The sequence below is a fragment of the Frieseomelitta varia genome, unplaced genomic scaffold, assembly GCF_011392965.1.
Source record: "Frieseomelitta varia isolate USP_RPSP 00005682 unplaced genomic scaffold, Fvar_1.2 scaffold_272, whole genome shotgun sequence".
Classification (NCBI taxonomy): domain Eukaryota; kingdom Metazoa; phylum Arthropoda; class Insecta; order Hymenoptera; family Apidae; genus Frieseomelitta; species Frieseomelitta varia.
Genome location: NW_025110004.1, coordinates 97,938 through 160,745, shown reverse-complemented (window position 1 = coordinate 160,745; position 62,808 = coordinate 97,938). Strand labels below are relative to the sequence as shown.

Sequence of the window (62,808 nt, the reverse complement as noted above, 5' to 3'; positions counted from 1 at the left end):
GGCATAAACAAAGCCTTGTCTAGGAAACAAGGCGCCTTGGCCGGCTCCAGAAAGTCGCCTACCAATTAAAAGGGCGACGTAGACACACAGCGAAAAGAGGATTCAGGAGAGTCACCCATAGACCATTCGAGGAGTCTCCAATAGACCATTGGACGAGACACACGCAGTCCGTCAGAGGACTGACCCCGCGTCAGTCATACATTCACCTACATTTACACTCAATTCAGTCATTGTATTTGTTGAGAATAAACGTATTTATTCTACATCACGTCTTCATTCATTAAAATATCTCTCCGGAGGCTGTAACAGGCACGACGAGAGAGCGACGAGCGAAGCGGACAGCAACTAACGTTCAACACGCCGAGCTTGCCGTAACAATATTAATTGCTGAGATCAATAGAAAAGTTTATACGAATATGTAATATTTGTCAAAGTATAAAACGAACCATCACGATAACTAGTAATATACTTAAACTCTTAAAAAAAAATTTAAATTAAATCTGTTAAAAAATAAATTTAAACAAAATACAAAACGCAATAATAAAACGAAATTAAACTGCATTTAAATCACATTAAATTAAATTAAGCGAAATTAAATTAAATTGAAACAAGTTGGATCAAACTAAATCAAATTTAAAATGTTTCTTTCAAGTATCCTTGAGTTAATCCAAGGATCCATTCAATTCTCAGTTGATACAGTAAAATCTCAAAAGCTCTTTAAATAGAGAGATTGATGAAAGATTTCATTTTTTCTTTTATTTTCTTCCTTTCTTTTCGATAGAATCAGAAGAAGACCTATTTTTTTCTCTGCTTAATATGGACAAGCAATATTCGTCTGTCGATTAGGAATTTATCCAGGAGCAATATTGTCCATTTTAAATCCTGCCGGATCTTTCTAATTAAAGTTCCTAATTTCCAAGTCTGACAAACTTTCTTATTGGACTATAGACTTCCTACTTTTATTAACGAATGTCGAGGATGGAGTTATTTACAGAAGCGAAGATAAACAAATGTGATTGGATAGGAACGTATTCACAGCTTTCAAATATTATTAAACTTTTCAGATGGGATTTTCGGTCGAAAATTTGTTATATAATTTTTTTTTACAATATTAGAAGAGTTTTACAATATTAGAAGCCAATTTTTCATTACGAATTTCTTAAAAATAACAATCCGTCGTCCCATGTATTCTGAATCGGCAACATCTGCCATCCAACAGCTGGAATCTTTTGCATCTGTTACGTCCTTAGCGTACATATGTTCTGATTCGTCTTGTTGAACAGACTGTAGCTTCCTTTTTAAGAAGGTTCTGATTTCCGGTACCTTTTTTATTATTTTCATGCTAGAGAAAAGGAGTCACGTACGCTCTTGTTTTAGTCGTGGAGATAACACTTTCTTGTTTCCCTAGATTCATGGTTATAAGTGATGGAGCAATTTCAGTCTTGTATTTGGACCTGCAATCTACATATACATATTTGTACTATATACCAGAGTAGGGAAATAATTGATTAAAATTTTTAGTTTGATTGACTGATTAATATTTACGATTAATAAAATTAATCATCGAAAAATAGATGATTTATTTTAAAATCGATATTATTGATTAAAGAAAATTAATTGATGAAAAGTCGGCAATTGATTTAATTGATTAATAGTGTCAATTATCAATTATTACATCGAATTTGATTATAATTTTACTTGAATTGAAGATATATTGAAGATATATTTTGTAATTGTAATAAAGCGTCGAGGTCATTAGGATAAAGATATTTAATTGAAATAAAACATATTCCTCATTATAATTCTATATCTGTCAAGAGGATTACATATATATATCTAACTGCAAGCCCAATTAACTTATTTTGAGCTTCTTCAAAATTTATTAAATAAATAAGCAGTAATAAAAAATTTCATTTTGTTATATTAGACATTAATATTATTTCACTGTTCACGGACTTACAGAGGTTTAATCATCTCATACATTAATGCAAGTCTCGATCCTTAGCCGCGAACAAGAAGACATAGAAAATGCTAATTTTAGTACAAAAAGAATTTTAGCAATTAATCGTTAATAATTATTATGAATTAATCGTATCCAACTGACGATTAAAATTGGAAGGAATTTAATCGTTAATAACAATTAACAATTAAAATAAGAATTTGATCCCTAATCGCAATTAACAATTGAAAGATATTTAGTCGTTCATTGCAACTAACGAATGAAGTAAGAATTTAATTGTTATTTATGATTCACAACTAAAGTTGGAATTCATTAATATAATTCATTAATTGCGATCAAAGATTATTGAAAAAATTTAATCGTTAATCATTGATTGATTTTCTGTCTAACTTTGTTATATAGAATTAAATTAATATTGTACTGTATGTTTTATTAAAACGAATGAAATTATGATCATTTAAAATGATTATATTCTAATTAAATAATATTTTTTTCTCTACAGATTCGGAATGACATATATACAAGGGGACATTCGTGATGAAAAAATAATAAAAATGTATAGAATACAATTTTTTGATTTGATGTTTCGTTTTTTGAAAAAATTAAATTTAAAAATCTGCTGTCCATATAATTTTTTTATGTATTACAAAAGTTGGTGTCCGATTTTTAGAAGTGATGGCAGCATTATCACAGTTCGACATTTGTCGAAAAATGCCATCATCACTCATTTTATCATCAGACGTTGAATTAAGTTGATTTATGCACGAAAGGAATTTTTCAATGTGGAGAACGAAAAATTTCATTTTCGCCATGTTATGTTATATGAAATCGCAATAAAAAACAATTAAGACGTTTATATTTAGACTGTGCGTCTGCTCTCCAAATAATTAAAAATGAAGGATTTTTTGGATTTTTTGGTGTTGATGATAATATTGTGCGTGCTTTAATGGAGAATAACACAGATTACAATAACTAATATTAAAATTCTTTACTTTAAAATGTATATTAAGCTTGTGTTTTATTTTTAAATTGAGTACGAAGTTTTGTAATCAACTAATAGAATAAAATCTCATAAATGACGTCAAAAATGTATCTAGAAGATTAGAATTTCATAAAGAAAAATAATTAAAGTTTAAAGGAATCAATTTATATGTTTTGTTTTCTTTCACTGTTAATATTGTATTTATTTTTAAATTAATTTTTTCAAATAATTCGAAGTTTTAATTGGTTTTATCACTTGTACAAACATATCTATCAAAATATAAAGGATGGTATAATTAATAAAAATTAATTAATATTAATATATATTAAATTTAACAAATAAATCACAATATATTACGGTAGTTAATCACTGACAAACTTTATGCATGTTTTATTGGTATATTAATATGAAATATTGTTTTTATTTAATAGTTTCGTCTTTCAAGAGTCAGATATAAAAACATTGTATAACATATGTGTATATTGAAACTGTACTGTTTAATCAAATACTAACTTTCGATTTGTGTTAATATAGAAAAAAATATGGAAGAGAGATTGAATGATAATCTACGGCAGCAGTAGACTTAATTTAATCTGCCTATTGTAGTACATAATGGTATACAAATAATTGGTATTGATCGAAAAATAATGAACAAAAATGTTATTCGCTTATAGATGTTGCGAAAGTTGTCATTCAGGTAGAAACATTCATTCGTATAAGACAGATGATTCAGTAGAAAATTTATCTACGTTTGATATGATGTAGATGTATATATATTGTGTTAAAGTGTTTAAAAAAAAGTTAAAATTTCTTCGTTCTAATTCGCATGTGAATTAATAAAAAAGAAAAAACAATTGGATGGCGCTTAAAACTATAATTACCTATCCTATAGAAGTTTGTCTTCGTTTGATAGGTCTTTGGCCAAATTCCTCATATAGAATTTTGCAACGTATCTTTTGGACAATCGTAATGGGTACTTGCGTAACATTCCAGATTTGGTATTGTATTACTTATTTTAAAACAGTAGACTTACCTGATCTATTAGATGGCTTAAGTGTGACTCTATCAAATACAATTACGTTCATTAAGTTGATCATTCTTTGGTTTAACTATCGGTAAGATATATGTATGTCATAACTATTTTCGATTCTGAAAATGAACTTTGACTATTCAATAATGTACATTATTTGACGATGTAAAGATGAAATTTATTCAAATAGTAATTTTTATGTATTATCAGTTTTACTATTGAAAATTGTTAATTTTTTTTTATCACTTCTATTAAGTATCTTATGTTTTATATATTTAATCCTCACGTTTTATATTATATGATTAAACATCCTTACTATGTTTTATATCTAATCGTGCTTATTATTTTATTTATTGGGCAATGTCAATTTTTAAAATTTTCCTGTGCTTTTTTGTACAGAAATGTTTTAACGTTTTAATTAATTTTTTCGAATATTAATAATTGTAAAAATTACTTTATACAGAAAACTTCGCAATATTCTACTAGTCGTGTTTGAAGATTGGAATAATTGTGCTCTTACGGATCAAAATAAAGAATTTATGACGGATAATTTAGTTACATGCTCTCGCATTTCGAAGTTTTTGGTAGTCATTTATTCGATGACTTGTATCTTATATTCAGCAAGTACCATGTTGCTGTCTGATGATATTGGAGAATTGAATTCAAACAACAAGAAATTGTTACTTAAAATGAGGTTTCCTTTCGATGTAATGATTTTTCCACTTTATGAATTTATTACAATTGCCCAATTTGCATTTGAATATTCTGTAGCCTTTATGGCTGGGATGTTGATGGCATTATCTGCGGCATTAGTGAGTTGATAGTTTAATTTACTTAATTTCTATTAATTTACTATTTCTATTAAAATTATTGTTCATAATTAAGAATCATGTGAAACAAACCATATAATTTGATTATTTGTAAGGAATAGTAACATTGTTTAATTTTCGAATAAGTTTATTTTCGAATAGTTCGTTTTCAGCAAAATTTTCTTAAACAATTGTTCTTGACATATCCTTTAATTAATGTAGAGATAGATTTATTCATTGGAATTAAAATTAATTCATTTATCTATTAACAGTAAAAATCAATTAAGTGAAAAATATTAAATTTTACTAATGTCTATAATTTCTATACTTTTGTACGTGTAGTAGATCTCATAAATCAATATTCAATATTTATATGCAATATATAAATGATAGATATAAATTTAATTAGATTTATAAATAACTGATATAATTCTATAGTCAATCCTGTTTTCTTATTATTTTTGATGAATAACCTTAATAACGATGAACTATTAAATCAAATTATGTGGTTTATTCTGTGCAACATAGTACATACCATTTGAGAACATTTGTAGAGAAATTTTATAGAAATTTTTTAAATAAATATTATAATTCTATATTATATATTTATAATAAATATTATAATTTTAATTTATTTAACTCGAGACAGAGTTTAAATTTTTAGAATTTAATAGAATTTGATTAAATTGAAATTTTATATGTCAATTTCTTAATCGGCCATTTCAATAGATATTAATGTCTTTTATTGAGTTAAATCATTTTAAGTAAAAGTACGTAAGAAAATATATTACACTTTAGATAACAATAAAAATTAAATAATAGCTTGGAAATATTTGAAATTAAATAATAGCTAGAAAATATTTTCCTACGTATATTAAAAGAATAAAATTATTTTAAATAATTATAATATGTGGATTTAGCATTAAAAACTTTAATAATAAGAAACTTTGAACTAAAAATATCATATCAAATTTGAAATCTGTTATCTTCATAATTTGATCAGTTATGTCAATGGTCCTGATTCATGTAACATGTATGTAGTTTATTATATTATTCTATAATAAAGTAAATATATTTTATACATCATTGAATAAATACGTGTTGAAAATAAAAAATTTTGATTTGTTTCTTTCTTCGATTAACAAAGTAATACTTAATTATTTTTGAAAAACTATTTTTCCTGGAAAATACACTTCCGTCATAACTACGCAACATAAATCTTTATGTTTATATAAGTCCTTAAATTTTGTTTGTTGAATGGAATGGACATATTGTTACAAATGGACATATTATTCGCATTATGTTTGTTAAGAGTTGATTAATATTTAGTGAGGATGGAATAAAATTTTTGGAATAAAGTCTTTCAAACTAAGGGAGCATTCTCATTTAAAGTCGTTAATTTTAAGCAATTAGAAAATTATTAAATTATGTAGGAATTTTGGTATAAAATGGCTGTTTATTTAAAGTTAAAAATAAGAATTTTGTTTAATGGTAATTATAAGATGAAGATTAATACTTATTTAATAATTATTTTTTCTTCGTCACGTTTACACGCTGTACTCGCTATTTGCTCTCTCAATCTTCGCTACTCTCTATTCGCTCTCGCGACTCGCAACTCACTTTACTCACTGAATGCTCGAAACTCTCTGTACTCATTGAATGTTCGAAATGTTCTTTCTCATCTGCACGAAACATTCGTCGTTCATACATACATACACACAAACGCAACCATACCCTTAATATTTTAACCCGGGATTACTCACCTGGGGGTCTAGCGCAGGTACATCCCGGCGACTAGACCCTCACGTGGGTAATCCCGGGTTAAGTGCTATTTTAAGTGGAAGGCTAGAATGAACAATCCCAGGTCCCAGGCCTAACTTTCGCTACAGCACATGGCACGCCACTTGAAACATTTGGCTACAATTATTGGGCACTGCAGAAAGTTCTGGGCCCTTTCCCAGAATTGACATTCCACAATTATTATGGATAGAAGGTCTGGAATTTTGAAATTTTGTATATGTCCTTTTGGTCATGTTTTTAAAATAATAAACATGTACAGTATATTATACGTTTAAAGATAAAAAAAATCAGCAAGCAATATGAAAATATGGCAGAGAAAAGAGAGAGAAAGAGAGAGAGAGCACAGTAGCGAAGATTACTGGAGTTAGAGAAAAGTTTTGCTATTTATTTTAAAAGAAATTTAAATTTACTGACATTCTTTTGGAATATCCCTACGAGTGGTAAAGGATTCTATTGCCGCATGAAGATTTCAGTGAGCCAAAGTCGACTTTTTCATATCTAGCAGCTTGCTAAAATCGGAAAGTTATTCTTTTTCACATTTTCTTCTATTTTTTAAATAAATTTTTTAATTTCTTGTAAATTTATCACAAAGTCGCTAGTGAACTTTGAGTTTCTGACCTTTCACTTGACAACACTTTTGTTGACTATGTAGATCAAATTATGTAGATATTATAGTTTGAAATATGAATACATATTTTGATTGCCAGCAGGCATTCTATTGTCGCATCCGAAATATTATCCCGAATTCAACGAAAACAATAATTATAAAATGGGTAATGGAAAGCAATAATTATTAAAGAAGGTGAATATATTTGAAATCTATTGGTCTTTAAGACGATGACAATGAAGATGCAATTAGACGCGCCATATTTTAGGACTTTCTTGGTCTTTAAAAGAATACTTGTAAAAGAACATCTCTTGTTAGAACACTTCTGTAGAATATACAGAAAATAAACAGTATATACAAAGTATGTACAGAAAGCACTAGAATCGGGGATGAAAATTCCACAGCAATTTCATCTAGCATTAGCTCGATGAAGGAAATCTTTACAAGTCTTCTATACTGTTGCAAACTAGAATTCGCACAGCTGTTTTAAATTCACACCATCCAGATGTCACATATCACAAGTCACAAAAATCCGTCGTTCTGTTATGTTGGCATGGAAATATCTCGAAATCGGAAATCAAGATTACCATTAATAAAAAAGGATACATCTTTCGTTACATCATTTTCGATACATCGTTTTAGATTAGAAAATAATAAAACTCTAATGTCATCAACAAATCTTTCGGTTAAGCGAATTTACTGGATAAAAAATTATCGAGAATTGAATATTTAAATTACCTTGCAACAATGTCGGGACCTAATATTTCATTTATTATAAGTACGCTCGCAAAATATTTAAAAGAAACAAGTGATATTTCGTTATGTTTTGGTGATGAAGCATCAGATAAATTAATTGGATATTGTAATTCTGATTGTATTGGTGAACTGAAAGACAAGTCAATTTCCAGATATGTTTTCCTGCTGCAACAAGTCTATAACAAGTTATAGGCTTATGTTTTCTGATTATTAGAAGTGATATATATATATATATATATATACAATCTTGGAAGCATTTAAAAGATTTGCCTGCGATCATTATTTAAATCTATTAGTTTAAAACAACCGAATTAAATTAATAATTACGCAGCAATAACAATATCAAAAAACTCTGAATACCACAGGAGGACTAAACATGTTATATTGTATTTTCATTATGTCTGACAAAAACAAAAAATGTGTAATGTTAATGTGACTTATATATCGATATACAAACAAGCAGCAGATGTATTTACCATGTTGCCATTATCCTGACTTACAATTTTACAGTGTTTACTGAAATATTGCAAACAAGAGCAAGTATTGAAAATGTGTGTTTCGTAAACTTTTCTTTGAAAACAGCAAATGTTATTAAGTCGATTTCGATCGGTTATCACAGACGAGATATATGTATAGATTTTGCATATAATGTATTTTTTCGGCCACAATTTTGCGGACGGTATTAGCATTTTTGTATCGTACCGATTCAGGCAAGTTTTGCACCGCGAAAATAAAAAAATATGGACAGTGTTGCCAAATTTATTTCGAGAATTATTCATTGAATTGAAGATGGTGGCACTTCATCAATGAAGGAATATAACGATTTAAAACAGATTAATGAAAATTGGGATTTAATATATATTTGACTATTAACATTTATTTGAAAGTATTATTAGAAAAAATTGATTGAAATATGATATTTTTACGAACAATATAATTAGATATAACGTTTTTTAATTTACAAATGTGCAAATTCACAGCATGAATAAATTATCTTTATATCGTAAATTCGATTTTATGAAAGTTTGAACTCATCAATAAAATATTTCTACAAATATTGCTTGCAATAAAGAAGCATATCATGTGTTATAAATTATTTCTTGAAAAATTCATCCGTTTCGAAATTTTGAAGTCAAATTAATTTTTTTATACGATACCATACATATTCTTTTTAAAATACAATGTTATTTATTAAGACGAACTCTAAGTTGCATTTTCGACGACCAAACTCATTTATTGTTAATAAAAGCATTGATATAAAGTATGAGTGACTTAATGATGGATGTATGTTAGTATTAACATTTTATGACTTTAAACCATTTCTCATATTTTTCTTCATTCTGATTGCCGGTGAATTTGTAGATTAACCACTCCTTTACTGATTTTGATCCTTAAATATCGTTTAAAAATCGATACTTTGAATGACTCTTTCCTCTAACAAATAAAGTTCAACATACACGTTACAAAAAAAAACTGTTTAAAATACCTTCACAGTACATTAAAAAATCACTGAAATCGGTGAGCGAGTAATCAGTCTACTTTCACCCAATTGCCTTCTTTATTATGCATAATGACAAACGAAAAGCGAATTGACAGGCAAGTGTCCTTCGGTTTTGCTGACGAAAGCGTAGTTACCGAAATCTAGAAGTTTCACATGGTTGCCACATTTCTGTTACTGTTTTGTCCATCGACTTGATGAAATGGTTAAACTAGCGAAATAGGTCCGAACTCAACCGAAATTATCCAAGCCGACCCAAAGTATTGATCATCCGCATGAATTATTTGAGCAAATTTTTATTTAAATAATAAATAATAATCAATAATTAAAAGTATATATTGTTGCGTTATAAAATAATAAGAAAACTAAAATGAAGGAAAGGCATGCTGCGTATAAATATAATATATTATTTTTTTCAACTTCTTTTGTTGTTTACAATTCGTTCAAATTTCACGATATTATTTCGAAAAAATTAGTTATAATCCATGAAAATTTGGTTTTATCAATGATTACAGCGGAAAGCGAATTATTTTTTAATTAATAAAAGTTAAATTGTTTTCAAATATTTGATAAACAATCAAATAAAAAAGAAAAAATTTTGAAAATAAGAAAATTTATATTATTTATTTATTTGTTATAAAGTTCTATAAAAAATAAATAAATACATATTTCAAGAAATAAAAAGTTTTTTTCAAAATAATAATAAAAAAAGTTAAAAAGTCTTTTCCTGATTTTAAATTTAAAATATTATGTTTTTTTTTATTTTCATTTTCTGATGAATAGAACAGTATTAGGTATGACAAAATTCTTTTAGAATGCACTTCAGTAAATCTGCTTTGAATAGAAAATCTAAAACCTGTGTCCCTTTAAATATTATATTTTATTAGGAATTTTTCACGCTATGAACCGTCTTCAGGTTCGGTCAAGGACCAAAATATAAATCAGAGAAAAATATATGTATTTTAATATCAAGAAGCTGCTTCGTGAAAAATTTATCTTGTTCTAATAAAATTCTGAGGAACTGTATAGTATAAGTTTTCCTCCTATTCCTTAATCTGCAAAAATATAATTTTCACTACAAACATTTAGTAAATACATTTAGTAAACACATACAATACAGATCGATTTTGCAAGATATACATATAAGGATATATTCCGTAATTATATTTCTATATCTATTTCAGTCTATATTTTTTATTAAATCTTCATGAAATGTTAAAGATTTATATTAAATAAATAACAAAGTTTTGTCGTGTATTTCATAATATTAATAGGCAAGAATTTTGAATAATATTTCAATTAATAAACATAATTTTTAACTAATGAATTATAGAATTCATGCACTGCATAGTGATAATAAAATTGTTAAAAATTTAACATAAATTTGAATATGTAATATAAGGAATGCGTAAATGAGGGAATATAATAATTTTAAGATTTTAATATTAATAATAATATAAAATAATTGAAAATTTAGTTAGTTAAAAATTATTTTTAAGAATGTTTAATACAATATAATCATTTATACATAAAACCATATATTAATAATTTAAAAATTTTTATTTACTACATATTGAAAAAAGTTGTGATCCGTTAAAAATGGATAGAGCTCTTTTTGAGATACAATAGAATGATTTCGGTTAACTATTAACTTCACATTTCGGTATTGAAAGTTTGACAACACGCAGTGGGTCTAAAAAATCCTGTTACTGAAGCATTCATTAGTTCCCCAAATCACCGTTGTTTAAATGTAGAGTGTGCTAGAAAAAAATCAGTGACTTTTTAGTCGATATTTCAGGTCATGGCCACGAAAATCTGTAAGATGCAGTGTCTATTCATATTGCAGTGTCTACTCGTTTGTAGCTATTTTACCAGCACGTGATGTTAATAGAGTTCTATATCTTTCTGTATTATATTTTTATAGTTTGTTTCACAATGTATTTATTAATAATATTAATACGAGTAGTATTAATACGAGTAATAATAATATTAAAATAAATCCTGTTTCAACAGTTTTTATTTTGTAATTATGTGGAAAATTATAGAGAACAATCTACCGATTATAGATTTGACAGTGTTGCTTTCGCTGGTTAGAGATTTATTTAATCCGAATCAATGCCGGTATTCAAAAATATATATAATACATATTTATAAAATTTTAAAAATATTTTAAAAAATTTTAAAATTACTTTGTTTTTTCCATGTAAATTAGGTCCGTCACAAAAGTGGCTGTAATTTTTGAACGGAAGGATTCCGTTTCATCTATTTATTGATGGCTTGTCCTAAATATTAAACTTCTTCCCCACTTTTATATAAATTAAGTTTTATTATATTTTCGATTCTTTTCTTTCCAATAACAGCCATTAATTGATTCGTAATCATAGACGAATTATTCTGTCATATAATATCGTTAGTATATAACCGGTTCACAATCACGGATTTCTAATTCAAAGAAAAATCAATTCCTGAAATTGATGTCTTTATAGCGGATATTAAATGAAAAATGTGTTCTTATGAACACTTTTGTTCATTTTTTTTGAATATGATACAATACAACAAAAAAATAACTAGTGTATTTATATAAATTATGTTTTTTAAGTAACACACGTCTTATTAGATAATTTTTTAAAGAATTCTGTTATATTTCGTATTTTAAGTTTTCTTTGAAATATAACTCACATCTTAATAAAGAAATATATGAAATATATATCTCATTCGAACGATATAGTAAAATGATTAAAAGTGAGATATTGCAAAAATACATACAATAATTTGACTGTGTTATTTTGAAACATGAGCAAACAGGTATTGTATAAAATTTCAAAAACTCCTGATTTTTTATTTATTAAATTATTTAAAAATCAATGGCTTTGATTTCTACGGATATTTTTGAAAAATGTTTTAGGCTTGATACGAACAAGCAATGCTCCCTTATGCGTTATTATTGAAAATAGGCTCGCTTAACTCATATCCAGTGAATGTTTGCGCTACAAAACTTGTTCGATTGCATCAGGTCGTAGATTTTTGCATAGAAAATGTGCTAAAGCGGCGATACATGTTTACATTGTCAGTGTACATTCATTTATTAATGACACATAATTGAAATTATGTATTGATTTTGAAAATATATATGCGTCTTGCTAATGAATCTAATATTCAAACCAGCAATTTTTGGAACAATAGTTAAATGTTTCCACGATACATAATCTTGACAAACATCGATACATTTTTTATTTGAATTTGTAAAATATTAAAGAGCTATACTTTATTGCCAGAATATGATAGCAAAGTTTGTACGGAAATTTATGGTATAATCTACCATTCTTGTAAAAATTATTAAATATTTATGCTCATGAACTCTTGTTAAGTATAATTTATTTTTTTATAGAGTCTTCTTTATATGAGCCATAATTTTCCGAATATTTTAATATCATGAAAATAGTAGCAGATGAACTTCTAATTACTAGTAGATATTTTGTTCTGATAATATGATATTCGAATATTAAGATATTTGAAAAAGTAGAGATTTACATAAGAGTTCTATTTTATGTTTTAAAATTATTTTAAAAGAAATATTCTTATTAAATATTGCATATAAGTATAAAACATTTTGAAAATAATCAAAATATGAATGTCTAGTTTTATAAAACTGTTTTAAAAATAAGCGTCCTAGTGGCTGCTACGATTTCGTTTATTCCGCTAGTTTAAAGCAAAAAACATTTTGAATATAAACACAGCTGTGAAACAAAATAAAATAAAAATCTTAGTTGTTAAAAATGAAAAAGAATAATGGATTTAAACGTTTTTGTTTATGCAATAACAGTATGTGTGGTGAAGATTCTTTCAAAATTTTATGTCAATCGGATAAACAAATCTTTAAATATTATGTTAGTAATTTAAAAAAAAGAGATTTCTAGAGAAATAGTTCCAAAGGAGAATTCTATTTGCATCCATACATTACAGTTTACATATTATTTTTTCTTTTTAATAAATTGCGTTACGATGAAAAAAAAAAACTCGAGTTCGAGATGTAGTTTATTATAAAGGAATAAAAGAAATTAATAATATAAAAAGAAACATATTTACACACTTTTCATGTACATCAATTCACTTGTTCATTTGCTCGATTCCTCTGTTTCTTCCTATTTTTGAAGCCCTTTTCCCTACGTGTGATGCACGCATGAGTTTCCTCCTGACAGATGGGTCATTTTTTTAAAACGGGAGTTTCCTCCTGACAGATGAGTCACTTTTCTAAAACGGGAGACTTACAATTAGAGAATGAATCACTCTAGGAGAAAATATGTATATCTACTTGTTTTGTTACGATACCATCGGTTTTTGGTACCATCACGAGCTGTGTTCTTCAAACATTTACAACTAACATTAAATTAATTTTACGAAATCAAACAAATTTTTGCATACATATTTTCAACATATACTTTAAGATAATACAAAAAAATTGATTTTTCAAACGTCTAAACCAGAATACTTCTTTAATTCTCAAAAAAATAAACGATTTACTTCTACAAGTTCATTTTTTGCAGGCAAATGATATGGATAATATTAAATTCTAAGTTTAAAACAATGTTTGTAATATGATCATTTGTTTTTAGTTTCCAATTTATGGAATTGATTACTGTAGCTTTCGACCAACTCAATTAGATATATAAAATAATTTTAAGATATGATACAATAAAATAATTTTAGATTATATATGTAAAATAATTTTTAAAATGTTAGCTATTGGTTTTTAATTATTAGGTACTACATATAGGTAGTCAAATTGATATCGTATGTCAAGAACTCATCGACGTTTCAAATCATTGTGAAGATGAAGTATCATATTTATTGAAACGTGTTATAATTAAACATCAAAGAATTCTTTATGTATCTCAAAATGTTAAATATTTATTTCTGTATACATCATTGGTCCAATTTATTTCAAATATTTTAGTGATGTGTTTTTTAGGATTTATTCTCGTAAATGTGAGTTAATTTCATTTCACAATTTGAAGCTCTGTATAACTTACATTTTATATCTAGTTTATATAGTTTATTTCTGTATACTTTATAATTCTATATAATTTTAACATTTCAGTCTTTGGATACTGAACAAGGGCCTACTATAGTAGCAAAATGTTTTCCTTATTATGTTGCTGTGATTTGCGAAGCGTTCGTTCTTTGTTATACCGGGGAATATCTTACATCTAAGGTAAAACATAAAAATTAAATATTTTAATTAATTTTTGAAGTGCTACATTTAAAAAGAAAAGTTATTATTATAACTCTAAGAAATATTTTCATTTTGCTTGAGATATCAAGTTAATTTTTAATATTGATTATTTTTTTTAATATTAATTGATTGATTTACAGAACAAGATTCTCATAATTGAGCAAATATTATTTTATTTTTCTCTAAGAAAGTTTCAGGAATATATAATGGAATTCTTTTCCTAGAAAGTTCCAAGAATATATAGTAGAATTCCAAGAATTCGCTTATGAAGTTAATTATGACATACTGACTGTATATCATCAAAAATAATCAATGGGATTGACAATGGGACTGGACTAAAGACTAAATTATATAATATAGACTGAAAAATGATATGAATGAAAAAAACAATTAGTCAATGTGGATGAAATTTTTTATTTTGCTCTTGGAGACCTTTTAAATTTCTATGCGGGTAGAGCCTAACTTTTACTCCATAAAATATACACTTATAATTAATCTAATTTAAATTTATTTTGTTTAAATTAAAATGAGGTTTAGATTATTTCGGGGTTATATTTGAGTAATTTCTAATCAAATTAGACTTGGATTGAATTACATTTGTTTCGGGGAACGCGAAGTTTCATATTGTATGTGTTCACATAAGGTCATAATGTATAATATTTTAGTTGTTTTTCGCTTATTTGTTTTCTCTCATTTGTTTTAGGTCTTTGAGTTTAATATATGCAATTTCATATACAGAATGAATCTAATAACTGGATTTTATCTTTATTACGACTGTTTACAAAAGTGCATTAGTGCAACTGTAAAGTACAATTACAGGTGATCCCCAATTGAATGCTGCATCTTATATAAAATTTAGAATACATATGTCGAAAAATATTAATTTTTTCTATATCATGTTTCAATATTTTTTTATTCGAATCAAGACAAGAAATCGTGGAATTGCAATAAAAAAATGTAATAAAAATGAAATAAAAAAATTGCATAAAAAATGTAATTGCATCAATATATTGTTATAAAAAATTGCACTATACGATAGAACTTTTTAAACAATACAAAGTCTTCTTGTATAATTTCTTTCTATCTTCAATAGGAACAGAGTTATTGTTTAAGTTAGGTTAGATGTAAAATGTATATTGTATAAAGTTTGTGCAACTTTTTGTTAACAAGTAATGTATAATGTAACTAGTACTGATGTAAATTTCATCAGCGAAAAATTTGATATTATGTACATACATACTGTAGTTGATACATATAGAGTGTTCTATTTAACTGAAAATGAATATCTCATGAAGAATTGAAGTTATCAAAAAAATATTTAACCAAAAGTTAGTTGGGAGAGAGGAAACATTATATAGAGAAAATTATTTTTTTGTAAATCAAGTGATGAGAAAGATTTTAAAATCAATTTTATTTCTTTAAATGAAACCATATGACTTTAAATGTAATAATCGATTTATCTGAGTACTCTTTATAAAAAGATATTTATGTTGAACTTATTATCAACTTTTATTACTATATACTATTACTAGTAATCTATTTACATATATCGAAAGACCAGTAGTTTGAGATATTTCTTTAATTTAATTTTTTGGAACCATTATATGAAGGACAAAGAAAAACAGCAATATTCCTGTGTTTATGTTGTCTTTTTGCCTTACAAAATTAAAGTGTAAATATTTTCTAACTATGTTCTTGAAGTAAAAATATTTTCTAAATATTTTCTAACAATGTTTTTTCGATTTAAATTAGTTAATATTGTAGTTTTTTCTTTTATAGAGAATACTCAAATAAATCGACTACTGCATTTGAAATTATATGATTCTGTTTAAAAAAATGAAGTTGATTTTGAAATTTTCCTCACATCTCCATTTACAAAAAAATGTCGAACTAATTAATGAGAATAACTTCAATACTTTTTGAAATATTCCATCGTACATTTAAATGGAATACATTGTACATACATATGTAGAGTTTGAACAAATTTGAACAAATATAGCAAAAAATATGCGAAAACGTAATGTGTATGGAGAAAATTCTATTAGCAAAGGGACAATACAAAATACAGATATTGTGCAGATATTGCGCAAATATGCCAATGTGATGAATCTACAAGACAGAGATATATTATTTGACATAAAAGAATTTTATTTTAAAAATTTGCACGAAATTTTTTCAGTACTTAATATATCATTTTTGTTATTGAAGTATATTGTTATATTAACAATAATCATTTTTTAAATTACTTTCTTCGTTTGTATCATATAACATATCGATAGTTAGCGATAGATATCATTATAGTTAAATAATTCGATATATTTGATAATTTAGCACTATTAAAGCTTCGAGCATGCTGGAATATTGATATTTAGTCATTTTTATTAATTTCCTTAAAATTTTATATAAAAGTTTGCACATTACCTTTCATAAAATGATAATTTTTAATCAATTATTTAAAAAATATTAAAAATATTGTAACTGACAATATTTATAATATTTATAATAATATTTTAACTGACAGTATTAATTATTACTGAAACCTAAACATAAAAAGAATAGAATTCAATATTCTAATCTTTCTTATATTAAAATTTCACTGAAATCTACTGTTTGATCGACTATTTAATATAGCCTTTTAAATTTGTATTTTCAGAGCTTTATCATTAAAAAAGTGAGATTAGAAAAATATAAAAGACAATAAATAAATAAATAAAAGTACTTCTAAACAATTTTAAACTATCAAAGTTCCTGCACATTGGATTAAAGAATGTTTCGTTTAGTAATATTATTTCTTTTACTTTTGATTAATTATCTCACAGTTTTGAATATATTGCATTTATTATCATACGTTTATTCTTTTTTTTACAAATATATATATTGTACATGTATGCACTTTTTTAGACTTTGTTGTATCTTTTTATTTACTAATTTCTATTTACTAATTCTTTTTCAGAGTGAAAATATTAATCGAGCTGCATATGCCATGTTTTGGTACAATTTAAATCAACAGAACAGTCGAACTGTATTATTAATTTTGATGGGGACTCAAAGCCCATTCACACTTACTGCTGGAAAATTTGTGACACTCTGCGTGGAAACGTTTGCTAACGTAAGTTATTAATAGTGCTATTAATAGTGTTCACAATAAATAAAATCATATCCTTTCATAAGAAAATAGAATTGTTGAATTTTACAATATATAATATGAAATTTTTATAAACATTTTGAAAAATTTTATATTGTAACTCCTCAATAATTTTACACTATGTAATCAATAATTTTATTCTTGATAAAGCTAATTATACTTTCTGTAAACTAATTATATAGTGTGTTCATTTGAAAATTTTCAGTCCAAGTATCTTGAAAACAAAGTTTTTTCAAGAAAAATGTTTAATACAAAGTTTCACAGTTTCAAGGGGAAGCACTGCCATACTTTTCATTTCTTACAATTAGATGTCTTCAAGAAATCAATTTTTTACTTAGAAATCAATTTTTTTTTCTTAAGTGGAAAACTACATTTTTCTTTATAAATTCTTGTCTTAAGGGAGAAACTTTTGTATGAAACATTTTTTTATAGGACTTCTTCTCAAAAAGATGTTTGATAAAATACAGGATAGAAAGTTAAATTATGCAAACGAAACTTGTTTAATTTTTCTTGTTTAGTTTTTAAGATAAAACAAAAATCTAGAAATTTTCAAATGAACATACTGTATATATTTTGATGTATTTTGTTAATAATATATTTAACTTTTTAGATGTTAAAAGTGTCGGCTTCGTACATTTCGATATTACTTGCGATGTACTAAAGAATGATAATTAAAGTGCATTAATGGATTATAATTTTTATGATTGTATAGAATAATAGTGTACAAATAAAAATATAATTTCAAGGACAATTTTAGTTAATATTCAGATTTCATTTTGTAAATTCCATACAAAGTACGTACATGTATTTTTGTTCAAATTGACATATAGCCCATGACGAATTCATCGACCTACATATATTATTTCAAGGTTATTCAAGGTCGTTTACTGCATTTCAAAAATTATCTGCGTTGCATCAAAAAACCAAGGAATTATTACCTTAGAAATTATCTTATCGTCTATATTCGAAATGGTGATCTTTAATGCGTCAATGTGCTGTCTATCTCTTTAAAGGATAGTTTCTTACAATTCCATTCGTTGACAAATATCCTTTTGTACGGTTTTTCGTATCATCGGAGATATAGTGAAGTCTTCCTGAAACACCAGACATTTACATAACTTTGTTGTTAATATAACAAGAAGAAGTGTAGATATCAAATTCAGTGACCTGTTTCGCCTTTCTACCCAATGACAAGGAAAATATTATATATTATTCAATGTTGCTCGTACTCGGCAGCTGTTCTTAATGGAAGCATACGTGTTGAAATCACATGTGCGCTCTAATAGGTCATTCAGAAGAATTTGGAGTTCTTTGAATATAAAATCGTTTTAGCGGGTCTTTGTTACGTCATTGAAAAAATAAGGTCAACTAATGTGCGGTGCCAGTGCGGACTGTGGTCAGATCAGTCATTAAGCATTATGTCTATTCACTTGCCTACTTTTTTAGAATGTCGCTTCATCAAAAAACAATACATGAGAAAAGAAGAAAGGATCATGTAACAATTCACGCTGAGGCCATTGACAAAGACGTATTTTGACAGTAAATTCAGCATCGGTTAATGTTGTATTAATGTTTGCTGCAAAATTATATAGAAAGGACGGAAACGATGTCTTCTCAGTACTCTCGATGCACTAGATTGCGACATAGTGTAACAATTTTCTATTTGCCAAATATTAATATGGAGATTAATAGCAACAGCTTTGAACGTTCTATTGTCATTCAAAATGTCCTTGTTGAGTACGAAGTTCACATCTTCGAAAAGTCTTATGATTTGGATACCGGAGTAGGAAATCTGTTGCGGTAGAGACGTGCAACAGCCTTATATAATGTTCCTCAATAATGTTTCAAAATTCAAATCATAATAATTTCGTTGTGTAACAAACCAAAAATTGAATTGATACAGAAGCGAATAATACGTACTGCCAACTGCAATAATTCTGATTCTTTCCAGGAGATTGTAACAGAAACAGAAATATTCATGCAGTAACAGATGTAATATTCTGTTTATAAATAGAAGTAACGATAATCTTGGTCTATTGCAGGTAACTTCTGAAAGACGGTAAAATCTTAATCTTGAAATACCAACATGTGATAAGTCGACTACACGTTTAGTTAAAACAAAGATTATCTTGAGATCTCAGAAGCACGTTTTCCTAGATAAATCTATGATAAAATATCATTAAAAATGCCCCCCCCCCCCTCCCTCGAAATAAAGTAATTTTTATTTGAAATATTCTTTTTTATATAATAGAATAGTTTAGAACATAATTGAGTGGGACGTTTCAAATGAGATACTCCGTACCTAATGTATTTTCTTAATTTTTAAATTCAAGGAAAGGAATAAAAAATAATGAGTCCATATGACTGACACAACTTCCTCGACGATGTTTTCATCGATGCTATATTTTACTGACAATGAGACAGTCCCTAGTGACTGTTGTTCTATTCTCACCGACATACTTTCATAAACATATTTTTCTTACTGACAATAATTTACATATTAATATGTATTTCGATACATCACTTGCTATGCAGCGTCAACATATGTGTTAGATGATAAACCGCTTATCAATTCAAAATATTCATTGATTTATAGTTTCACGAAATCAACAAGACGTTCTTTATTTACGAAATTACTAGGTAAAAAAAGAAAACTCATTACATTTTTTTAAAATATGTATATTATCAATGTGTAACGAATAGTATTAATAATAAGTTTATTACTTATATAAATCTATTTCTTTGATTTATAAAGAAATATTATATGCTTTTACAAAGTTTAAATCAGTTACGTATTTAACGATTACAAAATATATGGTTTATTCTGTCACCTTTTACACGATTTTTTCTTTTTCGTTTTTAGGAAGGATCGTCTCGAAAATATTTTTCTATGAAATTTTCTATCAATTTTAATATTCTTGTTATTTTTGTATATTTTTAATTAAATTAAATATTCCAACGTTATGATGACCAAGTAATGACTCGATGCTAAAATTCAATAAAATTTTGTGTTCTTGGAAAATTGTTTACAACATTGTCACGTATAAACAATATTTTAGATGGAAACCATGGAAAATAAATCGCAAATATGTTATTCCGTATATATGTTGGACGCTACGTTGTATATTATATTCCTCAAATCATTTAACAATCATTTGATTTTCATTTGAGAATGATTATTTTAGTTTATTAAAGCAATCTTCAATCTTGGAGAGTTATGAAAAAGCGATACACGTTATTTATTTAATTAACAGACTAAATTTTTCAGTTCCATATTATTTTATTAAACCACTTTTTTTCCACTTTACGATATATAGATTTGTATCAATGGAAAAAACGCTTTTTTAGAGTTGCAGAAGAAAAAAGGAATTTATTTTATAGCATTTATCTATCTATCTATCTATATATATATATATTTTTTTTTTAAACTGATATTTCAAAATCTGTTAATATAAATTTAAGATTTAAGACGTAATCTATTTCATTATTCAAATCAATTATTTTATCAAATAACAGTTTATAAATCTTGTGCCGTTTTGGTAACAGGAGAGTATAAATGAAATTGACTTCACGTTTTCCGATTCTCCTACAATATCACGAATAGTATATAATTGCTTAAAAAATACATTATTTTGAATGTCCGATCCATGATCCAGAATTTTGCATTAGTTACATTCATTAAATTTTCATTAGTTACAAATAATATAATAGATGAAGATCTTTTTTTATGTATATGATATGTATAAAAAATTTTCTATCTAAGATCTTATACAATTAGAGTTGGGTAATATTTTGCGAAATAAATATTTTAAATATTATTTAATATCTTAGATTCTGTTCGGCTCGAACAAAATAATATTTTAAACAGGATGTAATATTTCAAATATTCTAAAACACACAAAATGAAATATTTTTATTTTAATAATATCTATCTATTTCATTTTAATAATATCTAATATCTAAAATAAAATATTTTAATCTTGTTTAAAGCATTAGGTCATCTCTTAAGTAATGTTATTTTATTGATTCTTTTACGTAAATCTTAGAATTTCTATCTTCGAGGTATTGAAGGAAGTTAAAATAAATACATATTGTAAATAATGGCAATAAAAAATATTTCTAGTAATATTTTTAAATATTTTAAATATTATAATTAATTAATTAATTAATTAAATATTTTAAATACTTTATTTGCAAAAGTTTTTCGAGAAACCGCAGTATTTATGGAAATATTTCTTGTCTTGAAATTAGTAATAATCCAAAGAAGAAAGAGTACTTAGATGCATACTATATTTTTAGAAAAATCATCCGACCAGTTTTATCATGATTTTCAATATATAGTATATAAAAGAAAATTAGAAAACTATTTATATTCATAAATGTATTGAATGTGAGTTATTATTTTTAACTATAATATTTAAATATTTCTTATTTCGGAATAAGAAAATAAATTAATATATTTCAATACTCTTTAAATAAAATAATATAAATAATTTAAATCAAATACTATTTTGAAGACTTATTGTATCAAAATATTTTATTTTCAAAGTTATACGTTTAGTTTAAAATAGATACAATTATTTAGTATTTACTATTTAAAGTAGTATTTTACTCAGCTCTGTGTAAAACTTAAGTAAATTGAATCAATGTTTTCTGGAAGTTTTTTGTTTTCGTACATGTACTACTTATCATAATGCACTTGTGTTTAGAAGATATGGTTTAATAGACTTTTTTGTACGTGCAATTACAATAAGCTTTTATGAATTCTTGCCTCAATAATTCTGATGCATGATTATATTTATAGCAATTACGAATGATGTGATTGTTTTGATATAATGTATTTGTAGTACCTTTACATTCACAAGAATTGTCTTTTGCAGCATTTTTCTTGCACGTCTAATAATATAAATCATATCTTTTTCTAGATTTACTAAATATAAAACCATCGATAAAAATTTTTATTTTTTTCCAAGTAGCAACTTACAATTCGACATCGTATATACACATGTAAATAATTTGATATAACGTGGTAACCACAGACTAATGTGAACTGATACAGACTCTCAAGGCAACTGAATTATAATATAGGAATGAACAATTTGTCGATAAGGAAGATATGTTGTGAAAGTATAGTCTAGTCGGTGAGACTAGAATGGCAGTAATTAGGGATGAACATATCTCAATGTTTTGAATAATCAAATAAATACTATGAAAATCAAAGACAATTTATCATTCAATATAATTTTATTCGTCAATACAGAATAATATTACCTTTTTAAAAAATTAGACATTGTAAAATTAGAGATAATGTGAACATAAGTAAAATTATATTCTGTTGTCATTATAAATAAGAGAGGTCTTTTTTCTTTTTTAAAGCTGTAATTACTGAAAAGAAGTCTTTTGCTATTATTATTTCTACCATGGGATTATTGTGTAATAATACCCTGGTAATTTATTCTAATCGATAAGCATATTGAGAAAAGTTTAGTATGCAGTGGATATTCAGTGCACAACCTGCAACTATGTCAGAGAGATTATTTCTATGTGCAGGATCGATTTTATTTCAACTGTGACTAGTAATTGTAATACTCTTAAAAAAATTGTAGAAAAGATTAATTAAGTTATTAGAAATGTTAAATAAATATTAATATAAAACTTCTTAAAAAAAATTTTGAAATAAGAAAATTTTTTGGCTTTTTAAACCTTAAATATAGTAATTGATATGATACTTAATATTACAATGTCAACTTTCATGTTCTATCATATATTGATAAATCATTACGATTACAGTTACAATAATTATTAAACTGGCATTATATTTTGTTCTAACACTATTCAAAGATTAATACCAATGACTTCAAAAAGTGTTATCAATCGTCCACTGGAATATAGTTTACGTTTATTTGGTGTTTGGCCAGATTCTTCTTATCCAATATTAAAAATTATTGTATGGACGATAATAATGTCAACGTTTCTAATATTTCAATACTGGTATTGTATTATACATATTAAATCGAGTCTAATTGAATTATTAGATGGACTCAGCTATACTTTATCGAATTCACTGGTATTCCTGAAATTGATTGTTATTTGGCTTCATAAACGGTAAGATATAATTTATATAATGTACGTAGTCCTTTTTTATTATTAAAGAGCAAAAAAAAAAAAAAGAAATTGTTAGATGAAACAATTATATCAAAATTTGGATAGCATTAGTATTTGACAAACGCTTAATAAAGTTAAATTTTTAATACGTTTAATTTAAAGGAAATATTATTTTGGAACAGAACGTTTTATGAAATCCTGAGGACAATATTTGAAGATTGGAATATTGGTAGTACTACCGTTCAAAATAAACAAATAATGTTGGACAAAGCAATATTATCTTCTCGCATTTCGAATTTCTTAATTGGTTATTTTGCGATTACTTTCTTTTTATATGCAGGACTTGCTCTAGCATTATTTGACGAAGAACAGATTTCATCAGATTCTAAACAAAGAAAGTTTTTAATCAGAATGGAATTTCCATTCGCAGCAACCATCTCTCCGCATTATGAAATTATACTTGCTATACAATTTATATTTGAATTTCTCATAGTTTATGGTGCAGCTACGTCAATAGCATTAATTGCAGCATTAGTAAGTAATTTTTAAAAATTGTATTGTTATTAATTAATTTTACAAAAATTTATATTTATAAATATGTTTAATTCACTTATAACAAAGAAGTAGAAGATAAAAATTTCATTTTTCCTTTCTAATCAATTTTATAATAAAAATATATTACATGTAATATATTGGTTACATCATAAATGGCACAAACAATACTTAATATATTTCAAAAAATTAGACGAATTTGTCATAGAAATGCTTTATTAAAATGACAAAACAAAATACAAAATACAAAGAAGCAACATTATTGAAATAAGTGCAACTCTGAAGATGCAAGTAAATATTATGACAAAATAATTCGATTAATTTTTAATGCTTTAAATCTACGTAAAATAAAATTAAAAATGTATAATTACAATAAAAGACGAAGACTTCTAATTAATATCAAAATTCAAATTACTTATTTTATTTGGAAATGGTTATTTTATTTATTTATTAATCCTTATTGGTTAATAGTTATTTAAATTTAAATTATGGTTAGTTTGGTCAATTATTTTAATTGGTTCTGCTATAAAATTGAAAGAAAAAAAATTATGTTTTTTTAACATATCAACATAATTAAATAATAATGTAAACATAAGTAAATAAAAATTAATGTTATTGTTAAAAATTATTTTTTTTTGCGTTATATTTATTCCTGAAATAATTAGCAATGTTGCAATGTTAGTTGGTATCCTTTTGGTATTGTAAGGTGTGCTTCATGTTAATAAATCCTGGACTAGTCACTCAGCGACCAAATATGTGTTATAAAATTGTATGTCTGTATAACGTCATTTTATATTATATATATTTTCACAATTTGATAAAAATACATACAAATTGCAGAAAATTTGTTTATAACTTTAAATTTCAAAGTTAAATTTGTTTGCATCGTATTTTACTCGTGAAGTTCTTTTTTATTATAAAGAAAACTACAACAGACTCATTTAAGTCTATCAGTAATTCAGATATATTAGGTTAAAAATAACATGTGGAAGGGAAGCACCTTTATGTGCCCTTTTATGATAGTAACACAATAGTATATTTTTTTTTTTAGCTTGTTATTAAGTCATATGATTTTGTTCTTTTTAGTGTGTTGTTTTCGGTATTGAGTAGTTTGTTTGCCAGTTGGTTAGGGTGTTGTAGTCTGCTATTATGTGTATTGGCATACTGTTTAACATATTTGATACGTAGGTCTTTGTGGAGTGATTCATTGCTGATATACCATGGTGCGATTGCTATGTTTCTAAGTGCTTTGTTTTGCGATCTGTGTATTATGTCAACATTAGATTTCTTGGCATACCCCCGTAGTTGGATATCATAGGTCCAGATGGGTATTATAGCTACTTTGTATAGTAGCATTTTGTTTAATGTTATAATGGTGATTTGTAGCCCAGTAATCAGTCCATTTTTCGTAGTTTTAGATCCACTTGTTTCTTTTTGGGTGTAACATGAGCTTCTCAAGTCATTCTCTTGTCTAGGTGCATTCCAAGGTATTTAACGTTGTTTGTGGTGGGTATACTTTCGTTATTAATTATGATTTGCGTATTTGCTACATGCCTGGTTGTAAAGATTATGTGCGTCGATTTGCTAGCATTCATTTTTATCTTCCATTTTTGAGTCCAATTTCCTATTTCGTCAAGGCCCTTCTGTGGAAATTTTGTCGTTTTATTCGGTTCACTATGGACTGCTGTGATAGCCGTGTCATCTGTGAATGTTGTAATTTTGATCTTGTACGCTGCCCTGAGAGACTCCAGCCTGTATTTTTTGTATAGTGCAACTCTAAAGTAACGTTCGTGTATTCTCTTTGACAGCCTGCGAGTATGTTAGATTTTCACGTGCTGGTCGATATTTATGTGTATATATTGTTGTATTTACTTGTTTACTTCTTAGGACAGTGGTGTTCAACCTTGTTCGTTGGAGTTCTTTGTAGACAATGCATCCTTTATAGTTTGCTGAATGTGGACCACAGCACACACGTAGGCAGACTATCCTTACTTTTTCTACACTCACTTGTGGGATGGTTGCCTGCACATTTTACACAGTAGTATGCTTTGGTGCAGTTCGTTTTGGTATAGTCATAATCTTGGCATCGTAGACACTGTGGTATTATCCTTTTCTTACGTGGTGGTTTTACTACTATCTTAGTTCCTAACAGGGGGAGAATTCGTATATTTTTTTATTGGCTCTTGGTCTACAAAGAATATTGGTAGTAGTTCTTTTGTTTTCCAGCTCCGTATGTTGCTTATGTTGCGGATTGCAAATCCCTTATCAGTTAATTCCTGTTTGATAAGGGTTGTTGGTATGGTTGAATGTAAGTTTTTAATAATTCCCTGCGTCCTGTTCGCTCTCTCTTGTTTTAGTTGGTAAGTATGGAATTCTATATTGTTTTGCTTAAAGTGTTGTACCAATTTTCGGTATGCTTCTACAGAGTGCGTATTTATTTTAATTAAGCTATTGGTAGCCGTTTTGCACATAAATTCAGTATGATTTATTTTTGTTTTTATATTGTAATTAGCATAGCTGTGTGATTTGTCACATTTTGTACGAATATTGGTGGAGTTTTTGGTTCAGTTTTAATATTTGAGGTTACCTCTTCCGTGTTTTCTATTATGTTAAGGGTATATTTATTGGTATGGGTTACATTTGGTGTTTATTTTTGTTGTTGTTGTTGTTATAGGAGAGATATTTTTTGGGTCTTTTTGGATTGTTGTCAGTTAACATTGCATTCGGTGATCCTCTTTTTGGTGGTTTTATATGGGATTATACGCCTCAAGGGCGTACTTGGTTGATTAGTGCAATTATTTTCTGAAATATTGATGGTTCCTGAGCTTTGATTACGATATTAATTTCTAACTTTATTTGGCTCCAGGAGCCTTATGTACGGCACCGCACACTGTGCCAGGCACACTCGTAAACAGACACTTTTCTAAACAGACACGTCTTATCTCTATGACAGCCTGATTGCGACTCTATTGGAAAATACTCGTGAAATTATCAAAGGAACCATGAATTGCAAATTACTCGTCTTGTTAGAAAACGTTCTTAAAATTTCATTAGCTCTTACACATGGTTTTTATGAACAGCAAAATGTTGTAGTTTTATGAACAATTAAATGTAAGGTAAATAATGTGTTATTAACACACTATATATATGAAACAAGAATAAATTCTTCAATTTAATCATTTGGCAAGAAAATCGCTTATTATACGAGAAAATATCTGTTGAATGGATCTTGATTTAGTATTGCTGATTTTTGTGCATGTCATGACGTGGAGAATATAAAAGCTCATCCCCATATTTTTTTAAATGCAATCATAAGAATACTTTATATAATTTAATAGTAATTCAGTTCATAATTATTTTATCAATCATGAAATACATAGAATGAACATAATTTGAACAATTACAAGAATAAAAGCTTAATAATGAAAAAATGTGTTATGTATAAACCAAATAATAATTTTGTTACAATGTATAAATAATTTCTGTTATTTAATTGTTAAGTTTGAGATCTATTTTTGTGCGTATGATATGAGGGTTTATGTAAATATTAAAAATATTAAAAATAGTATTCCATGTTCGTTAATTAAATTAAACGCATCTGACTCACAGACATATTTTTGTGGGCAGAAAATCATTTCTATCTTAGGACTTCTGTTTTTTAAGATAAAAAGTTCAATTAATAAAAGAATCAGAATTTTTACAAAATAATATCAGATATCTATATTCCAAATTCAACAGTTGAATGTTTGAGATTACATAGATAAAAAGGATGAATGTATGTGAATAGATGCAAGAAATTACAGATACGTAATATAGATATTAAATTGAAGTAAAATAAAAGAGGAGATAGTAATTATCTAGATACGAATAGTGAATTAACATTGAAGAAGAAAAGTAAGCAAGGATCATTAAAAATTAGAGGCATGAGAATGAGTTAGATTAAAATTTAAAAAGAAAAGAACAGCAAAGACTATGGAAGATGATAAGTTAGGGAATAAAATATCATGACAAGAGAAAGAGGAAGAAAGAAATGGAAATATTGAAAAGCAGAAAATTCTACAAGTAACTGCTGAAGAATATATTGGATTAAATAAAAGATATGAAAAAAGTGATAAGAAGAAGTTTTTACTTATCAAAAAAGATACAAAGAATAAAAACTTAAAAAAAGGCCTACGGTTTTAAAAGGCCTCAGCTAACCGACATGAAATTTTAGATATTAATCTGAATTAAACTTTGTAGTAGTAGTTGTTGAGTAACTGAAATATTTTGTGTATTTATAAATATTGGCTGTGACGTTTGCTTTTGAATAACTTAATCATAGGTAGATAAGCCAATAATAGTTTGAAAATGAATAATTTTTTTTTTAACCCCTAGAGTATCTTTCTGCAATTTGTCTCATGAGACATTCGGCGAGTTATTGTAATTTTAATGGGTAGCATGTGGGTGCTACTCCTATTGGAGTAGCACTGTTGCAGTATGTTAGGTTGATACGTTATGAATGTCGCCGAGCGTAGCAACCAAGGTTGCTATGTTTGCTGTATGTGTTGTATGTGTATTGGTAACTAGTGAAAACAAAAGACCGAGAGGAAAGAGAACGAATATGTATGATGTGAGCGTCCAAGGTGTGATGAATCTCAAGAAACGCTGTGTGCAAAGATATTAAGTATTTCTTTAAGTGATGCCGTTTCAAGCTGTTTTTCCGAATTGTTTTTCCAACAATCTGGTAGCAAATCCATGGTTGTGATTATCTACGTGAGAGAAAAATTAAGCAAAGAATGAAAAAGACACCGTTACCGGCAATTCCGTTACTAACGGGCAACGACTATTTAGTCTGGGCTATGAAAATGGAAGTAATAGTTTGCGGAAAATAATCAAGGCAATAAAAGAAAAACCGGAAGAAAACGCATTGGAAAAGACGAAAGTGTAATGGGAAACAAGGAATCAAGATGCGGTAGCATATATAAGATTGCATTTATCGGGTGAACAGACATTGCAATTCGCCACAAAGGATAACGCATGCAACCTATGGCGAAAGATAAAGAAGGCATACATGAGTGCTGCGACTATATCGCATGGGTACGTGGCTTACAATTTGTGGCGACAAAATGTATATCGCTCAGATTAGAGGTGACATCACGAGAGTTAGTATACTATACAGTGCGAAGTATAAACAACTACTACAAAGGCATTCGCGAAATATTCAAGCACAGAGAGAGAAATCACTTGAAGAGAAGTGTACGAGATTCTAAAGGTACGAGAGAAAGAGATACAAAGGAAAGACAATCGCCGCGGAGAGACGGAGATAGCTGCCTATGCCGTAAAAAAGAAGGTGCTACGCATGCGGTAAATTCGGATATATTGCGAAGAAGGCTGGTACCGAGGAAATGATAGAGAGATACGCAAGATAGAGCCGAACCACTACAAAGAAAACAAACGAAGAAGTTCCGAAATAACAAGGACGAAGGACGTCGAGCGGGGAAAATCGGTGAATATTATCGTAACGAAAGCGGAACACGATAATCAAACGCGTTTATAGTAGATAACCGTACGAAGAAAGGTAATATCCAAGATTTGTATAATGTATGGTTATTCGACAGCGGTGCGTCTAACTACATGGTTAATGACTTGAAGTGGTTTATTAATATTAAGTTTCAGGGTGGCCATTTACATCAAGCGAGAGAAAACTCGAAACTGTGTTACGAAGGCGTAGGGACGATCAAATTCAGAGTTAAAGGAAATGCGAACAGGCCCATCACTGTTTCATTGAGCGATGTATTATAATGTGCCTAAGTTGAGAGAAAACTTGTTGTCAACGACGACACTCATGTTGAAAGGTTGTAGAACCGTACAAGAAAACAACACAACAACCGATAAAGTAGGTAACGTTAATAATGGGCAAGCTTAGTGATAAACAAGTCAAATTCGTAGCTGAACCTTGCGGTAATCCAAATTTGAAATACGTATCGTATAATATAGTCCAAGCCACGAATATAGAACACAAAATATGGCATAATAGATTGGCACATGTAAATAACGAATATTTGATCAAAATGTGTGATGATAACTTAGCCGACGGTATTCAAAGAACGTGTGTTAGAAAAAACTTTACTTATGACATCTGTAACCTAGGCAAAATTAAAAGACGACCTCATAAATAGATAACAAAAATTTTGAGCAAAACATCTTTAGAATTAGTTTACTTTTAGTAAATTAGTTTTGTTTGTGGTCCGATGCCAGTTACATCATTAAACGGTTCGCGTTATATATTATAACGGTTATATATTAGTGATAGTCGACGATTATTCGGGCATGTACTTTACATATTTTCTAAATCATAAAGATGAGGCATTGAAGAACTTTATACTATTAAAAGAAAAATATGAAAATTTAATTAACAAAAAGATAAAACGCGTTAGAACTGATAATGGTCGGGAATTTGATACTGAATTCAATCAGTTTTTAGAACGTAACGGAATAACTCGTGAGAAAACAATACCATATAATTTTGAAAGTAATGGTAAGGTAGAACGATCAAATTGTACAATCCTGGAACGAGTCAGAATGTTGCTATATAGCAGTGGTCCACCAACAAAGTTTTTAGCGGAAGATGTTGCATGTGGAAGTTACGTTAGTAATGTAACACCGCGAAAAAACAAAGATAAGACTCCATACGAATTATTTTTCAACGTTAAACCTAATGTTAGTTATCTACGTATATTTGGATGCATTGCTTATTACCATATCCTGAAAGAAAAATAAACGGAATAAATTAGAACTACCCGGAAGAATGGTAGGTTATTCTCGAGAGATATCGAATTTATGACCCATTTCGTATTAGCCAGTACATTTCCTTTCTTTTAATTCTGATTTGTTGTATCTTTTTGTAAATGTGTTGTCTCCAGGTTAGCTTCAAGTCTAGATGGAGCCCTAGGTATTTTACCATTTTAATTTTTACATTGTGTAGTGTGATGTTTGTAATATTACCTTATCGGTTCGTAAAAGTGATGTGGTTGCACTTATTATGGTTTACCTTTATTATCCGTTGGTCTAGCCATATTTCTAATAATTCTAAATAATATGTGGTTTTGTAATATTTTTACTGCCTTCTGAGGGTCTTCATGTTAATATGCTTGTGTCATCTGCAAATGTACATGTTATGCTGCTTGATGTTGTAGGAATATCTGCTATATAAAGTGTAGAGTATTGGATCTAATACACTTCCTTGTGGAACGTCAGCGTTTATTTCTTGTATGTCTGAACGTGCATCTTTTACCTTTATATAAAATGTTCTATTGCTTAGGTAAGATTTTAAGTTGATTTAATTGGTAAGTTGAATCAGGAAAGTACTGCTTAATGGTTTCGAGTAATCCTGCATGCCAAATCTTGTCGAATGCTTTTTCCATATCCAAAAACAAGCATGTACTTTTTATTTTCCAGAAATATTAATTTTGTTAATTATTTTGTGGGCCTGTTCTGTTGTAGCATGTTTTTCTCTAAAGCCAAATTGGTGATTTGAAATTAGATGTTTGCTGCTGATTGTTTCCTTGATCCTAGATAGGAGTATCCTTTCCAATATTTTAAAAAATATGGGTAACAGGGAAATGGGTTTATACGAAGTAGGTTTGTGTATGTTTTTATTTGCTTTCGGTAGAATTATTATCTCGGCAAGCTTCCATGTAATTGGGAAGTAATGTAATCTAAATATGGCACTGAATATGATTGTGATGAATCTGACAGCCTTGATTGGAAGTTCTTTCATTACTTTTCCACTAATTAAGTCGAAGCGCGAAATTTTGTTAGTTTTAATTGTTGTGATCAATTTTTTTATTTCGTTTATTGTAGTTTTGCGTATAATGTTATGATGTCTCTCTCCGTCAGCGAAATCATTTGTTGTTATTAGTTCCGATATCATGTTGTTGGGTTGGAAGGTTTGATGTAGATATTGTGCGAATGCGGATGCTTGTTCTAAGGAAGTCTTTGCCCAAGAACCATCTGGTTTTCTTAGGTGTATCATCTGCAGGTATTGGCACTGTTGGGTTTTTTAGTCGTTTTGTCGCTTTTCATAATTTGTGTCCTCGCTGGGCGTTACTTTAGAAAGATATTTCTTATTAAATTCTTTATTGTTATGTTCCTGTATGATTTTTTTAACTTCTCTGGTGAGCGCATTCAGTTGTCTTTTGGTTTCCGGTGTGTTATATTTTTGCCATTGTACTTTTGCTAATCTTTTTTGTTTTATCTTTCGATCTGGATATGATAGATACGTACTTTTCCTGTCATTGGTAGCGGTGGGTAGCCAAACTGATTCTTGGATTATTTTTGTTAGGTAGTCCACTGCATATTCAATGTCTTTTGGGGCTCTTAGTGGAATGTTGCAGTTTAGTTTTTTGCTAAATGTTGTTTTAAACTTGTTCCAGTCTGTTGTGCTATTGCTTAGGATGGATGTGTTTTCTGTTTGTATTGGATTTTGCAAGTAATTTATTATTATGGGTGTGTGATCAGAGCTTAATTCCGAACTTAAGGATAGTTTGAAATGCATCCTGTTTAAGCCTTTGACTATAGCAAAATCTAAAAGGTCAGGAGTTTTTTGGCTGATGACCAATAACGTTAACTTATCTACAATTTTCAGCAGTGTTTTTTCCCTGGGTATTGTTCTTTTTAATCCTCAGTATCTATTTTTAGTGTCAAAGTCTCCCGCGACTATAAAATTATTTCCTAAGGTTTGAAAAAATTGTTCGTATTGTTTCGGTACAAGTTTATGTTTTGGAGGTGAGTAAATTGCTGAAATTTGTGTTTCTTCGTTTGAGGTTTCTATTGTTCTATTTCTATTCTATTACTGTTGTTGATTATAGGTGGTCGTATCTGGTAAAACTACGTAAGTGGTGCTTGATGCCGTTTTTAATGATGATAGCAGATCCTCTGTGTGTTTTCCCTGGTGGATGCTTCGTATCGTATATGGTGAAGTGTGGAATTTTTACATGGTTTTTATTTGTGAAACGGGTTTTCAAGATTGCTATAATGTCAATATTGTGTGTGTGGATAAATACTTTGAGTTTTTGTATTCTTTGTTGTAGCCCATTACTGTTCCATATTGCTATTTTAATTTTTCTATCTATTATTTGTTGCTATTGACAATTTTTGTTGGTAGTTTTAACGTTGTAGATATTTGTTGTGTTTGTCGCTGTAGCAGCGTGGTTTGTGCTGTTAGCATATTTGTTACGAGTTCCGTGTTTTTTATCAATTGAATTAGTAACTGTTTTAGTTCAGTAGATTCTTTTCCAGTGTGGTTATTTGTGTGAGTGATAGGCGTTTGAATTTGATGCTGTGTGTTGTTTTCAGCAGTTATCTGAGCGTACATTTTATTGCTTGCATTTAAGTGTTGTTGGTTGTGAGATGAGTTATTTAATGTTTGAGTGAATACTGATTTATATTGTAAATGGTTGTTGTTTATTTCAGTTCTTTTTCTTAAAAAGGGGAATAATTTTTGTTGTAACTGCTTCCGCACTATACAGCCTTTGTAGCTTGCAGGGTGATTTCCCTAACAGTTGCTACATTTAACGTTATCTATTCTGCCTTGGCGTGGATACAACGTTGTCAGATGGTTGCCTGCAAGTTGGTATTTTAAATAATTTATTGGTATTTATAATAATTTTTTGTGTGGCCAAGCGTTTGACAGCGATAACATTGGTCAAGGCGGTTCGAATCTTATAATAGTGTTTAATAGTTTGTCTATGTTGTATATGTCTTTGTTATTATTGTTTGGTTCGAGTTCAATGGCGAATAACGGTTGCTTAGTATCTTATTTAGTTATATCGTCTATTGTTCTAACAGTGTGGTTATGGTGTTTCAATTCTTCAGTAATTTTATTTGGGTTTATTTTTGGATGAATTTCATGGAATACTTTGAAGCTTCGGTCTGCTTTGGGTTGGTAAGTGTGGAAATCGCCTTTTTTGGATTTTAGCGCGTAAACTATTTTTCTGTTATGTTCTGACCTCTTTAACTGGATTTTTATTAGATTGTCTTTTAGTTGTTTTAAGACAAAGTTGTTGATCCTTGTTTCTGTAGCAATTCTACTAACGGTTCAATAACTTATGCTTGTATATATGTAGATAGGAGGATGTTTCTCTAATTTTGCGTTGATGATGTCGGTTGTAGTGTCGTCTACTGTCAAAACATGTGTTACTTGTAGACATTTCTTGTAGCCACGTTATTGGTTGCGATTGTGTAGGTATTTATGTGTATGTATTTATTATTTCTTTACTTGGAAGAATCTTCCTTTTTCTGTTCTGTGCTAAGTGTGTTGACAAACCTGTGTTCATTGGCATTTGTGCTGAGTGTGTTGGCAAACTTGTGCTCATTTCTGGAGTATTTTTTCTAACGTTCGTTATATCTTGAGCGATGTATTGTGTTTCCAATCTTGAGATTTTTAGCTGGATTGGTGGCATTTCTGGTTCAGTATTCATTCTGTTGCTGTCACACAGACATGAACTTACACCACTGCAGCCCAATCGGTCGCCTTGTGTTTATCGCACTTGTTGTTAGTACACTTGTACGCGTTCGTATGTATTTGTAAATCACTGTGTATACAACTCGCGAGCGGTACAAACAACGTTTTGCCTGTTCGACTGCCTAGCGAAGACTAGAAAATGAATAATAAAAAACACTAATGTAAATTTTTTTAAACTAAATAATTCCAATGAATTGAGGTCGTTGAATTTCATTTCTTGTGTCCAATTATTAATAACAAAATATAGGATTCCATTTAATTATTGATGACCTTGAAATATTATAAAAAAAAACATTAAGAAAAAGTTTTTTCAGTCTCAGCAGATCTTAAAATAGTGCAATTTTGCCTTTTTTTTTGTGAAGTCAAAAATAACAGTCCACTTTGTCGCGTAGTCGTGGTACAAATTGAGTTAGGGCAATTCTGAGACTCAAAATAAGATGAAGACTAAAAATGATAAAATTATATTGGGAGCTTCATTTTTAAGAAAAATGCATTTGAAAATCAATCGAGTGCACGTGCAATGAGCTGCTGATAATTGTCTTATACCGCCCATACTGCTGTTGGGAACAGTTCACGAGTAGCGTCTGCAGTGGATACGATGCAGTTTCTGTTGGCGAGTAACTTGCAAATTATTCACAAAATGTTCACGAGCAGTTTTACTCAGTATATACCCAGCATTAGTCTCATAAGAAATCACTAATATGACTATTTTTATATTCGTTATGATGTCAAGATTTGTTTATTATTATTACTTATTTATCAACACATTCTTAGAACAAACTAAACGTAATAATATAGATAAGAAAGTGAACATTGTTTCTAATTTTAATTGTGTTTAGGTAATTTATTAACTTAATCTACAATCATCGGTGTCATGGTAATCTACAATAATAGTTGTTCAAAATATCGAGCATTCTGTTGTACAAAAATGCATTCTTCAATTTCAATTAAATTGTGATACTACTTATAACGTATTCTGGGTGTTCCGTATATAGGATGTTCCACCTAATTTGAGCATCTTCAATATCCACATTGTTTCTAAAAACTTTATTAACGAAAGTTATATAATGCAAGAAGAATGTAGTAATAATTAACTTTTTATAGATGGAGGAGTTTCGGAGATTTCAAGGTCATCTCATCAGAGTGAATGTGATTTTTATTGTATAAAGTTAATCTTGAGCGAAATGTGGAAACACGAGTTCGAGTTTGTTTAAAATAGAATAAAAAAAAAAAAAGAACGAAAGAAAGTAAGATATAGAATGAAGGATTTGAGGTATCTATGTTCTCATATCCACAGAATATAAACAGGTTATGAATAAGGTAAATTCGAAAATCATTTAGTTTCAACATTTTTTTCCAACAGATAATTGATTGAGCTTGAACAGATAATTGAGCTTGATGTACTCAATGGTTCCTTCAAAACTTTTTCTCCTTATAATTAGTAGAATGCAATCCAACAAAAAAATCTTGAAAACCGTATGGTCAATTTTGCAACAACATTTTTAACAAATTTCCACGTATCCAAAAATGTACAATCTATTTATGATCACTATGACAAAACATTTTTTTACTTCCTGTACAAGTATACATAACAATGGGTCAAAGAAATGAATTTTTTGTCTGAAGCCTTTTCAAAAAAATTGACTTTAAAATATTTTCTAGGTGTACTTAAATTAACTTTTGGACTAGATAAATGTGAATAATCGAAGATTGTTCTATGTAGAAAAATATATATAATACAGAAATCTACATGATATACATAATAATATTTACACATATTTAATACGTACTAATGTTATATATTAATATTATATATAATATACAGTATATATATTTATACATAATAAATAATTAATAATAAATAATTTTGTTAGAAATAGAAAAAAAATTTTAATATCTATTTTATAATATTATTTAAACTTCCAATAACATCTACTTTTTTTGTTTCATTGTTATGTTTGAACGGAAACTAATATTTAATATAGAAAATAAAAAATATACTGCAAGAAAAGATCATTAAAAAATATTAAATAATTATAACAACATCTGAATTAGAAATCCAAGAAATTGTAACTGATATATGTATACATAAAGATATACTGATATACGTTTACATAAAAAATAATATAAAAGATACATATAAAATAAAAAATTATATATGTTAAAATATAGAAAGAAATATTTAATAAACAGTAAGTTAGATAATCCCGAGTGTTTGGGAATTACAGAGTGTATAAAAAGTAATTGTGAAAGCCATAATAGATCAAATGTTTTTTATTGTATCGTATTCTATTTATTATGAGGAAAGATTCAAAATTGCAACCGTTCTTTTGGAAAAAGACATTAAAGTTTTTTTAAATTTCATTAAATTTTATTAAAAATTCATTTTTGAACTTACTTTTATTGAATTTGAACTCACCATAGACACTTATATTTTGTGGTTAAGTGCAGTTAAAATAGCATTTATTGCATCATAATTGTCAGATCTACAATTATATAAGATATTTTATTTTAATCTATCTACGAAATTATTTTCTAAACTATTATTCGAAATATGTTTCGACATATTTCAAATAAAACTTATTCTGTTTTGTGCGGATTCTTATAATAATTCATTATCTGTTTCTGAGATCTCAAAGTGACATTTGTTTTTTTAAAGAGAATTGTAAGTTTTTATTAAGATGAATTCTTTGATGATCTAATATATTTCAAGATAATTCTATATTATTTGCTGTTATTCAAAACTTATGTTGAATGTTTTCAAAATTTCGCTCAAACTTCGAGTTGTTACAAAAATAGCATTCAAAGTCACATTAACGATATAAATTGTCATCATTTTTGAGTAAATAGAGGATGTTTGCTGCTACGTAAATAATATATAATATATAATATATAATATATAATATATAATATATAATATATAATATATAATATATAATATATAATATATAATATATAATATATAATATATAATATATAATATGTAATATATAAAATATACGTAAATCCTCACTTTCTATAATCACATCTAAGAAATCGTATTTATCTGTATGCTTCATTTTGGTATCAATCCAATTTGCGATTATTGTACACTCAATAAAATTATTAATATGATTAGGATTTTGGAAGTTTGTCAAGGGATTGTCACACGGTTGTACTGCATGAGATTTTCAGATCACGGACACCCAATTCATATGGCGATTTAAGAATCCACTAATAACGTTTGAGAGGGTATCTTTTAAAAATAGAGTAAATCAATGCACTGATATCTGAGCGTTTTATATTGAATACCGATGTAGTGAATACTGTCCTTGTCGTTCTTCATTTCTCATATAATATATTTTATAATATGTGTCAAATTAATAATTTTTCAACATATATAATATATTTTTTAAGTTAATACTTTTTAAAGACAATCTAGAGCTACGTCGATTAATGCATAAAAAATATATGATTCATTTAAGAAAGTAGATAAATCTAGTGGTTATCATATGTCTAGAATAAATTTTATTTCAAACATTTTTGCGAATAATAAACAGTTGTGCGTGAATGAATTTAAATGACATCTTGCACATAGGATATTATCGATAATGACGAAAGCTGTAAGGAGGTAAATCTACATGAAAAAATAGGTTGAAAGAAAAGAATGAAAGTTTTTCATTTTCGAGAAAATTAAGTTTGAAAATTTATCAAATATTTTTGAATTTACCTAATTCTAGACCCGACAGAAAAGGATAATTAACAGGAAGTTATTCTATGTGTGAAATTAGAGTAAAGAATATCATAATGCCATAAATTTTACAGTTGTACTTTATATCGAAATAGAAATTTTTCCTCTTTTCGTATGTATTAAAAAATTTTACAGAATTAAGAGTAAAATATCTTTTAGACATTTCTCAATTACATTACCTTACTTCTTTAGGTAAAATTTCAGAAGAATTCGATCTATGGAAAACCAAGTACATTTCTTTCAAGTATTTAAGTAAAATAGCGCAAAACATGTGTGTTTTTGTATTTACAAAAAAATGTTATCATCAATATGTGGTTCATTTTGAATTTTTCATCTTTTTTCTTTAAGTTCAAATAAAAAAACCGTTGCTTGTTCTTTCACCCTGTATATTCAATACCGATATAATTATAAATATTTACATATATACTACATTAATATGTATTAAAACTGATTTCATTTTTTTTATATATCATATTTGACGATGTTTGCATGACATTTTCGTCTTAAATCTAACATTAAATCATTATTATATGTACTCAATATATTATACATGTGAGATGTTATACAATACTTTTAATATCTATTCGACATTTTTTTTAAATCATTTGAAAATATTACTTTTTAGATATTACACGTTGGTAGTCAAATTGATTTATTTTGTTGTAAATTAGCAGAAATTTCTGATAATTATAAAAATGAAAAATCACAAAAACAAATAATAAACGATATGGTTAGAAGACATCAACGAATTACGGGATTATCAAAGAATATTGAGAAAACCTTCACTTACATATCGCTATGTCAATTTGTATTGAATATGTTGGTAATCTGTTTTATAAGTTTCATTTTAGCAGTCGTAAGTAAATTTTACAATTAATAATATATTCATAGAATAAAAATAGTATATTTAATTACGATTTTGATATAATTGAGTATATAAATTTTATAAATGACTTTCATTAATAATAGTCTTTACATACGGATCAAGCGATTGTATTAATAATGAAGTGTTTTCCATATTATATTGCTATTAATTGTGAAGCATTTATTTTATGTTATACTGGTGAATATCTTACTTCTAAGGTAAGAAATGGAAATGAAATAAAAGATAATATAACATAATATTTTATTGATACCGTTCTTTTTAGAGTGAAAATATTACTATATCTGTATATAATTTTCTTTGGTATGAATTGAAACCACAAAATGCTCGTATTATATTATTGATTATATTACAGTCACAAAGACAATTAGAACTTACAGCGGGCAAGTTTATGCGCCTTTCCTTAGAAGCATTTACTAATGTAAGATACTAATATTATATTATGAAATGATTATATATATATAAAATAAGGAAGTATCAACGTAATTTTATTATTTTTTATTTAAATTTTTATAATTCATTTTTTTAATAAAACGTTTATATTAATATTTTAAAATAATTATTTTATTTTTATATAATTACAATCGATTAAAATTTTTAGATGTTAAAAGCTACTGTTTCATATGTATCTGTTTTGTATGCAGTGTACTGATTTTTTGAAAAATTCTTTCGATGTTCTGCGGATACGAAAAATTTTGACAAAAAATATCATCTGTATTTGATTTGTTTGTAGAGATTTACAAATAGAAGAACTTGGACGCTACTAATGCAATAGAATCTTGATTATTTAAGTTCCTTAATATTTATTTCACGAGACAATTTCATATTAAAAACAAATATTCCAATTCCTTATACTCTTATATTTAAAGCGAATCGTAATAGTATTCATTTTTGCGAGCATGTAGAGAATTTAATTTGACGGTATTGAAAAGTTCTAAATAAAACTTGTATTATTGAAGGAAGAAAATTTTATGATTATTACGTCAAAATTTTGGATAAAGGGCATACATTTCGAAATTTCTCGGTGCTCATTGCCTTTTTAGAGGGAGTACGTAACTTAAAACGATTGAAAAGACGAATCGGATGGAAGAACTATTTCTTTTTAAATATCATTTTTTAATGTTTTTTTCAAGGTTATTGGTATTTTTTATGTAGGAAACGTGTATTTTTTCTATTCCACGTAGCTCCATTGCGTAACTCATGAAAAAATACATTCAGATATGTTTATGACCTTCAATATGTTTATGATCTTCAAATAACCTTGGACTTAAAAATTTTTTAATTAATGTGGACCTTATGTTAAACGAGATTTTAATAAAATTCCTAATTCGTCTTTCAAAAATTGTAATATTGTCCAGTGTAATATTGTCCAGTTTTCGTACCGTTGATAAAGTTGATAAGGTTTAATTATTTTATTACTTACAATTTCGCATCAAACATTTGTTTCAAGTCCATAGTCTCTACCTATTAACTGTCTAAACCATTGCGAATTCTCAATCAACCAATAATGCATATTTCTCAAGTTCAATTGATTTGTAAAAGATTTGCTTCATAAGTAAATACTATTTTTGTAAAAAGCGTTTAATCATTTTCGTATATCCCACTGACAAAAATTTAAACGGTCTTCGAAATTTCTTCCATCGAGGGCTTGATGAACAGGTAAATGAAAAAGATGAAATTTTTTAATCTGGAATACGCTTAAAACACTAACACTGGTTTCATGTGCAAGTTGTTTTAAATTAATATATGGATTTTTATGGACTTTTATGGGCGATGACATTTCTTTGGGTAACAGTTTTACGTTTTACACATTTTTTTCTGTCGACAGTACCAGTTTCACAAAATGTTTTAATGATATTTGTGTATGTAGAACACCATGAACAAATACGTTCTGGAAATATCTTTTAATAAATTGGAACAGTTTTTCTTAACTAGCGAGATTCGCCAAATCTTTTCTTGCTTTGAATAATTCAGTATGAATCATTTGTCGATAAAGCAAGAAAATAGTGAATAAATCCTTGAGAGAATTAATAGCAAACGAATTTCATACAGTAAGCGATAATGTTCGTTTACACTCTCAAGATTGTTGTCGTTTTAATCTGGAATCTCGTTTAACATAAGTTTCACATTAATTTAAAAATTTTAAAATTCAAGATCATTTGGAGGTTATATCATATGTATTTTTTCATGAGCTACTTGGTGGAATAGAAAAAAATACACGTTTCCTACATAAAAAATACCAATGACTTTGAAAAACATTAAAAAATATTTAAAAAAAAGATTTTTCCATCCGATTCGTTTCTTCAATCAGTTTAAATTACATCAGAAACGATTTTCTTATCACTAATGGAGAAGATATTCAGGTGGCGTGATTTTCGTGAAACTACTGTATTTTCATAAATACTCTATTCTGACAATAATATTAAAATTTTAAGTTTTTCATAAATTTTGTAAATTTCGTTTAATACGTTTAAATTTATATCGTGATCACAGCCATATGCATAATTCACCGAATTATTACTTACAAAATGTATAATGCCATTGAGGTACAAACACATTACTTATTAAATAAGGAGATCTCTCAGCTTTGAAATTGCTACATGATCAACTGGAGAGGTCTCTCATTTTTTTTTTAGCAACGCATTTTTTTAATTATAACCTCTGGCAAAAAGTTTCTGATCAGAGACACTAATACAATTTATAAAAAAGCATGTTTATTAGAAAATATAAATAAATATAATAATATATATAAAATATAAAATAATAAATATAAAATATTATATGTAATTAAAACTGATGGGAAATTAAAGAGGATTTATTATGGAGTAAAAGACGACAAACATGTACTTCCATTTACTATAAAAAAAGAAACAAGAAAAGAAACAAAATGTTACATGCAATATATTGGTCAACACTTTTATATATAGAAACTCTGATTTTTCCAAGAACAATAAGTCGAAACCGATTTATACAAATATGACAAATGCGATATTTTTGCAACAATGATTTAATGCAAGTCGGATAAATTATTCAAGATTAAAAATGTTTTAAATTACATAAATAAATTTCATGTTGTATATACGCCAAAGCAGAAATTTTCACTGGATGAAAATATAATACTTTGGCGAGGCAAATTATCTTTCTGCATTTATAATCCAACAAAACTTGTAAAATATAAAATTCTGTGAAGCTGGTTTTGTGAAGAATGGTCTGTGAAGCAATGTCAGATTTGCAATTTTGAGGTATATTCAGGGGAACAAATCATAAAAACAGTTTTATCAATGTTAGCGTCAGAATACGCTAAATATTCTCTACTATTAGTCAGCCATCAGCAATCGTGCCTTTTATGATCATGCAAAAAGTTTATTATTTTATTTGATGATTCATGTTTAGATCAGTGGCTTATTCGCCCTTACTTCATCGGGGAATCTTAAGCGATTGCTGCATCACGTTATTGTTATTCAATCGCTTGTTATTAAAATTGGTCGTGAACCTGTTTTAACCGCTGTTTTTGAATGATGACCTGTCCCTAAATATCCGGGGGCAATTAAGCTTCAGCACTCGAATATGATTGGCTAGAGCTAGCTAATCAACTCATATAAGACGGGCTCACGGGTAGCAAGATCATAGTTTCGAAATATCATTCTCAAAGTATTATTTATAAAATATCATTCACGAAGTATTATTCTCGACGTATACTCTAAGCTGAGCGACATTCCGTACGACTTTGAACAACCGCTGGCTGTAAATGAAGACAGAAAGAATTCAGATAAGACTGTATATGGTTACACTGCAAATGAATTATTGTCCAGACACACAATCTATTTCGATACTTGAACGTGCACCAGTACGATCATGAGTCCGGAACAATCAATTCTATCATCATTTTATTATCACATTTGTATGGACAATTACTACAATAATCTAGATACAACTGAATTACTTCTATAAAAGGATACGAGAATTTGTGGAACAATAAGAATAAATAGATTTTCATAGGATTTAAAGAACAGGAAAATGAAGGAACATGGAACAAAATTCCAGAAGAAAGATCAAGTTCTCTTACAAATTTGGCAGGCGATGAAGAATAGATTAAGTTAATAGTATTCCAATAATTTATTCCGTAAAAATAGGAAAGGAACCGATCGTGCAGTCGATAATATATGTTATAATATTCTTCGGAAAAATACAAAATTGAGGAAAAAAGCAGTGTTATATTTGTTGAAGTCCGCTCTTTTTTCTTGGTCTATAAAAAATTAAATAACAGTAAAATATATAAAAAATTTTTGCTTGGCGTTGCAGTAAAATTTATTGAAGGGCGCGAAATTCAAGAATAAAGGAAAAACCTTCGATTATTATGGAAAGAAGAAAACCGATACCGAGGTACAATTCAGCAAGATATTGAATGATTTGAAAATAAATAAACTTGTACTGATTGTAATGTATGACAAAAAAAAATATCTTTACTGCAAATGTAGAGGTATGCTCCGCTAACAAAAAAAAGCGGATATACGTGTTGTAATTTACTATTATATAAACTTATCAGTTTTAAACGTTATTATACTTTAAAAAAATATTAAATTACGTTATTCATTTTTAATTTCATGTTTCAATTATGTAATTTACCTTTAAATTTACATTTTGCAGAAACTATAAAAAATAATAAATTATGTTATTTATGTTATTTATTGTTTAATTTTATGTTTTGTATAAATTGCATGTAATACAGAATCATTATCATCAAATATAATTTATTCCTTAAAGTCATTTTTATATATCATATTTATCTTTGAGTCTTTCAAGTAAAGATTATTCCGCATCGCTTGCGAAGAATGCGTGGTGGATAGCATACAGTCAAGCATTGGCTAAGTAAAATTTGATTTATTTCAGACAGTACAAAGACACCTTATTGTTTTAAAACATCATTCAAATATCCTGATCAAGACGCTTTGTAGTAAATTTTGTAAAGATACTCTATTTTCCTTTACTGAACGAAGTCAATCATAATAATGTTATATTTAATAATAATTATGCTTAAAGAGTAATTATCTCATGATGTTGAGATCGTCCGCTAACGATTGGGAACGACTCAACGGGGTGTCTGTCCGCGAAATTAATATTGTGCAGACTAATTGAAATGGGACGATTCCTGTAATTAATCAATGGACTCTTGTCCTATGCGGACTGATGTTTGTCGTAATCGTTTACCATGTATCTCCGCGTGTGTAACGTATATATCGTGTGTGCGTATATTTCGCGTGTGTGTATACGCTTATACATAATAGTATTCAAACGCTTACAATTCTAATATAACAATTAATGAAATATGTATGTTAAATTGAAGCATTTGATGTAATATGACACATATAACAAGGGATAGATTTTAAGGCTATATAAGTAAGAAAATAATTTAACGATTTGTATCGTTTTTACACTATATTTGTTGTAAGTACGTACCAGAAATAGTTCACAAAAGTATTCGAACTTTGGACAACTAAAAATTTCCAACGATAATAGAATGTAAACAAACATTATTCAGTTCACTAGTAAATAGTCCCAGCGAAACAGTGTTCAAAATTTTTGTAACAATTTTCATTATTAATAACATGACAAAATGAATCGCAAGAAATCTGAAACAAGCAAGAGAATTAATAGTAAATTGTTATAAGGAAGGAAAATCATACGATGAAATTGCACAACTTGTAAACAGAAGCAAGTCTACGATTCATTATATTGTGAAGAAATTTAATACGCAAAGTAACATTGCTAATAAGCCCTGTTGTAGACGTCCAAAAAAGCTAACTGAAAGAGAAAAAAAGACAATTATACGAAAAATCAGACAAGATCCTTTTCTGGAACACAATTGGCATGAGTTGTGGCTACGTAGTTTCAGAAAGAAGCATCCAGAATTGTGTCGCCGATTATCAAGAAATAGTTTATATGTACGAGTTCCAAGGAGAAAACCATTTATTAGCAAGAAAAATAAAGTTATACGTTTACAATTCACCGAAAAATTTATTTATAAAAATAATTCGTTCTGAAACACTGTGTTATTCTCTGATGAGAGTAAGTTTAATGTTTTTGGTAGTGATGGACGTAGAAAGGTCTGGAGGAAATAGAACACAGAATTAGAACCGCGAAATCTACGACCGACTATTAAACATAACGGTGTATTAGTTTGGGGCTGCATGGCATCCAGTGGAGTGGGAAACGTTGTATTCATCGACGGAATAATGGACAAAACGAAGTACTTAAAAATTTTACAGGAAAATTTAAAAGACAGTGTATCAAAATTGAATTTACCAAATAATTATTTGTTTCAATCGGACAATGATCCGAAGCACACTGCTAAAATAGTTAAAGAATGGGTATTGTATAATGTTCCACACGTTTTACCACATCCGCAAAGTCTGGAATTAAACCCCATTGAGCATTTATGGAATGAAGTAGAAAGAAGATTGAGAAATACAGTTATTACTTCGAAAGAAGCTTTAAAACGAAATGGCAGTCAGTAGATTCAAATATTACTTCTAAGTTAATGGAAAACCGACTTTGGACGACTAGGGCCGTTATAAAAGCCAAAGGTGGGCTAACTTTCTATTAAAACTTTAAATTATTCAATTTAAATAATTGTTAAATGTTCCGTTCGAATACTTTTGTGAGCCACTTCTGGAACGTGTTTACAATAAATGTAGTATAAAAACGGTACAAATCGTTGAATTATTTTCTAATCTTTCTTATGTAGCCTTAAGACCCATCCCTTGTTATATACACTACATGACACATTACATATTACATCAAATGCTTCAATTTAACATTCATATTTCATTAGTTGAATATTAAAATTCTAAGCGTTCGAATACTTTCGTGTATGAGTGTATATTTCGTGTGTGCGTAACTTGAACTTACATATCTGTTTCCTCGTTGACGGCGGGCCTGTTTTATAAATTTTTAAGACATGCGCGGGCCAATCATTTTGAAGCTTGAGCCGTTTGATTGTTCTGACGTAGTTCCTCCAAAAACGGTGAAATTATTAAATTTAATCGATAGGTAGATTACTGCCAACCGGTTTTAGAGGACACTAAATAAAAAAGTTAGACCTGTTGGTCTGTGGTCGTCGACCGGGGATAATAACAAACGATTTTAACCGTGGTCGAGCGTGGCGACCGTTAAGATTCCTTACCAGCATGGAAAAAAAGTGGACGAACTGCTACCTGTAATCATATGAATTTGAATTTATCAAAACAATTCTTCATGCTAATAAGAAGCTTAACCTTTAATTTTGATGAATTTTTGAACCGCTTCGCGATCTGATGAAAATTGTTTTGACCACGGTTTTTCCGATTCTTGAAGCTGTCCGACACGTAGCTATTTCTGAGATATTTTTAATCACACATGAGATATTTTTAATCTGAAATTTTTACAATATTATTATATTCCAAATAAATATTTGTACAACTATCATATTCTAGAAATATTTAAGATATTCAAATTAGATTTCAAGATGTTTATATTTAAAGTAAATGTAACATGGATACTGCGTCTTCTTTAAAATTTTCGAACCGATTTCGTAATATAATACTTTTTATAGAATTAAGATTTCTTTTTACGAAAAGAGAAAAGAACAACCTAATTTAAGTTCTATGATATTTCTTTTATTTGAAACATTCAAGGTAATTTTAAAATTACGTTGAATTCGTCTTTACATAGCCTACAATATTATAAAATCAAAAATATTATAATAAAATCGAAAGAAATATATAGTGTCATTTAAGAAAATTAAGGTGACCATCAATAGTGTTTGAAAAATCTTATGAATTATGTGAGACATATGTAGGTAGATAGTTCATTTATAATTCACAATGATAGATGTAAAGTGAAGAATGTTTTGAAAGTTTTGATTTTAACATTTATGTAACATGTTTTCATCAGTCAAGGTCAATATTAAAGATTTAAAATAAACTTAATGAAGAGATTTGAAGATTTATTTTTTTGATATTCTGAAAATTGTTATGATTAACAATCTGGTTTAAACACAATAACAATAAATAATTTTTTTAAAAAGTTCATCTGTTTTTAGTAGTAAATTCAATACTATAAAGATGTTAATGTTTATCTAGAAATGTTTATTACATAGAAATCTATTTCTGATCTATTTCTATGTAATAAAAACATACATATGAAGTATATATAAGAGTAAATTATAATTTTGATACGTATTCAATCAATTTGAAATAAAAGTATAGATTTAGACAATATAGATTGCGTACCAAAAAGAATTATAATATATGAGTGAGATGGTGTATTCTAGGAGAAGGCCCGGAACTTTCTCCAGTACCAACAAAACAATTGTCGCCTGTGGAGTGCAACTTGGGATGTTTAGAGCGATGGCTAGGCCTGGGAATATTTGTTTAGTCGCCCACGCCTAGGTCTTACAAATATTAAGGGCATGAGTGTGTGAGAATAACAACGCTTTGAGAAGGCGTATCCCAGAGAGCAGCGAGACATCAGAGAGTGCGGATCGAGAGAGTAACGAGTCATCAGAGAGTAAAGATCATAGGGAATATCGAGTCGAAAGAAAATCTTTTACCGCAGTATTGAGACTTTTATATTCTGTCAATCCTATTTTAATAAACTTTTCAATTTTATTTAACAACATAGAGTAAAATATTCTTTTATTTTATTTCTACCACATTGAAAATTCAGCCGAGATTCCTACAATATCAACCATAAAGCTTCTTGGTGCCCTGAAAGCGAAGTATGATAATAACTTTCAAGTTAAACTCACCTCTGACAAATTTAAAGTTATATTCATCAAACAAACTAATTTAATGGGCTTTAAAAACATAATATAGAATACCACATGTTCACGATAAATTCAGAAAAAAACCATTACAATGGTCCAAAAAGGGCTAATTCGACTTGAAGTAAGAATATGCGAGAATCAAGACCTAAATTCTACATTTTGCTCAGAACTCCCAACACATATCAGATATCCAAAATCATATTCGTCCTAGGAACTACATTGGCACAAATCAGTCACGTATGTCGAAATCAGAATTTACTGCAAAAAATACGAGACTCGAAAATCCCTGACACAGTGTTTCCGTTGTCAGGCATACGACCGTATATTTTTAAACTGCAGCAAAAAACCAGTTTGCTTAAAATTCACAGGTCAACACGACAAGAATCCACACTAAAACGCTTACTAATACATCTCTGGCTTGCGTAAACTGCAAATGCAACTACCTGGAAAATTGTTCAAAATATTCTGTTCTGATTACTTTAACAAAAAATGCTACAAAGAAGCAAAAATCCAAATAACGCAAAAATACCAACTACCCATACAAATACTTCCACACCAATTTTCATTCCTGACTCCCAGAAAAACATTCGCTATTTATTCTTCTCACACACAAATTCTCTCACCAGACATGGACTCACATACGCAAGAGTGGCCCAAGTATCTCATCAACCCCCGTAAACTGAAGAACACATAACACAGATCCTACCAAGAAGTTAGAAAACATCAGCTCGTCCGATCTAGACCTTTTCCTGAGGATAATCTTCCTGATACAGAAGTACTATACCAAATATACCAATAACTTGAACAGGGTCAAAGCAACCATATAATATATGTTAAGGAATTGAAAAATGGCGAGTCATAAAAAATCATTAAACATTATTCTCTGGACCTGCGTTAAAAGCAGCTGAACAGATTCTTCTCAGACTATAACGCTCATTTGCCATTGTCACAGAAATCTGGCTTAAACCTAAAGACATTAGCAAAATACCAAACTACAACACACACAGGAAGGACGGTCTACAATCAAGTGCAAACAAACAAAGAGGCGATGTATTAATTCCAATTCACAAAAGCATCCCGGAGGAGGATGTCCCACAAAAACCACCACTAACACAGAAGTCAAAACAGTCAAAATTAAAACTTCCCTAGCAATAGAAGCAGCTTACGAGTTCTTCAAAACGGAGATTCTCTTAGGAGACATAGACACCATCATACAACTACATGATAACGGACATCATGCATCATAGGCGATGATTTCAAAATGAAGGACCGCATATAGAACAATACAGAAAGAAACTCAAAGGGATCCACAATAAAAAATCACTCTGAATTACACAACTGCCAAATCATTCATCGTCCAACATATATGCACAAACAGTCCAAGTGTGTTCCATCAAATATAGACATCTTCCTTATCAATGTTCCCTATCTTCACAAGTCATATGCAATAAATGATCATAGATGATCTCTTCTCAAATCATTTCCCAGTTGAACTTATAGCTCCAAATGTATAAAATTTCAAACCGACAAATAAACAATACAATAACAAACTGGAGTACCTACGTAAAACTCTGTAGCAAGAAAAAAATAAACTATAACCTTCCCACCGCGGCAACAATAGATACAGAAATTAAAGATTTCTGTCACCTAATTCACAACCACATTGTCACCCAACCGGTAACGATTCAAAACATAAACTCAGTCACCGGCTCATTATTTCACAATCTCATCAAAGAATGAAACAAACAAAGACCAAAAAACAAGAAACTCTCTATACAAGTTAAACAGAAATATTAACTACAGCCATACAAAAGATAATGGAACTCAAAAACCAAAAATTGCAGGATAAACTCAAAAAAATCAAGTGCACTAACCATACACTATTGCACACATAAAAACTAACTGGTAGAACAGAAACCCGTATACTAGTCCTACAAAATACATTTAACAACACAAACTGCTTTTTAGGTAAAAGCAGAAAGTCTGGCCCAAACTTTCGAAGCGCTTGCTCCCGCATACATGAAGAAATTGAACAAAAGGCAGCTCTTATTACATCTCTCCCATACATGAAGAAATTGAACAAAAGGCAGTTCTTATTACACCTCTCTCACGCACAATAAAAATCTAAAATGCACTCCTCAAATAATAATAAACATTATCAGAAAACTGGAATCACAAACACCAAGCTGAAAAAAAGCCGCCAGTCAAAATTATTATCCAAATCCAGAAAAATTATTATCCAGCCTGAAACTTGCATATTATCCCATGGATTGAAAAATAGCACAAGTAATACCAGCACCTAAGCCTGATAAACCTGCCACCTCTGTTACAAATTACAAGTCAATAAGCTTGCTGAATAATTTTGGAAAAATCCTTGAGAGGATCATACATATCTACCTTCTCACGCATGTAAAAAACTCCAATATTATAATCCCACAGCAGTTTGGCTTTAGACAATACCACTTCTGCACCCAACAACTATAGCGAACTACAGAACACATAATATTGGAAATATAACATAATAATAACAGATTAACTCAGCTCATTCTACTAGATATAGAGAAGGCATTCGACTTAGTTTGGCACAGCGCCCTGTTCATCAACTGCACCAGATAAACACTCTAACACCACTCATCTCTGTAATCACTAGCTATCTCAATAACAGAAGATTCTACGTAATTGTCAATGGTACATCATCTACAGTCAAGAGTGTACCTGCAGGACTCCCGCAAGGCTCTATACTCGGTCCTTTCCTTTTCATTATATATATCAACGACATGCCAAAATTAAAGAACACGTACATGGCAATATACGCAGATGACTACCTAAATTCAGGTCTACTTCCATAACTGGAAACTTATTGTCAACCTCACGAAAACTCAAGCCATCATATTTATCAAAAAAAGGATTGGACTCACGGATCCATGAACCACATAAGTAGCAGAACATTATATTCCATGTACACCTACAGTAAAATATTTTGGAGTCATCCCAGACTCGAAAATAAGCTGGGCGCAATAGCAAAAAGTAAAGTTTATCCCGTCCTAAAAAAGCTCTACCCACTCCTGCTCAGAAATAATAAATTAAAAATCTTCATCAAACTCAATCTATATAAAATATGCGTTAGGATACTAAATAGTACGGCAGCGGCCAAAACTCACATTAATAAGATACAAATATATAGAGTAAATTTCTTCGCATTATCCTGAATAAAACACATAACACACCAATCAGGGAATTACACCATACAGCCAACATACAGACCATCCAGGAATATATCAGGAACTCAATAAAATCAGCCTACAATACTAAACAATATCGGAAACTATAACATCAACAACATTCGATTGAAAATAAAAACTGAACTACTAAAACAAGTATAATTTACATCTGCAAATTAACGCACATAAGATAAACTCAAGAAAAGCAGATTTTTTGAAAATTTTTCTTCTACACAAATCAAACTAAACAACCAAAATGATCAGATAAATAATAATAAACAAACCTCTTATGTTAAATGCAGCTAATAGGGTAACATCCCAATTACTACAAAAGGATAACACAGGTTAAGGCAAAAAGAAAAAAGAACAAAAGTAAATTATTATTGAGTCAACTGTCAGAGTCAATTTCGAGTTGGAGTTTCAAATCTCTCGACGTGTATTGCATAGTGAAGTGAGTTTGATTTTATGTAACGCAATCAAAAATCAATCCAGAGTGCCAAATCCAAAACCTGGAACAGGTCTTTAGGATAAATTCAAGGAAGAATAAATTCATGGGCACCAGCGAAAAAAAAAAAGCATATAGAAGAACCCAGCATCTTCATCACAACTAGGAGATGGTCCTCATCATTATCAAACGCAACGCCAGCCATACAACTCAACCAAAATCAAGGTGAGGAAATCGTAAATCCATCAATATAGAAAACAAAAAACAGATTCAGCATATTTGCTGATTGTGTCATCCAAGACTAGGACACTGAGAAAAAATACGAACTCACCATTAAATCAACACCGATCTTAACACCACACAACGCTACACCTAACCTAAACCTGACGGACAGAAATCCCCAGACAACTAAGTCTCCACTATATAAATCCATGGAAAAGTCAACCATGCAAAATTACTAGATGTGCTCAGAAACAAATATTAAAATAGGTTCCAGGTCAAACTTTCTTGTGACAGACTAAAAATAATGTTCAGCAAAGTTAACAACTTCAATGAATTCGAAATCATATGTTAAAAAGAAAACATCGAGTATCATACATGCGATCAATTCAAACAACAAATCAGAGAGAATCAAATACTAAAAATATTACCAAAGGATTGGCAATTTCCTCCACAAGCTCTACAGAAACATGCTGTCCTACTCTATACGAAAAGAATAACAACAAAATCTGGCAAGACAAACTACCCAGCATCTACAAAACGGATCACACCGTCTGGAAAATCACAGGAGGAACCAGAAATCGAATACTGATTCTCCAGCATCCGAACAACAGTATAACATCGATGAGGAAAAAACTGAATATCTTGCTGAAAGCTTTCTCGAGATCCACAATTGAATCCACGGTCTCGCATAGAAGACGACATAAACCAACAAATAACATACATACTGAAGAAACCTGTCAATAGTAGCAAATACATTAGGATGCACTCCAAAATGGTAAAAAGGATAATAAGAAATCTTTCAAACAACAAATCACTCGGTCCTGATAAAATCGCAGCAGTTCAATTGAAAAAACTTCCGTACAAAGTAATAGTGCAGATCTATTATATACTCAAAACCTGCTTGAAGTTTTCCTACTTTTCCTTAGCCTATGCTGCTGAAATAATACCAGAACCAGGACCCGGCAAATCAATAACTGCTGTAGACCAGCTATAGACCAATAAGCCTGCTTAGCATCGTAAGCAAGATACTTGAGGGAATTACTTACACACATCTTCACGCCTACACAAATAAATTTAATATAATAGGACTATTATTGGCTTCAGATCAAATCATTCATGCACGTAGTAACTTCTGCGTGTAACGGAGAACATCATAATAGAAAACAATAAAAACAAATTTATGCAACTAATTGTCCTTGATCTAGAGAAAGTGTTCGGGCAATTTCCCATAATTTTAATTATTAGAATTATGTGTACGTGAAACTTCTTGTCCACATAAAATAACTTATGATTCTATTTTTAGATAAGGAGAACGACTCACTCGTCTTTTTTGCTAGCAAGAACGTTTACCACGCTTTATCGCGGCTATTGCGCAATAGTTTATTGTTGTCTTTCCCGGCTCGCGTGTCTTATGTTTGGTGTCCTCTAAAAATGGTTAGCATCAATCTTTCTATCGATATTTAATAATTTCACCGTTTTTAGAGGAAGTACGTCAGGGCAATAAAGCGGTTCATGATTCAAACTGGCGAGCCTGCACTCGCCATCATTTTTTTATAAAACTGGCGCGCCATCAACGAGGAAATCAGTGTGACAAAGATAGTGCGATAATAATTATACAAAGAGTGCAATACTCAAGAGAAAGTGCGTCAATGCGTATCATTGAGTACGTAAATACAACCATTGAATGCGTATCACGTCAGTGCATTATCATCACAATTCGGGCTATAGTTAGCTTTCTTCTATATCGCCATATTTCGGCTATCTGCTATTATTACTACATGAAAAAGTCATTAAGAATTAGTCAGTTTAGCTGAATACGACATATAATTTCCAAAAATCTATAACTGAGTACAGCAAGGTTCTACTATTTGTAAGTATGTGAATATAAGAAACATTACATCATTTGTTGTTTAATGTTTAAAAAAATTAAACATTACAAATGCGTATAGAAAAAGTATTTTTTTTAAATAAAATCAATATGATGAATTTACAAGTACATAAAATTTATATTAACTTACAGTAACATTTTTACATATTTATTTTACATAACAATTTATGTAGTGTTTATTAATTTGAAAATGAAATATATTAATAAATGAAAACATAATAACAATTTAACAAGTTTCAATAGTATTATGGCTAAGAGTGGCGCCAATTTTGAAATGACGTAGAACTAACGTAGGACTACGTAGTCTACGTCACGAAAGTATTATTCTTGTTGCAAAATAGAGTTCTTTTGGAATTAAATTTTTAATAATTAATAACTTTGCAACGAATAATGAGCAACGGCTAAAACCGCTTGAAGGTTACTCAGGAGTGTCCTTGATAACATATGTAAAGATCAAGTTCATCCGAACTATCTGTTCTAAAAATAACATTTACCAAATTCCGTCATCTATTATTGGTAACTCGATAATTGGTAACCAAATATAAAAATTCCTTTAATGTAAAATTACTTATATCTTACTGTGCATAATATAATGAAAGAAATTTCCGTCATAACTAATGTTTACCAGCAATCAAAAATATTCTCATTTTAAAAGGTTGATATTCCATTTAAATAAAAATTAATCTTCGTCGATAGTTTTTTTATACAAATTTTAACTGTTATTTCTGGCTCCTGATTGTAGAATTTAAAAGTGCTTTGTGCAAACATTTTTCACGAAATGCTGTTGGCTTTGTATCAATTCGTATACTTGATTTGAAATTCTATATTTTCTGATAATCAGTTTTAATACCTTTGTACGAAATCTATTAAATTAATTTAGATTTTTTTTCTTTTTAAATATTACATTGATCATTCATAAAAAATGCCGATCTTTGACTCTTTTCTATTAATTCACATAATTAATCGATAAATATTATATATCTACACATATTAATATTTTCAACCTTCTATAATTTTGTTTTACAATGTATTATAAATACAAATAGCAACAAATATTACAAATTATACATACAATAGTGCAAATTTGGTAGCTAGCAAAACAAATGCATATTTAAATTCTTAGTCTAGAGAAAGTATTCCGTCTGCAATTCATCTGTGTTCATAGTCTTTAAATAATTTAACTAGATACATTTAGTACGATTTGCATGATTTAAATTGACATTTAATAAGTACTTATATTTAAAATGTTAAAAATTTGGTATTTTTGAACTTTACATTAGCTTTTATTGAAAAAAAATTTCAAAAATATTCCAAAAAGTAACAATACAAATGTTTAGTAACAATATAATGTTTAAATAAAAATATTGTAACTAATTGAGAGAAACAATTTTCTCAAATGTAGTTAATATTCATACTTTATATTATATCTCAAATAATATTTCAAATATTACATCAAAATAAGTGTTATATCAATTTGCACGTGCGCAATGGAAAAAAATTATATTTCACAATCACTGTTTTTTAAAGTTAAACTTTTTTTAGTATTCCACTCGTCACATACATAAAATATTTCGAAGAAACTAGAACAAATGTCACGTCCTGGACAATGGTAATCACTGACTGGAAATGCACTTTTTGCACAACCCTTTTGAGTCATATACTTCGATATACATTCGTGCCTATTCGGGCCTCGTGAGTGTATGTTTCACTGGTGCCAACATGATTGATTGAAACCGACTGAGTGGTCGGAGAAGAACTCCTGATTGATCGAAAAAATTCCCCCTACACTGTTTGTGAGCCTGTTTTATAAAAGTCGACTAGTTAGCGCTAGTCAGTTATTTCAAAATGTAAGGCGATTGATTGTTCTAACGAAACCCGCCTAGATCAAAAAAAGATTAAACGATTGGACGAATGATCGACGCTAACCATTCTTTGAGGGCACTAAAGAAAATAGGTCCGCGGATTGGCGATCGAGATTGATAACGGCGAGGCGCACCCGAAACAATGACATGGCTAGAGCGCCGTTAAAAAAAAGGGATATAGACATTGTCTGTCATAAACCTCTAAATTAAATCAATAAATTTTTTCTTGCCGATAAGAAACCCTAAATCGTTATGTACTGTGCTTTTTTTCAATAGATTATGGCTGATTATACTATATAAATATAATATAGTAATAACTAATTAATTATGTCATGTCCAAAACGTTGGCAGACGTTACAACAAATAATCCGTTTTTTTGCAAAATGATGTAAAGTTTTATTAATTTTTGACTTATTAATCTTTGAATTTCATTTGTGATAATATAATATAAATGTATTATAAATAAACACATATAAATAATAATAAACAATAATATATTTACATTTCGTAATCAGATAACTATCGTAATTAGATAATTATTGATGAAATCGGTGAATGGAATCGATTATACTTTAGTACGTAAAATATATAGATAAGTATAGTAAAAATTTATGGAAGACTATTGCGTCTACGAAAAATTTCAGATCGTAGTTTCCAATAGTTGGGTCAGCAATTCAATATCTAAAATTGCTACATCAAATCTTGTGTCCATTGATGTAATTTTTGTACTCTTCGACCTTTAAATATTTCATGATACTTTATTAAATATTATTTTTTAAGTATTCTTTTTCAAGTATTAATATATCAAGTTTTGACTAGTGCTAATAATTAAGTTTTGATTATTATATTCAGAGAAGCAACATTTTTAGTTCAGATTTGTCATTTCAGGAGTATTTTGGTCGAAGCCTAAAATAAAGTCATTTTTCACGGAAATGAATAATTTTTGAAATATTCGTAAAAAATTGTTAATATCATTATAGTGCAAACATATATTTCTAATTATATGTCTGTGGCAGTATTATGCATATATATACATACATACATACATCAGCATTAATTACTAGCTGCCTTATGGCACACATAGCGCGATTATCTTAGCATCAAGTGAAATCTAATCCAAGTACTTTTTTTTTGTTTTTAGTTGTGAAAGATTTGAACAGATTTTTTGAACCAATGATTTGACTGTGTTTGCTATATTACAGATGTGCATATATATATATATATTGTGTTATAAATTTGTATTCATTCTGTATCAGAATTGTAAGAACTTTTGAAGTAAATCGCATACTCCTGTTATTATTTTTGCTTCACGTTGTTATACTTTATAAAAATTTTATTATTTAATAAATTATAGTAAATTTAAAATAAAATTTTTGTTTAATTTTCTAATCTTAAAAACAAAATTTTCCCTGTTATTTAATAAATTATAGTAAATATTAAAATAAAATTCTTATGTATAATTTTTAATATTAATTAAATTATTTAATTTTATTGTTGAATATTTATGTTTAAAAATTATGTTTTAAAATTATAAATATAATCTGCAACGAAATAGTAACAATATGTATACTTACTAAAGTAGATTCTTTTTTAAATGTGGGATTTACTAGAAAAATAAAGTACGTTCAACAATATTGTAATCTCATAATAAAAAGTATGTTTCTGATTTTATATTATTTTTGTCAAGAAAAGAAGGATGTATTTTCATTGAGGGATGATCGGTAAGCGTTTGCATTTTTAATAAAAGTAATTCATGATGATTCTTTCTGATGTGAAATCAATATAAAGAAAAGTGTTTTCTTTGCAGTTTGCAGATATCGTAATTTCGCAGAATTATGGAACCATTAGTTTCTTTATACAAGACTGCAGACATGTAATTATGTTCGATCAATAAGCATTTCTAAAGATTATTTCTGTGCGCTTTAAAACTTTTACCTCTATTTCCAATGAACTGTTTTTCAGTATGCAGTGATCATTTGCTTGTGATTTGTTGTACTATCCAAGAAAATATTATCACATATATTAGCATATAAAAAATATTTCGAATGCTAAAAAATTTCAAAGGTATGTATAGTTTTTTTTGTATGTACATATACAAACATAATAATTATTTAATAATTTTTTTAATAATTCAAATTAAATATAAAGTAACAAATTTATTTTAATGTAACAGTTAAGTACATGCAGCTAATACATTTTCAATACCGTTTTGGGATACAAAACCTTATACAAAAAATTTTTTATTTTATATTTTATATTTGTTTTTTTGAAATTTATGTTTTGCTCAATAATATTACATATTGCAAGAAAATTAATCTGAAAGATATTAAAAAATGAAGATGTAATTGTAAAATTTCGAAAAGGCTATAATATATATTATAATATATACTCTTTATATATATAAAGAAATAAAAAATAAATAATAAACATAAAAGGTTGTCACTAGTATCAACAAACAATTATAGTAAACTATAAAATTTTAACAAAATGTATATAGATACTTTTCTTGCATTTGCATACAATATTCACGTTTATGAAAAAATAATATTTTATATTTTTTCTATTATAATAATTTATCTATTGTACTGTAATGTAATTATAATTACAATGTTACATGCAATTTAATTTTTTTTTATGCAAGTAAATTAGATGTAAATGTAATATCTGTCAAAAATATTTTAGAAAGAAAATAATATTGAAGATGTTAAGGAGATTAGATATCTATATCGATTAATTATTTTTATTTTTGTTGATAGGTTTAATATGTATTCTCAATAATTACTTACATATATAAATATTATGTAATATATTATAAGTGAATTTGAATCTGAAGGTAATTTATTTGACTCATCATTAATCAAACTATTACATTACACAAATTTATTTACTTTTATTAATATTATGTGAAGAATATTCTTTTGTGTATGCTTATGAAAATACTGTGGAGCCTTTCCTCTGTACTAACACATAGTCAAAAAAAGGATTCTGCTTTATAAATAAAATTTTATTTGCTTATAGGAGATTATTAATTAATTAATAAAGATTATTATTAATTGTAGCTAATTGTTTTTGATTAAATATTAATTTGTTTTAATTAAATATCTAGAATAATTAATAATTTTTGTAAATAATTCAACTGATAGTTTTGGAATGTATGTATATTGATTAAATACAAGCAATAAATATATAAACTAAAATTTTCAAAATGTATATACAATATATAACATGTAACTTCTAAATTATACGACTTAAAGAGTTAAATTATACAATTAAAGAGTTAAATTGCATATGTCCAAGTGAAAAGCAACAAAATTTAAGAATGCCAGATTTTTTCTTGATTATTGAATTTTTCAACTTCGAATTTTTTCTGTGCCTTGAACATTTCAATATAAGCTTAAAATTTCAATATTTCAACAAAAACTCATCATTTTTATTTGCTGTTTCAGTTTGTGTCGGCATTTTCGTTGCTTATAAATGAAACGTTAATTTATCATGAAGTACCAAATGTAATAAATATAATCTCTTAAATGTAGCATATGTTTTTTTCTCTTTTTAAATAAAATCTTGCATCTTATATTTTAATAAGTTTTTTTTTATAAAAACGTATAAAACATGTAATTATACATATGTATAAAATAATTAATATGAGGAAAATCATCTATTACTAGTAGATATTCTGTTTAGATATTAGATAATAGGGACTAGATATTCAAATAATAGAGATTCAAAAGGTTTTATTGCATAGATTTTATACTATTTTGATAACAGATATTTGTTGACAGATATCTTTGATATAAATTTTGATAGTTTGAAAGTTTTATTTATTTGATACGTTGATACTTTTTAAATATATCTCCCATTTTTATGTTAGAGTGGCATATTTTAGAGTTACTTGGAGGCTGAAAGTAATTTAAAGTTCATTATTTAATTTATTTACGTTGGAGTTTAAATCTTTATCGCGTAACAAATGAATTTTTTAGTTTTTATGGGATGCATAGAATAGCTGATAGTTTGTGCAAATGACGTCTCGTCGCGTCATTTTGCCCTCGAATAAAATTTTATTTAAAGAAATGGATTGAGCATAAAGTGGGAAAAATCATGAATATTTTAGTGAGAAGGATATGATGGACTTCAACACTTATCCCAGGATCTTCGGTCGTAAAAGAATTTGCTTGAGAGTCAAAAGAAATTTTTAACACCTAGACTATTCACATAAATTTATTCATAATAGCAATAATATTCATATTTGCAGGAAATATTATTATTAATTGCGATGAAAAGTATTATTAATTATCCAGTTGAAATTAGTCTTCGTTTGATTGGTGCATGGCCAAATTCTTCATGTCGAATTTTAAAACATATCATCTGGACAATAATGATGTCAACATTCTTGATATTTCAATACTCATATTGTATTATTCACATTAAAGTGGACCACTTGACAGATTTATTGGATGGCTTAAGCATTACCTTTTCAAATAGTCTTCTCTTCCTAAAGATCACTATCATTTGGTTTCATAGACGGTAAGATGATTTCCGATTATTATAATTTAATGTACTTTGTTTAAGTTAATATTAGTTTCATATAATAATAATTCATATAATTTGCATTAATTTACAAACTGTTTTTTATTTTTATCACATGTGTTTAATATGGGATTTTAATTACTCATTTATATAATTGAGTTATTTTTATCGTACAAGTGACACACACTCTAATATTATTAATATTATATATTTATATATAACTGGTAAAACATTATTAAAAATATTTGTTGATTTCATGAGAATAATTCTTTTGAGAAGTATTCCATTTAAGTACCTAGCAGTAATTAGCTAATATATTCATAGTTTAGAAATCGTTCACTATGTTTAGTACTATGCATTCATTGTTAGATTTTTTTGGAAAAAAATTTGAATAAAATAAGATACATCTACTTAAAATTAATAAAAAATTAATTAGTTTAAACACTGACAATAAGTTGCGATAATTTTCTATCTTTTGCAAAAAATTTTTTACAATATTCTTGAAAGAAAACTTAAACGGGGAGAAGGGAGGTATACTACGAAGCTGTTAAACTCGTGTACGTGACTCGTGTACTCGTGTAGCAGACGAATTTTTTGTACAATCATGTAGAAAGAGTTGAAAGAGATAAGAAAAAGATGTAAAAAAATTCAATAATACTTCAATTGAAAATTCAATTGATGACAAGGAAGAGTGAAATTGAGAAAAATAACTAAATGGACAGGATATCGGAAAGAAACAGAAAGTGATTTAAGTATTACGTATGTAATTATTAATTAACGATTTAGTATAAAAGTATATATTTTAGTATAAAAGTACATAAAAGAGTTAAAATTGCAGAAAAGTAGTATACTAAATATTGACAAAGATAAGAGGAATAATTAAAAAAATAAACTTCGTAGAAATAGTAATAGACTTTGTAGGAAAAATTAGACAAAAATAGCAAGGCTGACAAAGATAAAAATTGCAATATTAAAAACGGATTACAATAAATTACAAAAAATAAAAAAGCGGTCAAAATAAAAAGATGAAGACTTAGAGATAAAATAGATAATATAACAATAGATGAGAAAAAATATAAAGAAATAGAAGAAAAAAGAGAGAAAAGAAAGAAGAAGCTGAAAAAAGATCAGAAGAAGAGATATGAAGCTGTAATAAAATAAGAAAAAAAGGAAGAAAAGAAATAGAAAAAAATAATAATAATGATTATAGTAGCAGTAGTAATAATCATAATAATTATAATGAATGAAATAACAAGAATATAAAAATAAGCATGTGATTAAATAATACAGGGTGTATGCGTTAAGTTTTGTCATCAGTTTTAGGCATTTCCATAATGCAATTAAAAAATATTTCAAACAAAATTTTTTTAGTATTTGGTGGGCTATATGTTTTCATATTCTTAAATCTCAAAAAATGCTTTTTACGTAAACGCCAAGATTACCTTGACTTTTTTAAATGGCACTATATGTTTTTGATATCATAGGATTGTTTCTGATGTCAAGACAAATTTAACAGTGTATTATACTGTGACTTTGTGTTAAGAGACGAGTATATACAAGCGAGAAAGCTGAAGGAAACAGTAGAAAGAAAGAAAAAGGAAATGAAAGAAAAGATATGAGTAGAGGTAGGAAAAGTGAAGACACAAGCAGAGATATGGGAATTTATAAATAAAGAGAGAAGGAAAAAAGTATAAAGGGGGATGCAAATAATAAAGGAGGAGTGGATAGAGCACTTCATGCAGGAGCTTGGAGGTAATAAAAAGAAAACAGAGGGAGCAAGAAGAGAAGCGTGCCGAATAGAGGAGGAAAAAACGGAGATTTCAGATGAAAAGATAGATCGCCAATTAAAGAAGTTAAAGGAAAGGAAAGCGGCAGGCACGTATGGAATACCGACAGAAGCGTGGAAATACTGTGAAGGTAAGGTGAAAAAAAAAAAAAAAATGATTTGACTTAATAAAGGAAGTGTGGAAAGGAAAAGGATTTCTGGAGGAGAGGTGTCATCGCATCGCTACACAAGAAAGGGGACCCGAATGTGGCAGGGAATTATAGGGGAATCACGCTGCTAAGTACAGCTTATAAACTGTATGTAGGAATACTGGACAAGAGGCTGAAAGCAGATAGAGAAGAAAAGAAAATACTAGGCGATACGCAAGTAGGTTTTAGAAAGGGCAGGTGTACTATTGACAATATATACATAATGTAATCGAGAGAGCTAAAAAAAAGGGAAAGTAAAATATATGCCT

The 62,808-nt window shown here is 28.3% G+C and overlaps 2 protein-coding genes across 3 annotated transcripts; both read left to right on the top strand.

The window, feature by feature from the left end:
* Positions 1-3,412: 3,412 nt before the first annotated feature.
* LOC122528950 (odorant receptor 85c-like) lies at positions 3,413-18,533 on the top strand. Of its 2 annotated transcripts, XM_043654613.1 has the most exons (6): positions 3,413-4,057; positions 4,436-4,784; positions 14,204-14,428; positions 14,541-14,654; positions 17,629-17,784; positions 18,431-18,533. In XM_043654613.1, the coding sequence occupies exons 1-6, from the start codon at positions 3,801-3,803 to the stop codon at positions 18,479-18,481; spliced, it is 1,152 nt and encodes a 383-aa protein (XP_043510548.1). In that variant the 5' UTR covers positions 3,413-3,800; the 3' UTR covers positions 18,482-18,533. The 2 variants fall into 2 exon arrangements, with proteins under 2 accessions (XP_043510548.1, XP_043510549.1); XM_043654614.1 differs by lacking the exon at positions 14,204-14,428.
* Positions 18,534-39,438: 20,905 nt separating this feature from the next.
* Positions 39,439-40,246, top strand: LOC122528949 (odorant receptor 85b-like). Its single transcript, XM_043654611.1, has 4 exons — positions 39,439-39,567; positions 39,681-39,794; positions 39,860-40,015; positions 40,196-40,246. The coding sequence occupies exons 1-4, from the start codon at positions 39,439-39,441 to the stop codon at positions 40,244-40,246; spliced, it is 450 nt and encodes a 149-aa protein (XP_043510546.1).
* Positions 40,247-62,808: the final 22,562 nt, after the last annotated feature.

What these genes read in the sequence shown, in the direction of transcription:
- LOC122528950 (XM_043654613.1), top strand. Translation starts at nt 3,801, where the DNA reads ATGGCGCTTAAAACTATAATTACCTATCCTATAGAAGTTTGTCTTCGT. An exon ending in TGGCATTATCTGCGGCATTA is followed by an intron (nt 4,785 to 14,203) that starts GTGAGTTGATAG and finishes TTTAATTATTAG; the next exon opens with GTACTACATATAGGTAGTCA. An exon ending in GCGTGGAAACGTTTGCTAAC is followed by an intron (nt 17,785 to 18,430) that starts GTAAGTTATTAA and finishes TTAACTTTTTAG; the next exon opens with ATGTTAAAAGTGTCGGCTTC.
- LOC122528949 (XM_043654611.1), top strand. Translation starts at nt 39,439, where the DNA reads ATGGTTAGAAGACATCAACGAATTACGGGATTATCAAAGAATATTGAG. An exon ending in TAAGTTTCATTTTAGCAGTC is followed by an intron (nt 39,568 to 39,680) that starts GTAAGTAAATTT and finishes CATTAATAATAG; the next exon opens with TCTTTACATACGGATCAAGC. An exon ending in CCTTAGAAGCATTTACTAAT is followed by an intron (nt 40,016 to 40,195) that starts GTAAGATACTAA and finishes TAAAATTTTTAG; the next exon opens with ATGTTAAAAGCTACTGTTTC.